The sequence below is a fragment of the Gossypium arboreum genome, chromosome 5 (genome assembly GCF_025698485.1).
Source record: "Gossypium arboreum isolate Shixiya-1 chromosome 5, ASM2569848v2, whole genome shotgun sequence".
Lineage (NCBI taxonomy): Eukaryota > Viridiplantae > Streptophyta > Magnoliopsida > Malvales > Malvaceae > Gossypium > Gossypium arboreum.
Window position 1 is genome coordinate 18673167 of NC_069074.1, and position 72089 is coordinate 18745255.

At 32.9% G+C, this 72089-nt stretch overlaps 2 protein-coding genes, 1 long non-coding RNA gene and 3 pseudogenes across 3 annotated transcripts; 1 reads left to right on the forward strand and 5 right to left on the reverse strand.

Moving 5' to 3' along the window:
- Positions 1-5502: 5502 nt before the first annotated feature.
- Positions 5503-11082, reverse strand: LOC128293003 (uncharacterized). The gene is made up of 2 exons (XR_008283016.1): positions 10863-11082; positions 5503-5849 (listed from the first exon to the last, which is right to left on the reverse strand). It is a non-coding gene; the product is annotated as an uncharacterized LOC128293003 (long non-coding RNA).
- A 14027-nt stretch (positions 11083-25109) lies between these two features.
- LOC108449997 (transcription factor MYB44-like) lies at positions 25110-26582 on the forward strand. Its single transcript, XM_017747408.2, has one exon. The coding sequence runs from the start codon at positions 25320-25322 to the stop codon at positions 26214-26216; it is 897 nt and encodes a 298-aa protein (XP_017602897.1). The 5' UTR covers positions 25110-25319; the 3' UTR covers positions 26217-26582.
- On the reverse strand, positions 26335-30147 carry LOC108450958 (putative receptor protein kinase ZmPK1; annotated as a pseudogene).
- LOC108450959 (putative receptor protein kinase ZmPK1) lies at positions 29751-31766 on the reverse strand (annotated as a pseudogene).
- Positions 31767-34526: 2760 nt separating this feature from the next.
- On the reverse strand, positions 34527-36911 carry LOC108452535 (putative receptor protein kinase ZmPK1; annotated as a pseudogene).
- Positions 36912-68007: 31096 nt separating this feature from the next.
- Positions 68008-69035, reverse strand: LOC108450428 (MFP1 attachment factor 1-like). The gene has a single exon (XM_017748049.2). The coding sequence runs from the start codon at positions 68792-68794 to the stop codon at positions 68303-68305; it is 492 nt and encodes a 163-aa protein (XP_017603538.1). The 5' UTR covers positions 68795-69035; the 3' UTR covers positions 68008-68302.
- Between the last annotated feature and the right edge of the window lie 3054 nt (positions 69036-72089).

Sequence of the window (72089 nt, forward strand, 5' to 3'; positions counted from 1 at the left end):
GTAAAGCAGAATGCTTTGGTATGACCACACGAGCAGAGACATGGGTGTGTGTGTCGGCCGTGTGAAGTGCACGGTTATAGCACACGGGTATGCGTTTGGCCGTGTGAAAACTGCACTAGGTTCGTATTGAAAATAATTCCACACAGGCTGAGCACACGGGCGTGTGACTTGGCTGTGTGAAACTAATTTGTTCATGAGAAATAAGTCAGAGAAGTACACGGCTAAAGGATAATGCGTGTCCAATCCGTGTGAGTCACACGGGGTGACAACACGGGCGTGTCCCTAATTCACACGGGCGTGTGGTACTGTTCCATAAGTGAAAATTTTTAGAATTTTACGAGAAATCATATGAGTGTTCGAATATGTTCCAAAGTGATTTTAATCTCTATTTTGAGCCACAATAACCCATATATGAGACAATATGTTATTTATAAATTGTTTAGAATTAATATTTCTATATTATTTGTATATTGAACTGATATGACTAGTAATACTCTGTAATCCTGTTCCGATGCAGGAAAAGGATTAAGGGGTGGTACACAACCCTAAACCTTAAACCTTATTTTCGAATATCCCTTATGTGATTCCCTTTGAAACTCGGGTTTAGTGCCTTTTAGCTCACATGCCTTCTCTGGAACAACCCGTACGATGAAGTCTCTGTATTTGGTTACTGTTTGACGTGTCAATGGTAAATTAAGGATAGATTTGAGTAAGTAAAGTATTTGTTCTAGCTAAGTATAAAATTTTGTGTAATACGCAATTTGGCAAAATCCTAGTTTGGTAAGCTCTAAGGTTTGACGGACTCTTTAGTTAAGTACTTGCCCAACCTAGATGCTTTGGGTGAACTCGTTAAGTTCGCAGTTGTTTAGATTTGTTTATTATTTTTTTATAGTGATTTAGTTAGTCAAGTTGAGGTCTAATTAGGACAGAACTAGACTACTTTAGATTAACACCCCAAACTCATATTTGTTGCCGGAATAGGATACGAGGCATTACCGGAGTTTACGAATTATTTTTTATAATTTTTTTTAAAACTCAATATAACCCTTTTATAGATATTTAACCTTCCTTGCAATTTTAAACCGAGACCAATCCACATCAACCAATCCAATTCAACATATTTTCAAGATAAATTCACGCATATTTATAAGATAACCTCATCATATACCAAAATCAAGATTTGTTAGTCATACCAATGACTGACCTTGCAATCATTTCACATTAATATTTACTTTATTAGTTTATACATGCCATTGATTTCCAAAATAAAGTTTCTTTATATACCGAAATCTTGAGGTTGATAGTGTGATGTGTCTCTGACCGAATCCGACCTTTGAGCTCTTAACATTATAAAACAGGGGAAAAGGAAACAGGGTAAGCACTTTGTGCTTAGTAAGCTCATGTAATAAGAATTATACTTACTTAATATTTTAAATACAATTCAATAACTTTCATATATCCATTCAATGCATTATTACCCTAACATGCATAAACTCAACATTCAAGTTAGTCCAATAATTTCCATGTATCAATAATATATACCATGATTGATGAGCTCATCAATACCATGATTTCCATTCCCTTATTATTTTTCCTTATTTATCTCGTTGAATTTCTCATAATTTCGATGAATTTTCAGGGGTACACTTTAGAGTACAAATCCGGGTCCATCAATTTATATTCATGTGCGTACATTTCCATTTCAAAGAGTACATTCTCGCGAACTTCACCCTTACAGCGGGATTACCAGTCCAGGTTAAATCCCATGTAATATAAACTCATAGAGTATTGTCGGGATTACCAGTCCAGGCTAAATCCCCTGCAATGACAATTACTCTAATGAGCTTGGATCTGAATTACCAGTCCAGGCTAAATTCAGACCCTGGTTCAGATTACCCGTCTGGGCTAAATCCATTTTACACATATTCTTCGGGAGGGCTATATCAGGATAGGATCACTCATCCGGGCTAGATCCTTTTTATTGTCAATTCCTTTTTCAGAGATCCATCGAATTTTCCTTTCATTCAACCAGGATTTCTTCCTTTTTTTATCAAATATATCAATGTTTCATTAATTTTCATACAATTCACATTCAAATCATATTCACATCAATAACATACATTTCAAGCATTTAAGAATATAATTCAAATTACACGAACTTACCTCGATACTTGTTCGTATACAAAAATCTACTAATCCTGAACTTTTTCTTTTCCTCGATCTAGCTTCGTATTTGAATTTTCTATATCTAAATAAATAAATTTAATCATAAATTTAATACATTTCATCTTCATATGTAACATTCTCTACAATTCCACTATTATTTATAGTTCATTCAAAGTTGTCTACTTGAGTCGTAGTCACTAAATTGTTTATATTTTAAGCTACAGAACTCCAAATTAAGATCTGCTAATTTTTCCTTAAACTAGACTCACATATCTTCTTATCATAAAATTTTCAGAATTTTTGGTTTAACCAATAAGTACAGTTTATTCTTTAAAGTCACCCCTATTCTGCTGTCTGACAGTTTCGACCATTCTTCACTAAAAATTAATTATCTCCACATACAAGATTCGAATGATGTTCCTGTTTGTTTCTATTGAAAATAGACTCATTCATGATTCTAAAAATATAAATTTAAGCCCCTAATTATTTTTCTTATATTTTTGATGATTTTTTAAAGTCAGAATAGGGGAACCCGAATTCATTCTGATCTTGTCTCACAAAATTTATTATATCTCATGATTTACAATTAGTTTCTTCTATAAAAAACTAGACTCAATAAGATTTAATTCATATTTTGTTCATCTTCTAATTTGATGTCCACAATTTATGGTGATTTTTCAAAGTTAGTCTGCTGCTACTGTCTAAAACTGTTTTATGCAAGATGTTTATTACCATTTTTCCCCTAAGCTTTTAATAAATAATAATTTCGTCCCTACTCAATTAGCCTCTCAATTGAGCTGATTTTTCTCAATTAACACATTATTCGATCACTTTAAACTACTTTATAACCTTTGGGAATCAAAATTTCAGCACTAGACTTTAATTCCAAACATTTTCACAATTAGGTCCTAAAAATAAATTTCTATTAAAATTACCTAATAAAATCATCTAATAAACAAATTAAAGCTTCAATTTCATGCTATTTCATCATGAACTTACAGCACTCAACCATGGTGACTTTCAATTTCATCTATGAAATCAAAAACTAATGAATTTAATAGTAGGACCTAGTTGTAAAAGTCTTAAAATAGAAAAATTATAAGAAAAAGGCAAGGATTAACTCACTTGGTGAAAAAATTATGAAATACCAGATTAAATAACCCCTCCTATGGCATTTTGGCTGATGGGAATGAAGAGAAATCACAAGAAATCTAAATATATCCATACTAGTCCTAATTTTATTTAGTTAATTATGCAATATTTCAATTTTGCCCTTAAATAATTCATTTTCTTACTGATTTCATGCCCTTTCCATCCAGCCCAAATAAATTTTGGGTCTAATTGCCTTTTAAATCCTTTCTCATTAGACACTTAAGCTATTTAATCATCCCAATCACTTTTACACCTTTTCCAATTTGGTCTTTTTCATTTAATTGACTACCTAAACATTAAAATTTCCTAACAAAATTTTAATACCACATTACTGAAATTTCTTAAATATTTATAAAAATATTTCCAACTGGATTTTACGAGATTGAGGTCTCGATACCTTATTTTTACCCAATTTCTTCAATAATTTTTTTCTAACTAACTACTAAATCGGTAAAATTTTTCTATCGATATTTTCATACGATTTTTCTATCATATCAATATTCATGCAAAAATATTAAAATAAAATTCTCTTTAAATTGAATATGTGATTACGAAACCACTGTTCCGATAACCTTGAATTTAAGCCATTACATTAGATGATAAGATCCAAAATTTTGTTAAGTGCACTTAATCACATGAATCAAAAGAGTTAGTGGAATTATCTGATTTTTCCACTAATCCTTGTCTCCATGCTTAAGCATATAAAGATAGTAGCAATGTAACGACCCCTAACCCCATACCGTCGCTGGAACAAGGTTATGAGACATTACCAATCAATACAGTACAATACAAACATTAATTAAATATAAACGTTCAGACTCATCATAATTTTAAGATGACGTCCCTTTAAAGGGCCCTCGCGTCCAATATGAACAGTAAAATCAATTCGGGACTAAATGAGAATTATACGAATTTTTCTTTCAAATTTCAAATTCATACTATATACCATTGCCAATAATAATTTACTTATTTTATCAATACTTTCACAACCTAAATGACTCTCATAAGACATCCTAGGTACATGCCATTACCAATACTCAACATGCTTCACTTCATCGAATTCGGGATCGGCCTGGGATGCTGATTCAATGGTCTAGCCTTAACCTGCGCACGGAAACAAACCGTACACTGAGTATACACTCAGTGGTATTTCTATAATTTGAACACTTAAACAATTATAAAACATATTAATTTATATATGAACTATTCAAACCCAATGAGTATTCAAACATTCATTTTTCAACCAATGTTTTGGTCTACTTTAAATTCAAAATCATTTATTATTTTTCAATAGCAATTAATCAATCAGTAATATTCATTAACGATCTGTCAATCAGAACAATTATTTATTTAGTAATAGTCAGTTATTCAGTATCAATCAATTATTCAATAACAATCAGTTATTCAGTATCAATCAATTGATCGATTATCCAGTAACAGTCAATTATTCAGTAAAAATCAAATATACAATAACAATTAAATTATTCAGTAACAGTCAATATTTCCAGTTCCTTTATTTACCCCTATTAACATGACTCGAACCTAGACGGATACACGGATCCAACCAACACACCAGTACGGCACATAGTGCCTCATAGGCCGAAGCCAGAACTGTAACGCCCCCATGCCCGAGACCGTCGCCGGAGTCGAGCACGAGGCATTACTAAACTTATTTGAGCACTTAAACAAATTCGGACAAGCTGTCCAACTGCGTCACAGTTACTTAAAAATTCATATCTCGAGTTCCAAAACTCGAAATTCAATTCCGTAAATTTTTCCTTAAACTAGACTCATATATCTATCTACTAATTTTTTTTCTATAACTTTTGGTAGGGTCAATTAGTACAGTTTATTAGTTAAAGTCTCCCCTGTTTCAGGGTTCGACTGCTCTGACCTCTGTGTATTACAAATCATATATCTCCCAATACAGAGTTTCAATAACTATGCTGTTTGTTTCTTCTGAAACTAGACTCAATAAGGATTCTAAGAATATAAAATACACCACTTAATTATTTTGGTACAATATATGGTGAATTTCCAAAGTCAAAACAGGGGATCCAGAAATCACTCTGGCCCTGTTTCACAAAAATTCAAATATCTCATAAAATATAATTCATATATTTGTTTTGTTCAATCCATATGAAAATAGACTCATTAAGATTAAATTTCATAACTTACTCATCATTTAATTCCATTTCTACCATTTTTAGTGATTTTTCAAATTTACATCACTGCTGCTGTCAGATTCTGTTTTATGGCAGATTTCACTTTACTAAGGATTTTCATGGACTAAATAGCATTTTAAACATACATAACATCAAATATGACTTAGATTGGCCATTCCAATGGCTAATCATTTACAAACCCTTTTCTTTCCAAACCATAGCCATATCATAAGATCATATACACAAAGTGAGTATTTTGCCATACATGCCACATTCAAAACACACAAGCCATTTTACCAATTTAGGCCTTCGGATAGTGTGAACGAGTCTTCGACCTATCCCAATTCTCAAGCCGGCTTGTTAAAACTACAATGAACGAAAAGGAGGGAGTAAGCATAAATGCTTAGTAAGTTCATATGCAAATAACAAGTAACATAACCAAACAATTATACCAAACAACCTTAGCATGGTATCACCAAGACATATATCACATTTTTAAACATCATTCATCATCTTACCACCTTATCGTTGTTGTATCTATTTTCAACTAGAGGGGTAAGTACATACCTGTCCAAAGTGTCCATTTCACAACACTTACCAAAACGTCACTTGCATCTTAAGTATTCTTCCATTTCACTAGAAATTTTACCCGTTGAACACATCGGAATATAATTCGGATACATGGATAATTTGCACATAAGTGCCACATTTGTAGCCAAGCTACCCTGTAACCCGCCCATAAGTGAACTCGGACTCAACTCAACGAGTTCAAATGCCTAGTTACATCTCACGAACTCGGACTCAACTCAACGAGTTCAGACATTCCACATCCATAAGTGAACTCGGACTCAACTCAACGAGTTCGGATGCTCAACCATCCTAGTGACATGTCACTTGTATCCTAATCTATTCCTAAGGTTCAAACGGGATTTTCCTCGGTAGCACTTTATATTTAACAAATAATACACTTAATTATGCTACATTATTTACACATGAACTTACCTCGGTAAAAAATTTTTAACAATCGAGCCTATTCCTCGTAAACTTTGTTTTTCCCCCGATCATGACTTGAATCTCGTTTCTCTTGATCTATAATACCAAATTAATCTTATTTAATACATACATTCATTAAAACAGTCCTTAATACGAACTTTGGAAAAATTACCATTTTACCCCTAAACTTTTGCATAATTACACTTTTTCCCCTAGGCTTGGGAATTAAACTTCATCCCTTATTATTATGTTTTATGACATGCTGATCATTTTTCCCTTCTATGGCAACATCAAATTCTCACTCTAACATGTATTTATGACTACTAAATAATTTTTTTACCGATTAAGCCTTTTTTCTCGTTTTCACTCAAAACCGAGTAGCACAAGTTGTCTAACAAAATTTAAAACCTCATATTCTATCATAAAACACCAAAATACACAAATTTCACCTATGGGTATTTTTCCAAATATGAACCATAGGTTGAATTATTGTTAACATAAGCTAAATCGAGCTACCGGGATTTCAAAAACATAAAAATCATTAAAAACGGGGCTTGAAATCACTTACTATGAAGTTTGAAAGTTGAAGAAACCCCAGCTATGGAGGAGAGAAAAAATCGGCAGAACAATATGGAGAAGATGATCATTTTGGGTTATTTTTCCTATTTTTATTTCATTTAATATCCAAATAACCAAAATGCCCTTACTACTAAACTTTCCAAAAATTCCTTCCATGTCCTAATTTTGTCCATGAACTTAAAATTAGTCAAATTACCATTTAAGACCTCCTAATTAATATTTCAAAGCAATTTCATACTAAAAACTTCTAGAATGCAAGTTTTGCAACTTATTCGATTTAGTCCCTAATCTCAACTTAAGCACTTTATGCATAGAATTTCATCATGAAATTTTCACACAATCATGCAATCATATCATAAACCTCAAAATAATTTTAAAATAATTATTTTTATCTTGGATTTGTGGTCACAAAACCACTATTCCGATTAGGCCTTAATTCGGGATATTACAACTTTTCCCCCTTTAAGGATTTTCGTCCTCGAAAATCTTACTAGTAAACAGGTATGGGTATTGGTTTCTCATAGTTTCCTCAGGTTCCCATGTAGTCTCTTCTACCCCGTGCTTTTGCACAATACTTTTACGAGAGCGATACTTTTATTTCTTAGTTGCTTAACCTCTCGAGCTAAAATCTTAATCGGTTCTTCTTCGTAAGTCATATCCGGTTGTAGCTCAATTTCTGTCGGTGAAATTATATGTGAAGGATCTGAACGATACCGACGTAACATAGATACGTGGAACACATCATGCGTCTTTTGCAATTCAGGTGGTAATGCTAACCGATAAGCTACTGGTCCAACTTTTTCAATTATTTCATATGGTCCAATAAAACGCGGACTTAACTTGCCCTTCCGTCCAAATCTAATAACTTTCTTCCATGGAGACACTTTCAAAAATACCTTATCACCAACTTGAAACTCGACTTCCCTTCGTTTCAAATCCGCATAAGATTTCTGTCTATCTGAAGCAGCTTTCAAACAATCTCGAATCACTTTCACCTTTTCTTGATTTCTTTTATTAGATCAACTCCATAAATCGATTTTCCACGAGTTCAGTCCAATACAATGGCGTCCGACATTTACGACCATACAATGCTTCATAAGGTGCCATCTTCAAACTCGTCGATAACTATTATTAGAAGCAAATTCTACCAACGGTAAGTACCTTTCCCAACTACCTTGAAATTCCAATGCGCAACATCGAGCATGTCTTCAAGAATCAATTACTCTCTCGATTGTCCATCGGTTTGTGGATGAAAGCGGTCTTGAAATTTAACTTTGTACTTAATGCCTCTTGCAACCTTTGCCAAAACCGTGAAGTAAATCTCAGATCTCTATCCGAAATGATTGACAAAGGTATTCCATGAAGTCTAACAATCTCACTGATATACAATTCAGCCAACTTATTAAGAGAATAATTTTTACGTACCGGAATAAAATGAGCCGATTTAGTCAATCTGTCAACTATTACCCAGATGGCATTTTTCTTCCCCGGAGTTAACAGCAACCCTGATAGAAAATCCATAGTAATCCGATCCCATTTCCATTCAGGAACCATGATAGGCTGGAGTAATCCCGAAGGTACTTGGTGTTCAGCTTTCACTTGTTGACAAATTAAGCACTTTGATACAAACTCGGAAATATCTCTTTTCATCCCACTCCACCAGTACATTTTCTTCAAGTCATTATATATTTTCGTACTACCCGGGTGAACTACCAAACAACCATTATGTGCTTCATGCAAAATCTTTTGAATCAACTCATCATTTTTCGATACACAAATCCGATTTTTAAACATCAAACAACCATTAGAACCGATTCTGAAATCTGATCCCGTATCAGCTTCACACTGTTTTCTCTTGGCTAGCAAATCTTTATCATTTTTCTGAGCTTCAGAAATCTCTTGTAAAAACATCGGTCTTGATCTTATCTCTGCTAGAATCGAACCATCACCTGATATCTTTAACTGAGTATTCATAGCTCTCAAAACAAATAACAACTTTCTGCTTAAAGCATCGGCAACCACATTCGCTTTTCCCGGATGGTAGTCAATAACAAGCTCGTAATCTTTCAACAACTCCAACCATCTTCGTTGTCTCAAATTCAAGTCTTTTTGTGACATCAAGTACTTAAGACTTTTGTGGTCGGTATATACCCGGCACTTTTCACCATACAAATAATGTCGCCAAATCTTCAAAGCAAACACCACCGTAGCCAATTCCAAATCGTGAGTAGGATAATTCCTCTCATGAGGTTTTAACTACCTCGAAGCATAAGCCACCACTTTTCCTTCTTGCATGAGTACACACCCCAAACCATTTAGAGAAGCATCACTATACACTACAAATTCTTTACCTGATTCGGGTTGTACTAACACTGGTGCCTCTGTTAATAACTTTTTCAATTCTTCAAAACTTTGTTGACATTCTTTCGTCCATTCAAATTTAACATTCTTTCAGAGTAGTCTAGTCATAGGAGCAGCAATTATAGAAAATCCATTTACAAACCGCCGATAATACCCAGCTAACCCCAAGAAACTTCTAACTTCGGTTACATTTTTCGGTGCTTTCCAATCAACAATGGCTGAAATTTTACTAGGATCAACCCGTATACCATCACCTGAAACAATGTAACCCAAAAATCCAACTTCTCGAAGCCAAAATTCACTTTTACTGAACTTAGCATACAACTGCTTATCTCTCAAAGTTTGCAAAACTATCTTCAAGTGCTCGGCATGCTCTGTCTCATCTTTTGAATAAATTAAAATATCATCAATAAACACCACAACAAATTTGTCCAAGTATGGCCGAAATATGCGATTCATCAAATCCATAAACACAGCAGGAGCATTTGTCAACCCGAATGGCATAACTAAAAATTTATAATGATCGTACCTTGTTCTAAAAGTAGTTTTAGGCACATCCGGCTCTTTTACTCGCAGCTGATAGTATCCAGATCTCAAGTCAACCTTTGAAAACCATGTTGCTCCTTTCAGCTGATCAAACAAATCATCAATTCTCGACAACGGATACTTGTTCTTGATTGTCACCTTGTTTAATTTCTGATAGTCAACACACAATCTCATAGAACCATCTTTCTTTTTCACAAATAACACGGGAGCACCCCAAGGTGAAAAACTCGGTCTCACAAAGCCTTTATCAGTCAACTCTTGCAACTGTGACTTTAATTCTTTCAACTCTGCTGGTGCCATTCTATATGGAGCAATAGAGATCGGAGCTGTTCCCGGTATCAAATCAATACCAAATTCTACTTCCCTAACTGGAGGCAAACCCGACAATGCTTCTGGAAATACATCCGCAAATTCACACTGATTCAACTTTCTTTTCAACTTCTTTTGTATTAATTACATACGCCAAATAAGCTTCATAACTCTTCCTCAAATATCTCTGAGCCGACATCGAAGAAATTACACTAGATAATGCCTCTGACTTTTCTGATTCAACCCGCAGAATTTTACCACTTTCACACTTTAATTCTATAACCTTTTCTTTGAAATTTACTATAGCATCATGCAATGTCAACCAATCCATACCCAAAATAATATCAAATTCATCAAACGGCAACAACATCAAATCAGCCAGAAAGTAATGACCCCGAATCATTAAAGGGCATTTCTTGCATACTTTATCAACTATCACACATTTGCCTAGTGGATTCGACACTCTAATCATAAATTCTGTGTTTTCAACATGTATATTCATACTAGACACCAGCTTCATGTATACATATGAATGAGTAGAACCGGGATCAATCAAAGCATTAACATTAACATCATAAAGAGAAAATATACCAGTAATCACATCGGGTGATGAAGCATCTTCACGTGCCTTTATGGCATAAGTTCTAGCTGGAGCCCTTACTTCAGATTTAGCTGCTGAATCTCTGGCTACATTCTTGCTGCTTGCTTCATTTCTAGCTTTTCTCGAATATCTTCCTCTCGAGTCTGCACCACTAGCTTTTACACTCAGAAATTTTTCTTTCTCAACTCTCTCTGGGCAGTCTCTAATAAAATGATCCGGAGAACCACACTGAAAACATTCATTTGCTCTACATGGGCCAAAATGATTTCTACCACACCGCTGGCACTCGGGCTTAAAAAATCTTGAATTCCCTACACTAGCTGCAGAAGTAGTCTGAGATTTAAGACCCACATTTTGCTTCTTAAAATTTTCATATGATTGTCCGGCCGAAATCTGAGGACGAGAATACATATTTCTAGATTTCCTAGATTGTTGTGAGAATGAACTACTTGTCGGTCTTTTCTTCCAATTTCTAGTCTCAGCCTCTACTTTTTTCTTCTCTTTAATTAGTTCTTTAGCCTTGCAAGCTCGATCAACAAGTACTACCATTTCTTTTAATTCAAGAATCGCAACAAATACTTTGATGTCTTCATTGAGTCCGTCTTCAAATCGCCTACACATTTTAGCCTCTGTAGGAATGTATTCTCTAGCATACTTACTCAACCTGACGAACTCCTTTTCGTATTCAGTAACTGTCATGTTCCCCTGCTTCAATTCAAGAAACTCTTTACGCTTCTGATCAACAAATCTTTCACTGATGTATTTCTTCTGAAATTCTTCTTGAAAGAACTCCCAAGTTACTTTCTCTTTCGGTACTATTGAAGTCAATGTCTTCCACCAATGATAAGCTGAATTCCTCAACAATGATATAGCACATTTCAAGCATTCCTCAGGTGTACAAGACAATTCATCAAATACTCGAATAGAATTCTCGAGCCAAAACTCTGCTTTCTCGGCATCATCATCAATATTTGCCCCAATTCTTGACCCCTTGTTTACGGATTCATCAACTGGAGTTCTATGAAATTTCATCGATCTACACCACGAGGCATCGGGTGCAGTTGAGAATCGGGAGGTGAGGAGGTTGTGCATTCGGGTTCGTCTTTAACGAACTTCGATATACCAAGCATTCATCATTTGGAGAAAGGCTTCCCGAGCCCCTTCTCCTCCTCCTTGACCAACAGTAGGAGGTAGATTTTTAGTTGGCACCGCCCTTCAGTCGGAGCTGGTGCATTACTCTCTACATCATCAGCCGCAGTTGGATCGGGATCCATTTACTATAAAAAAAATCATTTAAAAGGTCAGAAGTCGTCACACTATCACAATATATATATGGCATGTATAGCAAAACCCGTACATGCAACACATTAGTCCGAGAACTGACTAAACCTACTCTGATACCACAAAATGTAACGCCCCCACGCCCGAGACCATCGCCGGAGTCGAGCACGAGGCATTACTAAACTTATTTGAGCACTTAAACAAATTCGGACAAGTTGTCCAACTGCGTCCTGATTACTTAAAATTCATATCTCGAGTTCAAACTCAAATCCAATTCGTAAATTTTCCTTAAACTAGACTCATATATCTATCTAATAATTTTTTTTATAGAATTTTTGGTTGGGCCAATTAGTACAGTTTATTAGTTAATTCTCCCCTGTTTCAGGGTTCTACTGCTCTAACCTCTGTGTATTACAAATCATATATCTCCCTGTACAGAGTTTCAATAACTATGCCGTTTGTTTCTCCTGAAACTAGACTCAATAAAGATTCTAAGAATATAAAATAAACCACCTAATTATTTTGGTACAATTTATGATGAATTTCTAAAATCAGAACAGGGGATCCAAAAATCACTCTGGCCCTGTTTCACAAAAATTCAAATATCTCATAAAATATAATTCATATACCTGTTTTGTTCAATCCATATGAAAATAGACTCATTAAGATTAAATTTCATAACTTACTCATCATTTAATTCCATTTCTACCATTTTTAGTGATTTTCAAATTTACATCATCTTCTTTGTCGATTCTGTTTTATGATGATTTCACTTTACTAAGGATTTTCATGGACTAAATAGCATTTTAAACATACATAACATCAAATATGGACTTAATGGCCATTCCAATGGCTAATCATTTACAAACCCTTTTCTTTCCAAACCATAGCCATATCATAAGATCATTTACACAAAGTGAGTATTTTGCCATACATGCTACATTCAAAACACACAAGCCATTTTACCAATTTAGGCCTTGGATAGTGTGAGCAGTCTTGACCTATCCCAATTCTCAAGCCGGCTTGTTAAAACTACAATGAACGAAAAGGAGGAGTAAGCATAAATGCTTAGTAAGTTCATATGCAAATAACAAGTAACATAACCATACAATTATACCAAACAACCTTAGCATGGTATCACCAAAACATATATCACATTTTTAAACATCATTCATCATCTTACCACCTTATCGTTGTTGTATCTATTTTCAACCCGAGGGTTAAGTACATACCTGTCCAAAGTGTCCATTTCACAACACTTACCAAAACGTCACTTGCATCTTAAGTATTCTTCCATTTCACTAGAAATTTTACCCGTTGAACACATCGGAATATAATTCGGATACATGGATAATTTGCACATAAGTGCCACATTTATAGCCAAGCTACCCTGTAACCCGCCCATAAGTGAACTCGGACTCAACTCAACGAGCTCAGGCGTTCGCATCCATAAGTGAACGCGGACTCAACTCAACGAGTTCGGATGCCTAGTTACATCTCATGAACTCGGACTCAACTCAACGAGTTCGGACATTCCACATCCATAAGTGAACTCGGACTCAACTCAACGAGTTCGGATGCTCAACCATCCTAGTGACATGTCACTTGTATCCTAATCTATTCCTAAGGTTCAAACGGGATTTTCCTCGAACACTTCTCCTTGCCATCTTCCGTAAAATACCGAAACCAATACTCGGTAGCACTTTATATTTAACAAATAATACACTTAATTTGTATTTTATTCGAAAATAACCACAAAGCATATATTTCATAATAAGAATCAGCATATCCTATATTTAACATTAATAACTTAAAATTATGCTACATTATTTACACATGAACTTACCTCGGTACAAAATTTTTAACAATCGAGCCTATTCCTCGTAAACTTTGTTTTTCCCCCGATCACGACTTGAATCTTGTTTCTCTTGATCTATAATACCAAATTAATCTTATTTAATACATACATTCATTAAAACAGTCCTTAATACGAACTTTGGAAAAATTACCATTTTACCCCTAAACTTTTGCATAATTACACTTTTGCCCCTAGGCTCGGGAATTAAACTTCATCCCTTATTATTATGTTTTATGACATGCTGATCATTTTTCCCTACTAAATATTTTTTTTACCGATTAAGCCTTTTTACTCGTTTTCACTCAAAACCGAGTAGCACAAGTTGTCTAACAAAATTTAAAACCTCATATTCTGTCATAAAACACCAAAATACACAAATTTTACCTATGGGTATTTTTCCAAATATGAACCATAGGTTGAATTATTGTTAACATAAGCTAAATCGAGCTACTGAGATTTCAAAAACATAAAATCATTAAAAGCGGGCTTGAAATCACTTACTATGAAGTTTGAAAGTTGAAGAAACCCCACTATGGAGGAGAGCAAAATCGGCAGAACAATATGGAGAAGATGATCATTTTGGGTTATTTTTCCTATTTTTATTTCATTTAATATCCAAATGACCAAAATGCCCTTACTACTAAACTTTCCAAAATTCCTTCCATGTCCTAATTTTGTCCATGAACTTAAAATTGGTCAAATTACCATTTAAGACCTCCTAATTAATATTTCAAAGCAATTTCATACTAAAAACTTCTAGAATGCAAGTTTTGCAACTTATTCGATTTAGTCCCTAATCTCAACTTAAGCACCTTATGCATAGAATTTCATCACGAAATTTTCACACAATCATGCAATCATATCATAAACCTCAAAATAATTTTAAAATAATTATTTTTATCTTGGATTTGTGGTCACGAAACCACTATTCCGATTAGGCCTTAATTCGGGATATTACAAGAACGATAATAAGATAAAGATAAAGATAAAGATGCGGTACACAGAGTACCTCATCGGAACAAATCTAGAACAGTAACAGTACGGTACACGGAGTACCTCATTGGAACAAATCCGAACGATAGAATGATAGAAGTGGCGATAACAACATCCTACACACAAAGTGCGAATCAATAATGATAATGGTAACAAGATATGATGAGTCGACACACAAGTGCTTGATTAGTAAGCCGGCAAAACTCGTACTATTCCATATCCTACGGCATGTCAACTATATCCGACTAGCCTGACTAGTTAATAGGGTATTTAATTTACTTTCTAGTTTTCAATTAATTCATATTTTAATTAATTAACTATATAATTTCAATTCAATATAATTCCATTCACTTGTCACTAATAAATATTCAATTTCACAATAATCACAATTTTCTATCAATTTCATCACACTTCCAACTACATATATTTTCCAATATAACAAATATTTATTATTCAATTTCCACATCAATATTCATTTCAATTCAAACATTCACATATATTCATAAATTAATTCAATATAATCAATATTCAATCCAATTCAAATAATCATCTCAAAACACCTACTACATATATATATATATATATATATATATATATTAAATAATAAATCCAACAATTTAAGTATGAAGTTCGATTATAGAAATACAAACCGTATTTTCTCGAGCTAACTCCGTTGTCTTTGCCATTTTTCCTTACTTAGCGAGATTTCCGAGACAACGTTAGCTATGAGAATTAAAACAATTTATATTCGTTAATTCACTACTAATTTACATCTAATTAATACAATTTCTATTAAATTTCTACTTTAATTTCAATTTAATCTTAACTAAATTCACTTACTTTTCTATCTTAATTCATACTTCATTTCTATTCAAATTTTGTTCAAACTCATACTTAACTATTAATTTTCCAGCATATTTTCTTAATTTCAAAATTTCATCAATTTGGTCCCTACAACATAAAATTTATGAATTACTTTACAATTCAATCCTTATTTCATTTCTAACTTGAATTTCTATCAATTTAACCCTTATTTCATCATTTTACTCAACATGAACATTATCTAGAAATCTAATAACTTTCAAAATGTCAACTTAATTTCATCAAAGCTTTGTTTTAAAGCTTCTAAAACATCAAAATTAAGTAAAAAGGGCTAAATTGACATACCTATTTAAACCTCAAGCTTTAAACCTTGAATTTTTCCTTTCTTCTTTCTTTTCTCCTTTCTTTCTTTTTTTCCCTGCTTTTCGTTTTGCCTATTCTGTTTCTATTTCTATTCTTTTCTTTCTTTATTTCATTAAACCATTATATATATATATATATATATATATATATATATAATAACTTAATAATTATCCATTATAAAAATCTATTTAATAACAAATATTCTTTTAACATTTGTATCCATTATAATATCACACTTGTCTTTCATTAATCTTTTTATTATATCATATATTATTTAATAATATACTTATATAATAAGTAAATATACATGTATTTTACAAGCGTATGTATATTAGTATCACACATGTCACTATACATATCATACATTTGTCAACTTTTTATTTATTTATCATATAATATTAATTTAATAAAAATAAATACATTAATATTTACTTAAATAATAAGCAAATAGACATATGTATTACAAATGTGTGTATTATATTTATTATACTTGTATTTTATTTTGCCATACACTTGGCACTCTTTGGTTTTTACTTATTTAGTCCTTTTAATTTTCTTTATTCTATAATTAAACTTTCACACTTCATTCAATTTAATCCTTTTATCCAATTATTTTAATTAAATTAAATTCACTTAATTAAACTCTAATTAACCACTCATTTTACTTAGTAAATATTTTTAAATAAATATTTATGAATCCACTTTTCGAAATAAAGACCCGAAAATACACTTTTTCGATATCGGTAAAATTTAGGTCATTACAAGCAATCTTTTTGAACACCTTTTATGTCTTCTTCTTTTTTAATTTCCTATGAAAGTCTCTGAAAAACTTAAATTCAGAGAACTTCTTCAAAGTGAAGGTTCGCAGTATCTAGGTAACTTATACGTTAGTACCAGCTCACTGGTAATTACTGATGAAACCCTTAAGTTATCATTAAGGTTATTTACATGTTTTTCGTATTGCATACATAGATGTTAGAATGGTATGTGAGAAAGGAAACTTCTTGATTCTGGATTAAATATTGTTGATTCTTGCATGTTCAAATTTGATAGATTAATGATTTGATATGTATAAACATCTTTGTTTTAGCTCAAAAAGCTAATGAGGGTCCAAGTGATAAAGGCAAGTGACCTGCTTTGTAAATTGTGCTAGAATTTCTGGTGAGTTCCTTCTTACTTCCATGTGTTGTAAATTTCTTGTTTATGTAATCCGTATAAGGTAAGTAATTATCCTCTATAATGGATGAAAGGTGTATATATGGATAATGATTATCCAAAGTCGTCAGTCTGTGTTTAGTCTGTCTGTGATATGAAGTGTCATTCTTCATGCTTAAACCACTACCATCTGCTTCTGATATGTATGATATGATCTGATATGTGGTGATAGAGATGAGAGATATGTTTGTGTAGCCTCTCATAGGGCAACTATATTACAAAAAGGATTGGCAGATTTGTAATACCTCTACCCGTATTCATTGTCGAAATAGGGTACGAGGCATTACCGGAGTTTACGAATTAAATTTTTTTTTTTATATTCAATATAGCCCTTTTATAAATATCTAACCTTCCCTGTAATATTAAATCGAGACCAATCCACATCAACCAAATCAATTCAACATATTTTCATGATAGATTCATGCATTTATATAAGATAACGTCATCACATATCTATAACCAGGTTTGTTAACCATACTAATGGCTAACTTTACATTCATTTCACGTTAACATTTACTTTGTTAGCTTATACATGCCATTGATTTCCAAAATAAAGTTTCTTTTTATACCGAAATCCACGAGGTTGATAAAGGTGATGTGTCTCCCACCAAATCCGACCTCAGAGCTCTTAACATTATAAAAGCAGGGAAAAAGGAAACGGGGTAAGCACTTTGTGCTTAGTAAGCTCATGTAACAAGAATTATACTTACCTAATATTTTCAATACAATACAATAAACATCCATATATCCATTCAATGCATTATTACCCTAATATGCACAAACTCAACCTTCAAGTTAGTACAATAATTTCCATGTACCAATAATATATACTATGATTGATGAGCTCGTCAATACCATGATTTCCATTTCCTTGTTATTTTTCCATATTTATCCCGTTGAATTTATCGGAATTTCGATGGATTTTCAGAGGTACACATTTATTGTACAATTCCGGGTCCGTCAATTCATATTCATGTGCGCACATATCCATTTCGAGAGCACACTCATGAACCTCAACCTTGCGGCGGGATTACCGGTCGAGCTAAATCCCCTGCAATATAAACTCATAGAGTATTGTCGGGATTACCAGTCCAGGCTAAATCCCCTGCAACGACAATTACTCTAATGAGTTTGGATCTGAATTACCAATCCAAAGCTAAATTCAGACCTAATTCGGATTACCCGTCCGGCTAAATCCATTTTACACATATTCTTCGGAGGGCTATATCAGGATAGGATCACCCGTCCGGGCTAGATCCTTTTTACCGTCAATTTCTTTTCAGAGATCCATTGAATTTTCCTTTCATTCAAACGGGATTTCTTCCCATTTTATCAAATATATCAATGTTTCATAAATTTCCATATAATTAACATTCAAATCATATTCATATCAAAAACATGCATTTCAAGCATTTAAGAATATAATTCAAGTTACGAAACTTACCTTGATACTTGTTTGTAAACAGAAAAATCTACTAATCCCAAACTTTTTCCTTTCCTCGATCTAGCTTCAGATTTGAATCTTCGGATCTAAATAAATAATTTTAATTATCAATTTAATACATTTCATGTTCATATGCAACATTCTCTATAATTCAACTATTATTTATAGTTCATTTAAAGCTGTCTACTTGAGTCATAGTCACTAAATTATTTATAATTTGAGCTACGGAACTCAAAATTATGATCTGTTAATTTTCCCTGAAACTAGACTCATATATATTTTTACCATAAAATTTTCATAATTTTTGGTTTATCCAATCAGTACAGTTTATCTTCAAAGTCACCCCTGTTCTGTTGTCTAACAGTTCTGACCCTTCTTCACTAAAAATAAATTATCTCTTTATACAGAATTCAAATGATGTTCTCGTTTGTTTCTATTAAAAATAGACTCATTCAAAATTCTAGACATATAAATTTAAGTCCCTAATTATTTTTATTCAATTTTTTATAATTTTTCAAAGTCAAAACAGGGGAACCTAAATTCATTCTGACCTTGTCTCACAAAATTCATTATATCTCAAAATTTACAAATCCATTGCTTACAATATTTCTTCTATGAGAACCTAGACTCAATAAGTTTTAATTCCATATTTTTTTCATCTTCTAATTCGATTCCTACAAGTTTTGGTGATTTTTCAAAGTTAGTCTACCAAACTGTTTTAGTGCAAGCTGTTTATTACCATTTTTCCCCTAAACTTTTAATAAATGATAATTTCGTCCCTACTCAATTAGCCTCTCAATTGAGCTGATTTTTCTCAATTAACATTTTATTCTATCACCTTAAACTAGTTTACAACCTTTAGGAATCATAATTTCAGCAATAGACTTTAATTCCAAACATTTTTACAATTAGGTCCTAAAAATCAATTTCCATTGAAATTGCCTAATAAAATCATCTCATAAACAAATTAAAGCTTTAATTTCATTCTATTTCATCATAAACTTACAGCACTCAACCATGGTGACTTTCAATTTCATCCATGAAATCAAAAACTAATGAATTTAATAGTAGGACCTAGTTGTAAAAGTATTAGAAACACAAAAATTACAAGAAAAAGGAAAGGATTAACTCACTTGGTGCAAAAATTATGAAATACCAGCTTAGAGAACCCTCCTATGGCATTTTTAGCAGCTGGAATTGAAGAGAAATGAAGAGAAATCTAGATATTTCCTATTTAGTCCTAGTTTTATTTAGTTAATTTTGCAATATTCCAATTTTACCCTTAATTTATCAAATTTTCTGCTGATTTCATACCCTTGCCGTCCAGCCCAAATAAATTTTGGGTCTAATTGCCTTTTAAATCCTTTCTCATTAGACTCTTAAGCTATTTAATCACTCTAGCAACTTTTACACCTATTACAATTTAGTCTTTTTCATTTAATTGACTACCCAAACATTAAAATTTCCTAACGAAATTTTAATACCACATTAATAACATTTCATAAATATTTATAAAATTATTTTCGACTCGGTTTTACGAGATAGAGGTCCTGATACCTTATTTTACCCAATTTCTTCAATAATTTCTTTTTCTAACTAATCACTAAATCGATAAAATTTTCCTATCAATATTTTCATACGATTTTCCTATCATATAAATTTTCAAGCAGAAATATTGAAATAAATTTCTCTTTAAATCAGATCTATGATTACGAAACCATTGTTCCGATAACCTTGAATTTAGGCCATTACAAGATTACAATAAAACATGTTATTCTAAATGAAAATGATATGATGAGTTAATGGGGAGAATGTATGTGAATGATACTATATTATGTGCTTCTCATTCTGAATTCTAGGTATGTGGCTAGCATGAAGATGAGTTGTCTAAGTTATGTTAAGTTGGCATACAATATAAGCTCATGTGAAAAGTAAGTTGGCGTACTTAGTCTGTTTGTATTTTGTATATGCCAATTGGCGTACTATGTTCATCGTGAGTAAGTGTCCCTCAAAGGTTCGATTGTGTTGTAGGTAATGTTATGTATGATTTATTCTTGGAAATTAATAAGTTGTTCATATGAAATTCCTTCGTTACCTTTTCCTTCTTTGGCTTGCTGATTGAAGGAAACCTTTATTAGAAGGACTAGAGTGCTGTTGTTATTGTGAGTTGATTGTTTTGTTCTGTATCATGCATGACTTTTAGGGTGACGTATAAATGTATTTTGAAAATGATCTGAATAAAAAACTACTATTTTGATAATACTATGTTTTTACAAGATTTCTATTAAGTTTCAATGTCTGGATTTGAATTATTGCAATATTTTTAATGAAGTTATTATAATTGAACTTATACGCCAAATGGCTTGAACGTTATTTCAAATTGTTAATGATTTCATTCAAACTTTAGTAAAACCACAACTATCATATGTTTATATGTACAAATTTTGTTGAAATTTTATAAAGCTTATGCCAAATTGTTTTGCTATAAACTAGTCTAATTTTGAGTAATGACACATCAAACTCGGATCCTATCATAGGGTCGGATTTGGTGTGTTACATTCTCATTCCCCTGCATATGAAGTTAGGTCTGTTTATTGCCCACTCAAAACCATGCTCGACACGTCACCTCAAATCCTAACAAATACACCATCAGTTCGACATACGTGTCTCAGTATGCTCCTAACATTTCAAGATTAATTTTTAGACTACAATTAGCTAATTGTTATGAATGCTATTAAATGGATGTTCATTATAATCAACCTTTTTTGCTTTTCATTTTCCTTAACTCTTCACATTTTATCTTCTTGTAACTCTTTTCTATTTATGTATTAGAAAATAAGAAGTCCAATTTCCTTGTATATATATAGGAGTATACTACTTGTAATAAGAACGAAAAAGAATAGAAAGGCAATAGAAATTCTCTTTATTCTTATATATTATTCTTGTGTTATTTGCATTTTTATTATTTTATAATACTAATGATAATTTTAACCTTTGTAAATAAAATCAATACTTGTTTTAGCTGGAGGCGAAACGACCTAGCTTGGCTAGATGTGAACTCATCCAAAGGAATGCTCGATTTTCATCAAGACTCGTCCACATTTGCCACACCAATAATTTAAGGAAGAGAGACTTCAACAACAGCAAATATCAATCATTTTGGTTAAAAAAGCCATGTTTTTGTTGGTGAGTGGGGATAAAAATAAACTTATGGAAAATTAACAAAGGCTTTGATGTGTGTATCAATGGCACTTTGTTTAAGGTTCTATTTGCCCTCACCTATATTATAGTGTGCAAAAAAGTTACTCGCAAATAAATCTCGAGTATACAAATGAAGCCCAATGACTGCTGACGTTTTGCATTGACGGAAGCAATCAATTAAGCATTGAGCAGAGCATAACAAGAATTTCTGTAATAATTCTTTATAGAATAATCTAGGAATATAAATTATGGTGGAAGAATAGAAAAAAAAAACTTTTGATGTGTTTCATGGTGTATCATGCAAATGAAATTTCACTCCTATTTATAGGAGGTTTCATGTCTTTTTATAAGAATATAACTACTCAAATGGATAGTCACATCTTTAACAATAAAGATAATTATTTAATAAATATCTACTTGAATAATTATGACTATTTGTTAATAACCAAGTAATATAACTTTTAATTATTTATAAATTTTCATTTACAACTATATATATTTCAAAAATATTTGAATAGATTTTAATAACCAGAAAAATATTTGTTTTTACTCGCTTGATTCTTCTTCTCTTTAATGCATTTCAAAGTGATTGAGATCCTAATAATGGCTAGTGGAATGAATGATTGATAAAACGATATTTTTTGTCGCTGAAATTCAGAGGGAGCTAGCTTTGTTTTTATCATACTTTTAGGTGATTGGTGGCCTAACTTTTTCATAGCCTAAACTTTCTAGCCTATAATCTCTCTTTTAAATGCGTACTTGTCTACAGGATTATGATACTGCTTTCATCATATCGACCACGAAATAGGAACAAAAATTTTGCTTTTTTGCTTTTTCTTATATGAAAAAGTAGTCAACAGAAATGCTAATTTATCATATTTATGAATGATTATTGCCTTTTGAAATTCAAGATCTAAAATCAATCCCAGTTTCTCCATTTCACAAATCTGCCTTTAATTAGCAATTCCTTTATTTCACTAGATTTCCATATTTAACATGATAGGCTGACCTGCAAATCCCATGCAACATGTTCCTCCATTAATTCAGGTGTCAGCTTCATAAAATATAGATAGTACTCGAACAAGGCTATGGTGAGATTATGATGGGCTGCACATTCTGTTCTGTTGAATAATCAAAGTACATTCATTGATTCAAAGCAGGGCAGAGCACTATCATTTTATCAGACAATTATATTCTTGGGTCTGCAAGAAAGGGGCATTGCAATTGAGTGCTTGAGAATCAATGCAGTCTTAAGATTTGAAGCACTTAGTCTATAATTTATTTTCTCTCTGACGCATGTACTCTTTCGGCAACTAATCTTTTATTTTTAATGCAGCTGCAAATTAAAATAATGGCAGACTGATCCCAACTTGCAGTTTATTGGAACTGAAAAATGGGAACTTTGTGTTTTTAATTTGTGAAGTAGGAGATAGGGGAAGGCTAAATTCTAATACAGGGCTCTGTTTCCAGGAAACATCCTCCTCCTCTGTGTACCCATGTGATGTTGCCCTTCTTTTTGCACAAATAAAATCCCTAATTATATTTTTAAATCCCAGGATTTGATCCGTATTTTGATGTACTTAAAAGGCGTCCCACACCGTCCATTTTGGTCCTATAAATATATTAAAAATAACTCATCCGCATATACTTGCAACATAGGCCATGCTTTGACACAATCCATAACTTAATTTTGTTATTTTTCTTTATCCGTTTTATTCTCTACAATATAATTTTATTCTTTTATTTTCAATGTAACATAAATTTATTGTTTAAAAATAAAACCCAAACCCAAAACCTTTTACTTTATTTCTTACATTTGAATTGTTAATTAAAATATCAATTTATCCTATACAACTCTACTAATAATGTATTAAATATACTTGCATAAACAAATTTACTTAATAATTGTGAAAATAAATGTGATTAATAGTTGATTCGGTATGAATTTTTAGGTAAACTAAACCATCTAACTATAAATTTTCTAAATTTACTTGAATTTTTAAATTAATCACTCAATTATAAATATATTTTTGTTACCCAATTATAATTTTTTTTAAAATTTATCACTTAACTAATAAAAAGGAGGAGTGATATAACAGATGAAAATTTGGTATAATATTAAGCCTAACCTTAATTTTTATACTTTATATCAGTTTAGTTGTAAATTTTAAAAATAACCTCTAAATTTACAAATGATATTAATTTAATCTTAATTTTAAAAATTCAAATAAATTTATAAAAATACATAGATATTTTTAAAATATATAAAATAAATTTTATAATAATATTAAATTCCAAGAAAATTTGTCTTAAAATGATAAAAAAAATAACTTTATGCATCTTGAGACTTGTAAGATTCTTACATCAACTTAACTTGTTCCATTACCATTTCATTCCTCCCCAAAAATAGCTCCAATTCAGCAACCTGCAATTTTCTCCATTCTCCTCTAAAGCAGCTGTCTTTTCTCCCCCAATCATGTGTTCTAAGTTACCCACACCACATCTCTCATCAGACAAGCTATCCAATCTTATATTAGAAAACTGTAGCAGCAACAACAACAGAGAGAGAGAAGGAGAGGGAAGGTGGGAGAGGGTTTTTTATTTATTTAAAATAATTTAATATTAATAGTAATAGTAATATAAAATTTATTTTTTATATTTTTTAAAATATTTATGTATTTTTATATTTTTATTTGAATTTTTAAAATTAAGATTAATTATAGATTTTGAAGGTTAATTTTTAAAATTATGACTATATAGATATAATATATAAAAGTTAAAGGTAAAATTTATTATTATACTAATTTTTAAATTGTTACATTATTCTCCTGTCAATGCAATTAACAAAAATGAATCAAAATAGATAATTTTAATTAATTGAGTGAGAAATTAAAAAATCATAATTAAGTGAGAAAAGCAAATTTATATATTGAGTAACTAGAATTCATAGCTTGTTGACAAAAGAAATGACCCATAATTAACAAAAAAAAATTAAAAATTAGAGTGTGACATTGACAGTTGTATACTAATAACTACCTTGCCTGGAAGGATCCTGAATTCTCAACGGCTATGCCCGGTCACAAGTCACAACTACCACTTCAACAAGTCATACTTCTCCCCTCCCCATATATGTGTATATCCTCCTCCTTCCCTTCCCTTATTCTCCGCTCTTTTATCAGCCCTCTCATCACTTCAAAAATAAAGATTGCTATTGCTATTGTTTTTCCTTTTTGGTAATAAGCTTTTTTATTTTTATTTTTATATATTTCGATGCCATCTACTAGGAAAGACTTGGATCGGATCAAAGGTCCATGGAGTCCGGAAGAAGACGAGGCTTTGCAGCGGCTGGTTCATACGTACGGACCCAAGAACTGGTCTTTAATAAGCAAATCAATACCTGGTCGATCAGGAAAGTCTTGTAGGCTCCGATGGTGCAACCAGCTTTCCCCCGAGGTTCAGCACCGACCCTTCACTCCCGAAGAAGATGATACCATAATCCAAGCTCATGCCCAATTCGGTAACAAATGGGCTATCATCGCTCGACTCCTCAATGGTCGTACGGATAACGCGATTAAGAACCACTGGAACTCCACCCTAAAGAGAAAATGTTCTTCCATGACTCAAGATTTGAACAATGACTCGCCACAACCAATTAAAAGATCAGCCAGTCTTGGTGCTGCTAATAATGCCTCGGGTCCTTGCTTGAACCTCGGTACCCCTTCAGGATCCGATTTGAGCGACTCGAGTTTACCCGCTGCCTCACCGTTTTATAAGCTGTTGGCAAGAACCGGTTCCAGTAAGCATGTTGAAACGGCATCATCCACTACCAATCCACCTATTATACTCAGCCTCTCGCTGCCCGGATTCGATCCTTGCGAAAACTCGGATTCGGGACCTAGATCCGACCCTATTCCTAGCCCCACCCAGGCGCCAGTAACAACAGTAACGGCTCACCCAACTGCCGGTCTCGTAGTGGGGATGCAAAACGGGGAATTGGGGATGGAGAAGCAATTTTTTAGCAATGAATTTTTGACAGTTATACAAGAGATGATTAGAACAGAAGTGAGGAACTACATGTTTGGGATTGAACAAAATGGTCTTTGTTTGCAAACTGAAGCTATCAGAAATGCTGTTGTTAAACGTATTGGTATTAGCAAGATCGAGTAGACAACAAGAAGAATCCGCAGAAGAGCAAAAAATAAAGTCTTTCTGTCACTTGTTTAATCTCTTTCTTTGTTGGTTTAGTTATTTTTATCGTCGATTAAAGAAATAATATTTGTGGTGGTGTGCATAGGGATGCAGTCAACGAGGGGATATTTTTGGTTAGGGGGCCGGACGGAGATTAAAGAAACTCTGATATTGAAAAAGAACATAAAGTAGGCTCTTTGAAAGTTTAAGGAAAGCTGACTCTCATACTATAATCTTTTAGGTATACATTATTGCACTGTCTGCCACAGACGCTGTGACATTTGTAAGTGTTCATTTTCATTCTGCTGTAGTGGACTAAAATAATGTCTTACGTGACTTTCTGAAGTTTCATTGACTATGTTATATTTGTATGACCCAATGTTTTATAATCATAAGCGAAAGCCTTAGCAAGGGCATAATTATTCTATGAAATATTACAGCACAACTGAATAATTGATAGATACTAAGGGTGTAATGCAGTCTTATTATTGGGTTGCTTGCTGAAGCAATTGAACGATTTTGCTCATGGAAGGTCTTGCATGTCTCTCCGCTTCTGTACACTTGATAGCCACCTCCAGCAGATTTTCCATTTTATTTCGGTCATAATCGTATCCCATCGCAGGGTCTATTAGCTCTTCTACCCAAGACGTTGCAGCAGCTCCATTTTTCTTCCCTTTGACCCATGCTTCTAACTTCTGGTGCCATATTTCTCCACTTGTTTCAACTGCAGGGATACCATTGGTTGGATTCCTTCCTGTTACCATTTCCAAGATGACAATTCCATAGCTATAAATATCCACTTTGGATGTGATGGGCAGATTGTAAACCCATTCAGGCGCCATGTAACCTCTTGTTCCTCTTATCTTGGAAAAGCTTGGCCCTTTTAGATTGTCCCTGTTCAGCAGTTTGGATAGACCAAAATCTGCTACTTTAGGCTGGTAGTTGGAATCCAACAGTATGTTTTGAGGCTTGACATCACAGTGCAGAACCCACTCTAAGCACTCTTCATGCAAATAAGCCAGACCTTTGGCTGTGCCAACCGCAATATCGAACCTCTTCTTCCAATCAAGTGAGTTAGACATGAGGTTCCTTGCTAATGATCCATTCTCCATGTACTCATACACCAGAAGCCTATGCTTCCCCTCCGCGCAGTATCCCCACATCTCAATCAAGTTCATATGGTTAACCCTCCCTATGGTGCTTGCTTCTGCAAGAAATTCCTCTTCTGCTTGATTAACTTCAAGGTTGAGAACCTTTATTGCTGCAATCCTTTGATTAGACAACACTCCCTTGTAAACCACGCCACATCCCCCTTGTCCGATCTCCTCACTGAAACCACGCGTTGCCGTTTTCAACTCAGCATAGGTGAATTGTTTGAATCCTGTTGCAGCAGCATGGTAGCCTCGTGTGGATGCATCAGAACTTATCCCAGTTTTGTACAAGAAACTGAACACCAGAATGACGCATATCAACTCGAGCAATCCAATTACAGAAGCACACCAAATCAGAATCTCTAGTGACCCATATCCAGTTCTTTTATGATAAGCTCTTTCTAGCTGTTTTGTCTGATTGATCGAACAATTCAGTTTCAATCCTTCAACAGGTTTGTTGTATTGAAATGATTTTGGGAGTTTCAAGTACAGGGTTCCATTGTAACGGGGGTAATGATAACCATTACGCAACTCCCATTTTGGATAACAGCGATAAGCACCATCCTTTGGGAAATATCTGTATTGAAAGGCTATGCAGCACAATTTCAAGCAAGCTTTGGCACACTCCTCTAAGGTGTGATTACGAGGGATATCGTAATGATAGCCAAAAAAGTTAGCATGACGAAATTGAACAAACTTAAAATCATGATTGTCACATGAAATGTTAAATTCTGGTTCACATCCATCCTTCCAGTCTGCTTGATTTTTCATCTTGAACCCTGCAAGGCAAGATCACTTTGGGCCTGAACTTGGATCATAGCTGCATATACTTTTTGGTCCACAGATTCCATGAATTCTACAGGAGTTAGACATAGCTTGCCATGTGACTGACCAAATTCCCTTTTGCTCTTCGAGACTGTATAACCTAAGGTTACCATCAAAATCAAGTGTTAATCTCCTCCAAGGTCCCCTACCAAAATCAGCAGATTGAAACTCCACTTTATCCGAGGAAGTAAAATAGCCAGAAGAGTCAAACACTGCAATTCTACTGTCATTGAATCTTGTTCTTCCTTGTAGGTAGTCCAAAACCGTAGAATCCGGCCAGTAGATGCTGGATGTCTCAGGACTATCCAAGACAAGACGAAGAACGTTATCATAGTCATACATCAGCTTATAGTTACCCGAGGAGTAGTCACTTTGGCTTCGAGCTGATACAAGTCTATTATGTTGAGTGAGCGGTTGTTCATGGAGAAGCGTATCAGTTGGCGAATCAAAGCTTTGCCTAAGCGTATCACTTTGGGCCTGAACTTGGATCATAGCTGCATATACTTTTTGGTCCACAGATTCCATGAATTCTACAGGAGTTAGACATAGCTTGCCATGTGACTGACCAAATTCCCTTTTGCTCTTCGAGACTGTATAACCTAAGGTTACCATCAAAATCAAGTGTTAATCTCCTCCAAGGTCCCCTACCAAAATCAGCAGATTGAAACTCCACTTTATCCGAGGAAGTAAAATAGCCAGAAGAGTCAAACACTGCAATTCTACTGTCATTGAATCTTGTTCTTCCTTGTAGGTAGTCCAAAACCGTAGAATCCGGCCAGTAGATGCTGGATGTCTCAGGACTATCCAAGACAAGACGAAGAACGTTATCATAGTCATACATCAGCTTATAGTTACCCGAGGAGTAGTCACTTTGGCTTCGAGCTGATACAAGTCTATTATGTTGAGTGAGCGGTTGTTCATGGAGAAGCGTATCAGTTGGCGAATCAAAGCTTTGCCTAAGCGTATCACTTTGGGCCTGAACTTGGATCATAGCTGCATATACTTTTTGGTCCACAGATTCCATGAATTCTACAGGAGTTAGACATAGCTTGCCATGTGACTGACCAAATTCCCTTTTGCTCTTCGAGACTGTATAACCTAAGGTTACCATCAAAATCAAGTGTTAATCTCCTCCAAGGTCCCCTACCAAAATCAGCAGATTGAAACTCCACTTTAACTGAGGAAGTAAAATAGCCAGAAGAGTCGAACACTGCAATTCTGCTGTCATTGAATCTTGTTCTTCCTTGTAGGTAGTCCAAAACCGTAGAATCCGGCCAGTAGATGCTGGATGTCTCAGGACTATCCAAGACAAGACGAAGAACGTTATCATAGTCATACATCAGCTTATAGTTACCTGAGGAGTAGTCACTTTGGCTTCGAGCTGATACAAGTCTATTATGTTGAGTGAGCGGTTGTTCATGGAGAAGCGTATCAGTTGGCGAATCAAAGCTTTGCCTAAGCGTACCATTGACCAAAGATTGGAGGACCAGATTACCTGAATCCAAGAGATTTAACTGTGACCAGGAGTGATCTCTAACAGTGTTATTGCTCGTCCAGATTATGAACTGACCTGCATCAGTTATTATAATATTACCAGTTTAGAGTACAGAGAGCTTTGATCTCCTTCCATTAACTGGTGTGTCCCTGTTTGCCATCCAAACTATTGTGTGGCTACCGTCATGATAGGGCTTGCTGAACCAGATGGCGAAGCAGTAGGCGTTTTGGCCAATGCGGTAAAAACCAGCAGAGAACATGCCACTTGGGGAATTCAAAACGTCATCTGGATTCTCCACGGACATAGACGAGCCTTGCCTTAGAATTGGCAGAGCTGATGATGTTAACAGAAGGAAATGGAACAAAATGAGGACCACTTGAAAACTGTTGACCACGAATATTTTCTTGGCAAAAAGCTGCAAAAATCTTGCGGCCAACATTATGTTTATCCACTTCAGTAATCTGCACTAATTTATGCGTACATTCTCAGCTTTAAATCGGGAACTTAATCAGGATTCTACGACTCGTATAGTTTCTAACTTTCTAGTCTTACTTGTCAATTGAAAACCGTGTGGGGGCTTTATCCATAGTTTGATTTTAACTTGTTTTGAGTGTGAAGTGTGAATTCATGAATTCTGAAATCTAGTAATGGGAATATGGGGCCGACTGCTGACTTTAATTTTTTGCTTTTTTCTTCTCTTTTGATTATGAACATGATAATGTTTTTACAAGCCTTGTCAGTTCAGAATTGTGAAGTAAGAATAGTAAACTATGGAACAAGTGCGTTTACTTATGTTAGTAAAGCTTGTATAATTGACCAACCAAAAGAGACAAAACACATGACAATGATTCGTTGCTTACTCTTTTTCTACAAGGCGAAGCAGCATCTGAACTACCTCTCCCATCGTCGGTCTTGCATCTTTGTCTTCCTGCACACATTGCAGAGCTACTTTAACCATGATCGACATCTCAGCCTCATCGTATTTCCCGTCCAATGTTGGGTCCACTATCATTCCAATCCATGTTTCCGTTACATCTCTCTGCTGTTTCACCCATTTACTTAACGTTCCTTGCATTAGCTGCTTACCATCTATGCCATGGACTCCTATTGAAGGGCTCCTTCCGGTTACCAACTCCAATAGAACGATTCCATAGCTATGAACATCCACCTTGGAGGTGATGGGCATATTCAACACCCACTCAGGCGCCATGTAACCTCGAGTTCCTCGCAATCTGGAGATTTCTAAGTACTTAACATCACCTCTGTTAGCAACCAAGACAGGCCAAAGTCTGACACATTAGGCTAATAATTAGAGTCTATGACAATGTTTTGAGGCTTTATATCACAGTGGAGAATCCACTCTAAACATTCTTCATGTGTATAAACCAGGCCTTTCGCTGTTCCCACTGCAATTTGAAATCTTTTTTTCCAATCTAGTGTTTTAGAAGACAGGTTTTCCGCCAAGGATCCATGTTCCATGTATTCATAAACCAAAATCTTGTGCTTTCCCTCCGCACAATATCCCCACAAATCTATCAAATTCATGTGATTAAGCTTCCCAATGGTGTTAAATTCTGCTAGGAATTCAGCTTCCCCATGATTAGCATCAACGAGTCGCTTGACAGCCGCAATTCGATCATCTGACAGTTTGCCTTTGTACACAATTCCTCCGGCCCCTCGTCCGATTTCTTTCTTGAAGCCATTGGTTGCCTTATCAAGTTCAGCATAGGAAAAACCTTCTGAAGCTTGTGCAGAATGCAGCGAGATGGTAGCCTCCTGTCCCTCATGAATCTTGATGAGTTGTTGTCAAGAAATACCAGACTATGAAGATGATGAAAAACTTGATTCCTCCTATGACACCGGCAGACCGAACGACAAATTTCAATGATGAATTTCAGGTCTTTTCGGATACATTCGATTCAGTTGCTCAACTCGCGCAGAGCATTCAAGTTGGTAATTTTTAAGGGCCTGTTTGTAGGAGGAAACATGTGCATATGGTTCAACAAACCAGCCTGCAATAATTACTGCACCCTGGTGTGGATGGAAAATCGAGACCATCCCGTCGATGGCAGGCAATCGCGGCTCTCCCTTGACAAAACCGGTAAACTTGTCTTGACTATAGTTGAAATATTCAAGATGGTATTTTTACAATTTTTTTAACAACAATTCTAGAAAAATATATATATAAATGATCTTTAAAAGTCTTAAAAATCCCTTAGTTATTTTGGAATTATAAATTTTTTTAAATATAGTTATGTAAGAGATAAAAAAATATATAAAATCTAAAAAAATATATTTATAAAAAAAAAGGTTAGATAGAGCCTTCAAATCTAAAATTCAAAATCAAGCGGCTTTTCAAATATAGCAACACACATCAAATACTCATTAGTGATGTTCCAAGAAAAAACACAAAAATTTCATCTAGAACTTGATTCGTCGATAGAGCCTACATCGAGCATTATTGTCGATGACACAAGCTTTGAAGAATTCTCATTGTGTATAATATTTTTTATCACATGATAACCCAAGGAATTATAATATCCAATTTGTAGACCTTAATAAAACTAAAAAAAGTTGAAAAAATTTGCAAGCAAAGTCATAGACACATGATAAGATGGTCCTAACTTTCTCATTTTCAAAGGAAACTCAATATAGCAAATAACAATTATGCAGTAAACTTTCCAATGTATGTTGATGATGATAGAATTATATTTTTGTAATTTCATCTCTTATTGGAAGAACTCATTTTTAGCTCTTAGAAAAATAGATATGAAAACTTTAATTTTCCATTAGAGATGATGATTGATAAGAAATTTTTTATTCCTCCTCCAATTTATTAGCAATTACAATAATTTCCTAAAACAATCAATTTTTTATGATTCACAAAATCAGCTCCTTTTTTTTTTTTTGTTTTCATTTTCGTTTTCTACCTAACACTAAATTTTCTCAGCAACCAAATAAACAAGTTGCAACTTTATTTTTTATTTTTTTACCTTCATTCAATATCACTTCCATCTCTTCAACTTTTACCATCAACTCCTCATTTTCGTCTCTCGGTTCTTCAAAGAAAGGGCTCAACAACTTGATTCTACAAACCAAATATCTCTTTCACTAACTCAGCTAGTTCGACTCAGCAGCAATTGACCTTTGAATCACCTGTAAGTCTCATGATCCTTCAAACACAACATTTCTTATTTCAAAGAATTCCGAAATTGAAGGGAAATTGTGAAAGTTTTGGCCTTTTTATACGAATAGAAACGGAAAAGGGAAGAGAGGAGAGAAATCAAAAAAAGGAAGAAGAAGGTAGAAATTGAGAGAAAGAAGCAAACAAACACATTCATTCAATAACCTCCTCTCCGCTATAGACTTAGCTAAAAAGAGAAAAGTGACGTTGCACAGGATTCAGTTAGTAATTGTTATTACAGCTGTAAACAAAAGGGCATTCCGGGCCACTAAAATCTAATATATAAAATGTTGTGTTTTCTTAATTTTAATTTTATCTCATAACATCTTTTTTATCTGTTGAGAATTTTTTTTATATATGTTTTTCAGAAAGTATCAAATTGGATATTTCAACTTTTAATCAGGAGTTAAATTAGGTATTAACTTTTGATTTAATACGATTAACAATTATCAATGAACAAGTGATCAAAATATATTTTTTATTATCATCAAAATTTCAAATAAATAACTTTTCTTTTGATTGAAATAAATAATAATAATAATAATAAAAAGTCCAGGCCATAATTATGAAGGGCGTATTTATAACAAGAGATTTCAAAATAAATTCTTACATCATTGTTAAAGAATGGTGTAGTCTAAAATCGATGGTAGAATATATATTAAATAATCCAAAAGTTATTGAAGTAATCAAAAGTAAATTAAGAATGAAAAACTTTGTTAGCCGTTATGATGAGCTACAACAAAGTTACTATTTGATTAACATGATATTATCTTAATTTTATTAAATATTAAAAATGTAAAATTCAAAATATGTTATTAAGTCACTTAATTCTGATTGAATTAAGAGTATTTATTTGAATTTATAAAACAATATCATAATGACTGAATGTTGTAATTTTGAGTCACCTCAATTAATGCTACTTATGAGCCTGAACCACACTTTCGCCGCGCTAATCCATTTATCAACACAATAGATGATGAGGTTGGACCCACAGCCACAGGCCCAATACGCCACCATTAAACAGATTCATTTTAATAATTAAGTGGTAAGATATTGAAATCTCATGATAGAATATAAATATAAAAATTAAAATGAAATTAATTATCAAATTTTGACCCCGAATAATAAAGAAAAAAACAGTTTTCAAGAATGGCAACTCTGCATGTGACCTTTGAAAATTGCATAATTCTTTAAACAAAGAAAATATGTTGAGCTAATGACTTACCTAAATAGATAAATATTGAGGAGAAGAAAAAAGTGGGCAACTTCTTGGTTGTTTATTCAGTTCTTAAATATAATATAGATTTTGGTTTTCCAAATTACTAAAACGGAATGGATAAGAAAACCTTTGATATTGTTAAACAATGTGTAGTGGGCGAAATGGTGTGGCTGTCTGTCACCTCCATCCTCTGCAAAGACAATGTTCCACTAACGATAATGTTCTATCCAAGAAGGTTTAAGTAACAGTACAAGTTCTTTCCTTCTGTTTCTTTCTTTTTCTTTTCAAGGAAAAAAAATATTGTAAAGCATTACTGATTAGTTCGTAGGAGTTAAAAGAATTTGACTGTCTGCAGATAAATCGAGCCCATAAAAAGAAAGCTGCTAATGGTGGAGGGATATAAAAAGTATATCAGTTAGTGAGTGGGACGAAGAAGCCTCTCAACAACTTGAGTCATGGTGGGCCTTGCATCTCTGTCTTCCTGGACGCAATCAAGAGCTACTGCAACCAGTATCTTCATCTTCTTTTTGTCATAATTGCCTTCTAATGTGCGGTCTATTATTTCTTCCACGCAGGTTTCTTTCGAATCCGCTCCTTTCTTCTTTTCCTTCACCCACGTTACCAAATCCATCTCCCCTTCGCCACTCTTCAATAACTCTATCCCTTTCCTGGGGTTCTTTCCGCTCACCATTTCCAGCATAACAATGCCGTAGCTGTAAACATCGACTTTAGATGTAATGGGCCGATTGAAAAGCCACTCAGGAGCCATGTAACCCCTGGTTCCCCGTATCTTTGAGAAGCTATGGTTGGAAAGCTTACTTCTATCTAGTAGCTCCGAAACGCCAAAATCCGACACCTTTGGTCGGTACCCAGAGTCGAGCAGTATATTTTGGGGCTTCACATCACAATGCAATATCCATTCCAAGCATTCTTCGTGTAGGTAGGCTAGGCCTTTTGCAGAGCCCAAAGCGATGTCATACCTCTTTTCCCAGTCAAGTTGATGGGAATCGAGTTTTTCTGCTAAGGATCCATGCTCCATATACTCGTAAACTAAGACCCTGTGCTTTTTCTCTGCGCAAAATCCCCACATTTCGATCAAGTTCATGTGGTTAAGCTTCCCGATGGTGTTCACTTCTGCTAGGAACTCAGCTTCTCCTTGATTTGCTTCATTCAATCGCTTCACTGCCACAACTCTACCATCACTTAGCACTCCTTTGTACACAATACCTGACCCCTCCTCTTCCTATTTCTTGACTGAAGTTTTTCGTTGCCTTTTTCAGCTCATCAAATGTCATTCTCTTGAATCCAGTTGCCGCCAGAAGGTATCCTTCTTTAGCTACATTCTCCTCTTGCTTAGCTTTACTTAACAGCAGCCAAACCAAAAAAATGGAAACAATCTCGATTCCTCCCAATGCACAAGCAAACCACAGCATGAACTTCACTACCCCATTTTCTTGGCCTTCAACGTAGCTTCTTTCTAGATTAATAGTATAATTTTGCCGACACCCTAAACTGATGGTTTCCTTGGAAAGCTCTTCCTTCTTGAGGGAGACATATGATTTGGGCAGTTTTATATAAACGTCTCCATCGAAGTTAGGTGGTTGGTGCCCATTCCGCAATAGCGCCTTCGGGAAACATTCATAGACGCCATTCCCGTTGAATTTATATTGAAACCCTTTACAACCGACCCTTTGCAGGCATTCAGTTTCACACTACTTTAAGGTTTTATTGTAGAAAACCCCATAATCATATCCGTAGAATTCAGCATTACGAAGATGAATAAATATATATTCATGTCTGGCATTGAGGGAAACGTCGAATTCTGGTTCACAACCATACGACCAATCAGTTTGATTCTTCGTCTTGTATCCTTGAACGCACGAGCATTTCCTCCCAGTACTGGGACCATATCTACAAAGACTATTTTCCCCACAAAGGCCATGAGCCCTGCATGGCTGGCTGATAGCTTGCCATGAAACAACCCACGTTTGTTTCCCTTCTTCTCCGGTCAACCTTCTCTGGATCCAATTTGCACCGTAATCAGCAGACAAAAAACTTAAATCATCGCTCGAACTAAAATTGCCAAAGGAATCGATCATCGCATTCCTCCTACTGTTGTATGCTGACCGCCCAGCTTGCGAGCTTAAAAGCCACACATCAGGCCAATAAACGCTTGAAATTCCGGGACCATCAAAAAGGAGACGAAGAACATTATTATCGTCAAAAAAGAACTTATAGAAACCAGTGGAATAGTTGCCATTTCTTCTAGCAGATACAAGGGTCGTATGTCTGGTGAGTGGTTGTAGAGGAAGAAGGGTATCTGTAGGAGAATCAAAGCTCTGCCATAAAGTGGTACCTTCGGAATTGCTCAAGACAAGATTACCATATTCATTGAGCTGCAACTGCACCGAAGGCAACGAAGAAGTGTCCGTTGCCCAAACGTTGAACTGACCCGCATCGGTGAGGATAAGATTTCCGGTTCGCAAGAGCAAGAGCTTCGAACGCTGGCCATTGACTGGGTGGTCACGGTTTGCCATCCAAACAACAGTGCAATGTTGAAGTACAAGGCAAGAGGGTTTACTGAACCATATAGCAAAAGCATAAGCGTTGTTGCCAACGGGATAAAAGCCAGCAGAGAAAGTGCTATTTGGTGATATTAAAACATCACCGGGATTCTCCACGGAAAGAGATGATCCTTCACTCAGTTTTTGATATGTTGAAGATGAGAACCGGAGGAACACTATCAAAGATAAAACAAGTAATGAAAAATACAGGAAATCCATGTGGAGCTTCTAAAGGTAAAGGTAGCGAGAGCAGGAGATAGTATAATATATATAGGTTTTGAAGGGGAAGGCTGCATAAAAGCTTCAGTCAAAGTTTAGAGATGACATTGAAAATGGAGAAACAATCAAAGTCTGTTATCCTATTCAGCCATTCTTGGTCATTCAGAGTTTAGAGATGACATTGAAAATGGAGAAACAATCAAAGTCTGTTATCCTATTCAGCCATTCTTGGTCATTATAAGGGTACTGAGGAAATGTTCTTAAATATCCTTTTACGCGTGCTGTTTTTTTTTTGCAATCATTTACCGATAAAGAAACCAAATCAAATGCAGAAATTTAAACACAAACTCAAACATTGGCTTAAATTTAGCAAAGTTAAATATATTGAGGGCGGAGGACCAAAATTATATAAAATCAATAATAAAATTTAAACCACGCCCAAAGTCTTCATTTTAATATTTTTTTAAAGTTGTAATTTAAATTATTATTTAATCATAAAATTATTGCAATATTTTTATTTTATATATTTTCTTAATTGAATCACACTAATTCCAGCCATTTGTATGTAAATTGATAAATAAACAAGGAGCACATTGAAAAACCTTTCAGTCATAAGTTACCTACTAAAAGGGGAATAGAATCACATATGTTTATTTGTATGGTATTTTTGTTGTTTATATTTATTGATGGGTTTGGAGATATCTTTCAAAGAATAGCGAAATAAGTTTACAAGTACTTGGATTTTTTTTAGATGTGGAGAAAATGAGAAAAGAAACTATCCCAAATATTTTTGGTCACAAATTACTATGGGTTGCCTTTCTTCATATTATGCTACAACATGATAATCAAGAATGTTTTATAATTAATGTAATTTTTTTAGGGATTTAAATATTTTTACCCAATATTTATATATGTTTATGTTATTAAATTAGGCCCACTTTGATATTTGTATTTTTTCACTTTAATACTTAAATTTGATAATTTTTTATTTCAATTTTTAAACTTAAATTTTATAAAAATACGATGATGTCACACTCTCAAATCATGTCATTTTACCATTTGATACATAAAATAAAAGCACATGTGAGTTTTTATAATATATTTAGATTTTATGTTTTTTTTAAGGTTTTAGTGATGATATGACACAATCTTGGAATATCACGTTACATTGTTTTTATGAAATTCAATTCAAGTATCGAGATGAACTTAACACAAAATTTAAATATTAAAATATACTTAATTATTAAATTAAAATACAAAAGTGAACAAAAATATATAAATACCAAATGTAACCTAATTACTAAATTCAAAGACTAAATATTTATCAGCCTAGCCTAATCTCAACTATTGTTTATCTAAAATAAAGTACGTTTATATAAATATAAAACATTAATAAATATATATTAATATTTTAATAATTAATATAATTAAAGTGAGGTAAACTAGAAATTCCATTGCGTGCGCATATATATATATATATATATATATATATATATATATATATATATATATATCTATATGAAATTCATAAATTTAGAACACAAATGTGTTTAAAAAATTAAAATTAAAATTGTTTATCATAATGTTGTTATCAATCTTGTAACACTAACTCAATCAAATACATTAACATAGATATAATTGATGGAAGTAATAAAGTGTGCATAATAAAATTGAAATGTATAGAGAAATATTAAAATAAATATTTAATTGAGTGGTAAATTAAAAGCTTAGATAACATAAATTTTTGAGTTCAAATTCCATTATATATGTGTTTTTTTTTTTTAAATAGAAAGACTAAATTCCCTCGAATAATTTAACTTATTTTAATTACGAAAAAAGGAAGGACATTTTTAGAATTCCCTTAACTAGTTGGTGCGAACTAGAAGTGCTCGTGGGTTGGAATGGGTCAAACCCATTCAAAGTATCTAGAGCAATTTTCCAAGCTTGGGTCCGACCCAATTTGAAAAATGGGCTTACTTTTTTGCTCAAGGCTGAGCTAATTTAAGAAAGGTAAACTCAAGTCCGGCCAACTTGACCCGCCTGTATTTAATTTTTTAAAAATAAAATGCACTAAAAGAATTAAAATAAAAGTTCTCTAACACATTAAAAAATAAAAAATATTCATATTAAAAACGCTACCATAAATATAATAAATATTTTATTGTATTAAATATAATTTTAAAATTTTATACATTGGGTTGGGTTATTTAGGTTGGTATTTTTATTTTCATGTTTTGGATAGTAGATTTAATTGTTATTGGGTTAATGGCTTAATGTAAATATATAATTATTATTTAACATATTTAATTAATATAATATTTTTTATAACATAATATATTCGGACGGGGTTTGATATTGCCCAAGGCATGACTCATTTAAGAAACAAGTATTAAATTTTACCCAAGCTCATTTTTTGGATATTGTATTTTGTCCAAACACTTCCATTATGAATTTTTGGGCTTGGGCTTGGGCTTGGGCAAGTGACTTGACTCATGAGCAAGTTAAATCAATATCAATTCAAGAAAGACTTAATATAATATAGTATATATAATTAATAGAAATAATAAAATGTGCATAATGTCTAAAAATATTAAAATAAAATGAATATAATTCTAACTAAAGCAATTGGTTGGGATTAAAGAGATATTAAAGTTAAATAATAGTATAGAAGTTAGATGTGCAGGTTGTATGGATATTGATGATTGGATGATTAAAGTGGAGAGACGAAGGTTAGAATGGCAAGACATAGGACTTGGTTGACCAATTTGACTTATCTTTTGTAATGAATATTTTGAACTTTTTGTCAATAGTTACGTGGATTTCATATTTTATAATGTAAGCAGTAAAACGGTTGTTAATGGTGTTTCAAAGTAGGTTCTCCTCATATCGAAATGTCCAGATTTTATAAATCATGGAAATTTAGATTTTAGTTTGCCCAACAGTCGCCCAATTGCTGGAACTATCTCCTTCTTAAATTTCTCATTTCCTTTATTTCTCGTTAGCTAAACCACAAAATGGGTTTACTTTTTGGGGTTTTGGGGTAATAAAATGAATGTCTCGTCAATAAAGAAGGCTTTCTCTCACTTCAACACCTTTAGGACCGTAATGATTTGTGGAAAAAAAATTTAATAGAAAATTTTGAAACTGAAACCATTGCCTATAGATTTCAACTTTGTGAGAACACCAATGACTGCTTTAGTGCTTATCTTGGAATTATTTGTTAAAACAATTTCTTGGGTAGTATCATTTTCATTTTCACAATTGTTGCATGACATTAAATATTACTTATTACTTTAATGATATTTTATTTATTAATTTTTTAAATGGTTGTAATATCAATTAATTTTTTATTTTTATTAATTATTATATTTTAATTCCATATGATATTATTTTTGAAATTTAAAAAAAATTAAAAACAATATATAAACTAATTTAATAAAAATGTAATTATTTACTATTTTAATATATTTTACTTAATACATATAATCAATCTTTTTGCACAAATTTTATATCAAAATTTTAACAATAGAATAGAATATATTTTAATTAGCACATGAGCAAAAAATTAATTTATATTTATTCACTTATTAAATAATTGGTGAAACTTCTTCCCCCTCCCCCATATGAAGAAGCAATCCGACCATATATTGGTGAACAATTCCTGCAGTTGAGTTCCCGTATGAAAAATTCCACTGGAAGATATCATGCACTGCAAAAATCTCTCTCAAACACACAGTAGGCACATTGTAAAATAAAAACAAAGTTTTATATCATGAATAAAATGAATACTTGAATTTCTTATAATTATCATATCAAAACACTCAAAATGACTCGGAATCATCCAAGTTATAAATGGCAGACTTGCTTGCCATCGACTACTAATTGCCAGCAACCAGGTCTTTACTTATTGGAAAACATTACAGAAAGAATTACCACAACAGCAATACTAATAGTTAATAAAATTGAACACAATAAAGTAAATAATAATAATAATAATAATAATAATAATAATAATAATAGAATTAATGAAGAGATCAAGCTTAATGTCCACCCCCACCGGAACTTGGACCTGAGTTGATGACAACATCAGTGACTGCATGACCATCTCCTCCAGAACTTGGACCCCCGGTCTTTATTCCTTCAATGGCAAGGCTCAAATCATCCAACAAAACCTCCATCCTTTTGGTCATAGAGATGCCTGAGCTAGCCTCTGCATCGTTGAGAGGACGAGCCCCAGAAGTAAAAAGAAATGTAGCTAGAAGAAGAGCAAGGCAGAAGAAAGACTTGGCGTTGCCAGCCATCAAGATTTGAGGATGAATCTTAGCTAGGTTGGGAAGGCTTGGTTTGTTTAAGTAGCTAATTGGGGAGCTGATAACTTGTTTGTTGATTGACAAATTTTGTGAAATCTGCTGGATGAAAAAAAGCTGCCATGCAGATATGCCTATATATACTAATCCATCCCATGCAAACAGTGACTTGGAAGCTGATATCAGGTGTTCGTCAGCTGAGACCTTAATTGACCCAACCCAAAAAGGGTGATTGGTCCATTCAAACTAGAGAGCTTTTCACGGGGTTAACTTGCACCCAACCTTCCTTTAATTGTGCAAGGAATGTGGTCATAAGTTAATCAGAATTAAAAAAGTTTATGAATAGGAACATTGATCAGACTTGCCTGGAAACAATCAAAACGGTAGTAAAACAAAATTTGTTACTTCGCTTCATTTTCTAACAAAAAGCATTTCAGTAAATTACCGTCCGCCCATTGATCAAAAAGAACGTGCCGGCCATACTCCAGAAGCAGAAAATGAGCTATAGGTTAGCATCACAACGCAGATGTGACAGGCCGCCGTGTCAAATGAAATATTAAAATCTATACAATGGAATCCATGTCATAATCCATGACTAGGAATTTCGCAATTTCACTTCCCCCCCTTTTTTTATTTTTCATTATTATAAAGTTATTAGGTGTTACTAATAAATAATTATAGTTATTTAATTAGATATATATTAAATAATAACGTTTATTGTTAAAAATATAATTATCTATTTTGGTAGTTATATTCCTATAAAATGATATGAGATTTCCAATAAATATAGGTGAATTTTCATTTACATAAAACCCAAAACCATACTAAAAAAAGTTTGTTTATGATCTCCTAATGTATTTTATATTCCTAAATTGTTTTATAAAGATTTATTATAGAAATTAATATCTTTGTTATGTTCTACTCAATGCTCAGTAGATTGTTTATGTCAATACAAAAAGTAGACAATCATTGAGTTTTATTGTATTTTCGAAGTTTATTTATCAATAATTCTTTTGCACACCATAATATAGATGGAGACAAATAGAACCTTAAATAAAAAAGACATTGATACACACCTTAAACTTTGTTAATTTCTTGTAAATTTATTTTTATCTCACGCACCTGCACCAAAAAGTAAATTATATATATTATACAGATGAAAAAAATAAAAGGGTGAAATGACAAAACGAGAGTGTGAGATTCAAGCGCAAAAATATGAATATCCTCCGCAGTCACATGAAGATGCTGCTGCTGACATATTACCAAGTTTTTTTTGTTTTTGCACGTTGACAGGGCCGTTCTCGTCTTTGCTCTTTCGTTGCTAAATTTTAAAAATAACAGTCAATAAGGACGGGCACACTCCCAGCCAAAAACAATGCCACTGACCAATTGGTTGCTTTCACAAATTTACTATCAATTGACACTTGGAAGACGAAAATTGAACTCTCTCTATCACAGTGAAGAAAGGCATGAGGGCAGGCAACAAGTAAAAGCAGTAAGCAGATAGGTAGCAACAAGTAAAACTATATTGTTTATTAGGCAACCAAATTCCATGTTTGGAGCCGTCGAAAGCATAAGAGACTAGTCAATTTTATTGAATCAACAGTAAGAATATCCAACTTGCAATTGTTGGTTCTTCAAATATACTATTGTCAAGACAATTACATATATTTGCATTTATCATGAATCTAGATAACATAAGATGTTATTAACACATATATAAATTAAAACGTATTTGATTCTTCTAATTATCAAAATCCTTGTTTTTTTCTATTATTAAATGTAACGAGGTAGCACTAAATAAGGTGAACTGAAATTGATAAAAAAAAACTGAGGCAAGTCAAATGGTCTTAGGTTAAAACTTCAAAGTTAGGTCATCTATCACTGCATAATTTCGTAGAAAGCACCAAAAGAAAAAGAAAGGGCTTCCATGCGCAGTATCTTTGCAGGACTTGATATTATGTATATGTAATCATCACAAATGTTAATGTTAAAATGATAGCGTATTAGTCCTTGAAATGTTGATGTGGTCAATCATCCCGTCATTTGTTCAAACAATATACCAGTGCTGATAATTAAGCACGTTTTTTTTTATCCTGTGATTCCCACAGAGAAAATTCACTACAATGGTTGGAAATAATAGCCAAAATGAAATCGAATTGCGGCTGAGTGACATAAGATTTTACCAAATGCTTCCTTTGCTTGCAGCCTCCACTAATCCCCCCCATTGGCCACTGGAATAAATATTAACACTAAAATGATGGTTTTAGGCTTTACCACGCAATGCAAAGAATGTTAATTAGTCAATTTACAACAGTTGATTGAATAATGGAATATGCATTAATCCTTTAATGGCTTATACAAAACATTTTTATACTTTCATGTGTTGCTTTCATATAAAATTTGTTGGTCATTTAAAAAAAAGAAATTCATGAACTTAGAGAATTTTGAAACCCAAGTCGAAATTGTAAGCCTCGAACAATTAGGTGTCTGCGTCGGAGGTTCACTTAGTGTAAGGTTCACCCAGAGGTGACCTCGTGTTAGGAATTTACTTAGGGTGAAGTTCACTTAGGGTGACATGTATAACTATCTACAAAGGTGATGATGTGTCATGAAACTAATTAAAAATTTGAGTAAGATAAATGCATCTACTAGTTAATAGTATAGCTATACGTGAGTATAGATATCGTTCCCATAAGACTAAAAGTACTAATAATTACCATCTTTCTATTATTTAATTGATAAATTCGAGTGATTGATTAAAAACTAAAATTAACTAAATAAATTAACTAACAAAAATGACAAAGAATAAAACATGAAAATAATTGATTAACAGCTAAGAAGCAAATCAATACTCAGGAAAGAATTCACCTAGACTTCCTCTGTCACAATCAATCTAAATTACACAATTTATTTACTTAGTATTTTGATCCGTAGAAATCCCTAAATTATGTTAATATCTCTTCTGAGAGTAAGAGCAACAAATTCTAGGTTGATTCCCCCTATTAGATTTGACTATTTCTAGGATTACATGCAACTCCACTCAATTAAGAAAGATCTACTCTTAAACAGGGTTTATTCCTCCTCTAATTTAAGTACAGCAAATATGGATCAATAATCTAGAAATATCTAACCAAGAATTAAACACACATAAATGATAACAATATCTAAGTATTCATTGCATAAAATAAAAATCAAAAGACAAAATTCATCATAGGATTCATCTCCCCTAGGTATTTAGAAAATTGATTAATACTTGAAAATAAAAACATCTAACATACAGTATAACCATAAGAAAGAAAGAAACTCATGATGGTTTCCTAAGAAATCAACTGGGAGTCTTCAATTTTGACGGAAAGTTGCTTCATAATCGACTTCAATGGTGTTTTTCGAGTTGTTTTCTTAAGTATTCTATGACGGCTCTCTCTTATATTCTTATTTTTATCATATATGCGTTTTAGAATACCCGAAAAATCTAAAAATAGCATTTTCCCGCAGTTCAAAGTGCCAATTCGCGAAATTGACATGGCTTTCTACATGGCTGTGTGGCAACCTATGTGGCTTATATAGTCGTATGGAAGGGTTAACCCGTGTGGCTCTTGTACCTTACTCCGATTTTTCAGTTTTCGCTCGTTTTGCTTTAAATTGCTTTTTAAGTATAAAAACATGAATTTAAGGGATTAGGAGCATAAAATTCATCATTAACATCGAATAATCATCTAAAATCGTATTAAAAATGAGATTAAAACATATTACTTTTAGCAGTTATTAGATGATATATATAACAAAATTATTGATATTTTATCGACGACCATGTATTTTTTTTTTAACTCACCTTATAGGTAACTTTTTCTCTGAAACTTTCTACTCCATTGAATTTGCTATGCCAATATAATACAAATATCATATTATATAAATAACAAATTTAACATGATAGAGAACAAGATGCATACACACCTCTCCAGATGCGGGTGTAACGATGGTATAAGAAATAATCCACAACCTCGAAATATTTGAAACTAAGAAATTTGTGATAACCCCATGTTTATTTCCATCATCTTTCCGACCAAAATTTGCATGAGTAATAGTAATATAAGTGTATGTTAAGGTATTTTTTGAACATTGCACACTGGTGTCTCGTGTTATTTAGGTCAGAAATTTGTTATGTTTAAATTGATAAATTTTGGTAACTATAATTTTTATACTTTGATTCTAGTTAATACTTTGGGCAATTGCAAATTCATCCTTAGTATTCAATTGAATCAAGCCTTATCTGGGCTCATTAAAAATATTCTCTATGTTTACTATTGGTTGTAATTGATATAATATGTTAAGCAAGTTTCAATTTCTTATAAGTTGAGGAGTGTAACGGCCTAATTTTCGGTGGTGTTAGAAATGGTGATTTGAGATCACTAAATCTGAAAAATAAGATTGAACAAGATAGTAATTTAATATTTATGAGTCAAGTAAGAATTTAGAAGAATTTGTGAAATGGTGAAATTAGTGAATTAAAAGAATTTATTAGGTCAAACGGGTCAAAAACGAGGTATCAAGACCTCGAATTTGAAAATCAAGCTATAAATATTTTTATAAATATTTATGAAGTTTCATTTAGCTAGTATTAAAGTTTGGTTGAGAAATTTTAACGATTAGGTAGTCAATTAAATAAAAAGGACTAAATTGTAATAAAAATAAATTTTGCTAAAAGGATTAAATAGCTCAAGTGTTAAAAGAAGGAAGATTTAAAGGGAAATTAAGCCTAAAAGTGAATAGGCTGGATGGCAAAGGCAAGAAAATCAGCAGAAAAATAAGGGAAATAAGGGCAAAATTGGAAATTTTACAACTTTAACATATAAAATAAGAATAAAATTGAAGAATCTAGAGATCTCTTCATATTTTATCAGCCAAAACGCCATAGAAGGTCTGGAGAAAGCTGGTTTTTCATATTTTACATCATGTAAGTTTAATTCTTGCTTTTTCTTGATAATTTTTATGTTTTTATTACTTTTACAATTAGGTCCACTTGTAGAATTCATTAGTTTTTGATTTTATGGGTGAAATTGGAAGTTACCCTGGATGGATAAGGGAATTTTATGATGAATTATTATGAAATTTAAGTTCTAATTTCATATTAAGGTGGTTTTATTAAGTGATTTTGATAGGAAATGATATTTAGGACCTAATTGTGAAAAAGTTGTGAATTGAAGGTTTCTGTTGAAATTCAGAATATAAAAGGTTTTGAAATAGTTTATAATGACAAAATAAAGTGTTAATTGAGAAAAATTAGCTCAATTGATGGGTGAATTGAGCAGGGACTAAATTGTGAAAACTGTAAATTTTGGGGTAAAAGTGAAATTTTGAAATTTGAACAGCATAAATTGTGAAGTGAAATAGAATTGAAATGGATGCTAATGAAGGAATGATTTTATAATTATAGATCAAGAAAACGAACTAAATCGTGCAAAAGAGACAATTCAAGAATAGTCCCTGAATTTCTACGACTTTTGCAAATTAGTCCAGGTAAGTTCATATGGCAAAGTTCAATGTTTTGATATGAAAATCTTATGATTGTTAAAGTATTTCATTGTTGATGAATACTATCAATTTGCATTAATTAATAAATAATGTGTAACTAAAAGTACAAATTAGTAGGAACAATGGATTTGAGTGCTTCTATTCATGACCACGATGAATTGACGAAAAATATGTGATAAGTGCACCCGTTTAAGACCATAGCTGGGCTATGGCATCGGTGCAATGTGATAATGTAACTCCGTATAAGACCATAGCTGGGCTATGGCATCGGTATAATGTGATAATGTGATTCCGTATAAGACCATGTCAGGATATGGCTTCGTATGATATGTGAACCGTGTAAGACCATGGCAAGGCTATGGCTTCGGTGTGTGATGCGTAACAATGTGAAAGTCCATAGTTTACTATGGCAATGTGATAATGAAGCACTCAATTCCCTTATTGTTCCCTAATTTGACAATGAAGTAAATGAGAAATAGGCCTAAGGGAGTTAAATTGTGAGTAGCCATATGGAAATTATTCCAATGAGTTATTAATGAAATTGTGATTTGGAGGATGAAATAGTTAAACTAATAGATATATGATTGTGTACGATATTTGATATGATTTGTGTTTTATGCCTATGAGCTTACTAAGCTTCAATAAGCTTACTTGTGTGTGTTTAATATTTTTATGTAGATTGACTTGAAGTGAAGTGGGTAGATCAGATCAACACAACAGGCACACTATTCAGATCAATTCTGGTAGTTTTGTTTTATGTTTAAAGATTTATATGGCATGTATAGAGTTTGAATGAATTGAAGTAAAGATGTTATGAACTAGTTAACAATATTTGTACTAAAACAGTTTTTGGTAAGTAGCAGTAGTTTGACTTTGAAAATTCACCATAAATTGTGGAAATTGAGTTAAGGGCTGGAAAAAAAATGAGATTAAAGCCTAATGAGTCTAGTTTCATATAGAGGAAACGGTGCATGCAATTGGATTTTATGTTATGAGATATTTAAATTGTGGTGAGACAGAGTCTGAATGACTTCGAGTTCCCCTGTTCTGATTTTAGAAAATCATTAAAAATTTCACAAAAATAATTATAAGTCATACTGTATATGTATGGATTCCTCATTGGGTCTATTTTTAAGAGAAACAAACGGCATGATTATTTGAATTTTTTATAGAGAGAAATTTGGTTCGTAGTGAACAGGGGTCAAAGTAGCCAAACCCTGAAATAGGGGAGGATTTAACTAATAAACTGTACTAATTGGACCAACCAAAAATTATATAAAAAAAACTAGTAACTAGATATATGAGTATAAATTCGGGGAAAATTTACGGATTTGGATTTCGAGTTTTATAACTCGAGATATGAATTATTTAGCAACTATGACGCAGTTGGACAGCTTGTCTGAAAAGTATGATATAAATTATCTGAATTTGGTTAAGTGCTCAAATAAGTTTAGTAGTGCCTTGCGCTCGACTCCGGAAACGGTCTCGGGTAAGGGGCGTTACATTTATTGGTATCAGAGCTTCGGTTTAGCCAATTCTCGAAATATGTATGATGTGAAAAGTGTCTAGAATTACATGCCATATAAATATGTGATAGTGTGCTGTGTATGATCCGATCTAATCCTTGTTTTTATTATAGATTATCTTCGATTTGAAAAGATGTAAGATAGACCAGAACAAACTGAGCAAGAAGAAGTTAATAGCAGAGTACAAACCTCTGAACAAGGAACAAGTAGTGAAGCTCCGATTTCATTGATACGAGAACAAGAACTTAAAAATATGATTTATGGATTCATGAATCAGTGGTATAATGAGAATGTGCGAGAAAGAAATCAGACTCCGCAACCTCCTCCCCCTATCTCAACATCTGTCGTACCCCCGGTTGCTCCTCCACCTCCTCTGACAACTGAATCTGGCAAACGTTCTCCATTTGAAAAGCTCAGAAAACATGGGGCTGAAGAATTTTAGGGAAGAACAGATGATAACTCCGTTAAAGCTGAATATTGGTTACAAAGTATAATGAGGGTTTTTAAGCAAATGGCGTGCTCACCAGATGATTACTTAATATGTACCGGCTGAGAAGATCACTTGGGAATTTTTTTCAAAATGAATTTAAGAAGAAATATGTCGGTAGAAGATATCTGGATAAGAAGAAAAGAGAATTTCTCGACTTGTGACAAGGAAACAAGTCAGTGGCTGAATATGAAAGAGAATTTGTTTATCTGAGTAAATATGCTCGAGATATAGTACCCACTGAAGAAGAAATGTGTATCAGATTTGAAGAAGGGCTTAATGATGAGATTAAAATGATGATAGGGGGCATTGAGATACGAGAATTTATTGTTCTATCAGATCGTGCTCAGAAGCTTGAAGAAGTAGATAATAAAAAGATGCAACGAGATAGAAGAAGTAAAGAATCTTTCAAAAGAAGTGCATCTAAGTCATTTTCGGCTTTACCAGTGAAGAAATCTAAAGAGGAATTCAGAAGAGCCACTTCAGTACCGGAAAGATCAAGAAAAAGTAGGCCAAGACAATCTGATTACAAAGTATCTGACAGACCTGCATTGTTAGTGTGGTAGTGTACAAAATACCCAAAGGCCTAAGTGTCAACATTGTGGAAGAAGTCACCCGGTGAATGTAGAAGTAAGTTAGGGCTTGTTATAAATGTGGGGCCACCGATCACTTTATTCGTGATTGTCCCCAATTACAAGTAGAAGAAGTGGAACAGAGGAGAAAGCAGAAAATTCTTCCTCAAAGGAAGACGCTCGTCGGAAAGCGATCTCTGAGGGCTATTCGTTTGGGTATGAAAGATACCGCTAGCCGATCGAAGTTAGGGCTCCTGCTCGTACTTATGCCATTCGAGCGAGAGAAGAAGCAACAACTCCAGATGTAATTGCTGGTACTTTCTATCTTTATGATGTTCCTGTGTATGCTTTAATAGACCCTGGGTCTACTCATTCATATATTTGCACTATGTTAACATCTGAAAAGAATGCCTACTGATTATGATGTACAAGTTACAAATCCGTTAGGTCAAAGTGTGGTAGTTAATTTAATATGTCATAACGTCCCACCGAAAGTTAAGGGTCGTGATTTCCCGATTTGATCTCGCTACCCTTTCGTGAATTTGATATTATCTTGGGCATGGGTAGTTAATGAAACATGACACGGTAGTGAATTGTCGAGAAAACGAATTAGCTTGAAATGTCAAACAGGAGATATTGTTTTGGTTGAGTCAGGAATTCGGATGACATGGTTAGAATGATTTCCTTTATGTCCGCTTTCGTAAATTGTTGCGTAAAGGAAATGAGGCTTATTTAGCCTATATTCTTGATACTCAAGTTCTAAATCAAAGTTAGAGCAACTATCTGTTGTAAATGAATTCATGGATGTATTTCTGAAGAATTACCGGGTTTACCACTCGATAGAAGTTGAGTTCGTGATAGATGTGCTTCCAAGAACGAGCCCATATCGATGACACCGTATAGAATGGCTCCAGCAGAATTAAGAGAGTTAAAAGCGCGCTTGCAAGAACTGTTAGACAAAGGGTTTATCGGACCGAGTATGTCACCATGGGGTGCACTGTCTTATTTGTGAAAAAGAAGGATGGTTCATTGAGGTCGTGCATAGATTACGAAGCAAATGAATAAGGTAACAATTAAAATAAATATCCTTTGCCTCGTATTGATGATTTATTCGATCACTTAAGGATGCTACAAGATGTTTTCAAAATAGATCTCGGATCCGGGTATTATCGATTAAAGGTGAAGGAATGTGATGTACCGAAAGCGCTTTTAGAACTCGGTATGGTCATTATGAGTTCTTAGTTATGCCATTCGGTTTGACAAATGCTCCTACCGCTTTTATGGATTTAATGAATCAAATTTTCCGTCTTACCGGATAGATTTGTGGTTGTGTTTATTGACGATATCTTGATCTATTCAAAGACGAATCCGAGCATGCTCAAGACTTGAGAATTGTACTACGATATTAAGGAAAAATAGTTATATGCAAAATTTAGTAAATGTGAATTTTGGCTTCATGAAGTGGGATTCTTGGGTCACATTGTGTCAGTTGATGGTATACGGTAGATCCGAGTAAGGTGTCGTGGTGATTAATTGGAAAACTCCAAAGAATGTTACGAAGTGCGAAGTTTCCTTGGATTAGTGGTTACTATCGTCGATTTGTGAAAGATTTTTCACCGATTGCTTCACCGATAACTAAATTATTACGAAGAATGTTGAGTTTGTATGGTCGATGAGTGCCAACGAAGTTTTGATCAATTAAAGAAAATGTTGACAGAGGCTCGGTGTTAACTCATTGAATCGTGTGCCATATGTAGTATATAGTGATGCGTCTCTGAATGGTTTAGGTTGTGTATTGATGCAATCAGAAAAGTTGTAGCATATGCTTCTCGACAGTTGAAACCACATGAGAGGAACTACCCTACACATGATCTTGAATTAGCGCCATAGTATTTGCTTTAAAATTTGGAGACACTACCTATATAGAGAGAAATGTTATGTGTATACGAGACCATAAAAGTTTGAAATATTTAATGTCGCAGAAGAGCTGAATTTGAGACAGAGGTGATGGTTAGAGCATTGAAAGATTACGATCTTATCATTGATTATCATCCGGTAAGGCAAATGTAGTGGCGAGATGCACTTAGTCGGAAATCATCATTATTTGCTCTTGAGCGTTAAATGCTCATTTGTCCATTAATGAAAATAGTTCTATATTAGCTGAATTAAAGACAAAACCAGTATTCTTTCAACGAATTCGGGAATTGCAAGATGAAGATCCGAAGTTGGTGTTGAAATGACAAATGGTTCGGGATAATTTGAACTTAAATTACTCTATTGATAATAGTGGTATGTTATACCATCGTAATAGAATTTGTGTCCCGAATAATCTAGAATTGAAGAAGGATATCTTATCAGAGGCTCATAGTAGTATGTACTCGATTCATCCGGATAGTACGAAGATGTATTGTGATTTGAAAAAAATGTATTGGTGGCCTGGTATGAAACGGGAAATTTGTGAATTTGTGGCAAAATGTTTAATCTGTCAACAGGTAAAAGCTGAACATCAAGTGCCTACAGGTTTGTTATAACCCGTAATGATTCCGAATGGAAGTGGGAACATGTGACGATGGATTTTGTATCTGGATTGCGGTGACTCAAGAAAAAGATTCGATTTGGGTGATAGTAGATGATTCACTAAATCGGTAGCATTTTATTCCGGTCGAATAGATTTTCACTTGATAAGTTAGCGGAATTATATGTGTCGAAATTGTGAGATTACATGGGGTGCCGACATCAATTATTTCTGATCGAGATCCGAGGTTTACTTAGAGATTTTGGAATAAACTACAGGAAGCTTTAGGTACTAAGTTAAAATTTAGTACAGCTTTTCACCCTCAGACAGATGGACAATCGAGCGAGTGATTGATTTTGGAAGATATGTTAAGGTCTTTGTATACTCGAGTTCGATGGCGGTGGGAAAGGTACTTACCTTTAAATGAATTTACTTATAATAACAGTTATCAAGCTAGTATCAAAATGGCACCGTTTGAAGCTCAGTATGGAAGGAAGTGCGAACCCGTTGTATTGGTCGAATTAAGTGAATCGAAATTAGTGAGTGGATTTAATTCGAAACCAAGAGAAAGTTCAGATTATTCGAGAAAGTTTGAAAGCTGCTTCCGATCGTCAAAAGTCGTATGCAGATTTGAAAAGAAGAGATATAGAGTTCAATGTGGGTGATCGTGTGTTCTTGAAAGTTTCTCTGTGGAAGAAAGTTTTACGGTTTGGTAGAAAAGGAAAGCTTAGTCCACGATTTATCGGACCATACAAAATCATTGAGAGGATCGGTCCGGTAGCTTATAGATTGACCTTGCCTCCAGAACTTGAGAAGATCCATAATGTATTTCATGTATCTATGTTGAGACGATATAGATTAGACCCTTCACATGTGATTCCTCATACTGAGATAGAGCTACAATCAGATATGACTTATTTGGAGGAACCAGTGAAAATATTAGCTCGGGAAGTTAAAGAACTACGGAATAAACGAGTACCATTAGTAAAAGTGTTATGGCATCGACATGGATTGGAGGAGGCAACTTGGGAAACGGAAGAATCTATGAGATCACAATATCCGCATTTATTTTCAGGTACGAAATTTCGAGGACGAAATTTCCTAAGGGGGGAGAGTTGTAACGACCTAATTTTCAGTGGTGTTGGAAATGGTGATTTGAGATCACTAAATCTGACAAATAAGATTGAACAAGATAGTAATTTAATATTTATGAGTCAAGTAAGAATTTAGAAGAATTTGTGAAATGGTGAAATTAGTGAATTAAAAGAATTTATTAGGTCAAACGGGTCAAAAACGAGGTATCGAGACCTCGAATTTGAAAATCAAGCTATAAATATTTTTATAAATATTTATGAAGTTTCATTTAGCTAGTATTAAAGTTTGGTTGAGAAATTTTAACGATTAGGTAGTCAATTAAATAAAAGGACTAAATTGTAATAAAAATAAATTTTGCTAAAAGGATTAAATAGCTCAAGTGTTAAAAGAAGGAAGATTTAAAGGAAATTAAGCCTAAAAGTGAATAGGCTGGACGGAAAAGGCAAGAAAATCAGCAGAAAAATAAGGAAATAAGGGCAAAATTGGAAATTTTACAACTTTAACATATAAAATAAGAATAAAATTGAAGAATCTAGAGATCTCTTCATATTTTATCAGCCAAAACGCCATAGAAGGTCTGGAGAAAGCTGGTTTTCATATTTTACATCATGTAAGTTTAATTCTTGCTTTTCTTGATAATTTTATGTTTTATGACTTTTACAATTAGGTCCACTTGTAGAATTCATTAGTTTTTGATTTTATGGGTGAAATTGGAAGTTACCCTGGATGGATAAGGGAATTTTATGATGAATTATTATGAAATTTAAGTTCTAATTTCATATTAAGGTGGTTTTATTAAGTGATTTTGATAGGAAATGATATTTAGGACCTAATTGTGAAAAAGTTGTGAATTGAAGGTTTCTGTTGAAATTCAGAATATAAAAGGTTTTGAAATAGTTTATAATGATAAAATAAAGTGTTAATTGAGAAAAATTAGTTCAATTGATGGGTGAATTGAGCAGGGACTAAATTGTGAAAACTGTAAATTTTGGGGTAAAAGTGAAATTTTGAAATTTGAACAGCATAAATTGTGAAGTGAAATAGAATTGAAATGGATGCTGATGAAGGAATGATTTTATAATTATAGATCAAGAAAACGAACTAAATCGTGGAAAGGAGAAAATTCAAGAATAGTCCCTGAATTTCTACAACTTTTGCAAATTAGTCCAGGTAAGTTCATATGGCAAAGTTCAATGTTTTGATATGAAAATCTTATGATTGTTAAAGTATTTCATTGTTGATGAATACTATCAATTTGCATTAATTAATAAATAATGTGTAACTAAAAGTACAAATTAGTAGGAACAATGGATTTGAGTGCTTCTATTCTGTGACCCTGATGAATTGACGAAAAATATGTGATAAGTGCGCCCGTTTAAGACCATAGCTGGGCTATGGCATCGGTGCAATGTGATAATGTAACTCCGTATAAGACCATAGCTGGGCTATGGCATCGGTATAATGTGATAATGTGATTCCGTATAAGACCATGTCTGGGATATGGCTTCGTATGATATGTGAACCGTGTAAGACCATGGCAAGGCTATGGCTTCGTGTGTGATGCGTAACAATGTGAAAGTCCATAGTTTACTATGGCAATGTGATAATGAAGCACTCAATTCCTTATTGTTCCCTAATTTGACAATGAAGTAAATGAGAAATGGGCCTAAGGGAGTTAAATTGTGAGTAGCCATATGGAAATTATTCCAATGAGTTATTAATGAAATTGTGATTTGGAGGATGAAATAGTTAAACTAATAGATATATGATTGTGTACGATATTTGATATGATTTGTGTTTTTATGCCTATGAGCTTACTAAGCTTCAATAAGCTTACTTGTGTGTGTTTAATATTTTTATGTAGATTGACTTGAAGTGAAGTGGGTAGATCAGATCAACACAACAGGGCACACTATTCAGATCAATTCTGGTAGTTTTTGTTTTATGTTTAAAGATTTATATGGCATGTATAGAGTTTGAATGAATTGAAGTAAAGATGTTATGAACTAGTTAACAATATTTGTACTAAAACAGTTTTTGGTAAGTAGCAGTAGTTTGACTTTGAAAATTCACCATAAATTGTGGAAATTGAGTTAAGGGCTGGAAAAAAATGAGATTAAAGCCTAATGAGTCTAGTTTCATATAGAGGAAACGGTGCATGCAATTGGATTTTATGTTTTGAGATATTTAAATTGTGGTGAGACAGAGTCTGAATGACTTCGAGTTCCCCTGTTCTGATTTTAAAAAATCATTAAAAATTTCACAAAAATAATTATGAGTCATACTGTATATTTATGGATTCCTCATTGGGTCTATTTTAAGAGAAACAAACGACATGATTATTTGAATTTTGTACAGAGAGAAATTTGGTTCGTAGTGAACAGGGGTCAAAGTAGCCAAACCCTGAAACAGGGGAGGATTTAACTAATAAACTGTACTAATTGGACCAACCAAAAATTATATAAAAAAAACTAGTAAGTAGATATATGAGTATAAATTCGGGGAAAATTTACGGATTTGGATTTCGAGTTTTATAACTCGAGATATGAATTATTTAGCAACTATGACGCAGTTGGACAGCTTGTCTGAAAAGTATGATATAAATTATCTGAATTTGGTTAAGTGCTCAAATAAGTTTAATAGTGCCTTGCGCTCGACTCCGGAAACGGTCTCGGGTAAGGGGCGTTACAAGGAGACTTGTATGGGTGATGTATTGACTTGTATAGGTTGTAATCAAGTGTGTTACTTGGTTTAAGTCCTAATTTTTCTAGGAAAGCTTAGAGAAGAGTTGTTTAGATCTTATATACAATAATGAGAGTCTAATCTATGAGTGTTAGAGGTTGTAATCATTTGTGGTATGTGTTGCTAAAATGTGTTAGAGTATGAGGAAGGCGTTCTATTAGTCTATTAGTTTGTTATAATCCAGCTGTTATGCAGTTGTAGTATGGTTAGCGTTGTTTGTTAGCATAGTAGGACAAATATCAATTCAATTTTCAAGATCATTTCATGATATAGATTATCTCTCTAGACAATTACCTACAGAATTAGAGAAATCAAACCACATAAACATATCAAGTATTTATTATCTTACAGCTTATGAATAGAACAGTGTTTTTGTTGCCAAGATGCCGAGAATGATTTTGTAGAAATCCGATATGAAAGGTAAATAAAGTTTCTGTCTGCATATTCCTCTCTGTTATATCCAACAGCATCTTCATTCGGGTCTCCAATAATTTTAGGCATCAACATTTATACATTATATAATTAATTCTTAATTTTTAAAAATTTAATCTTCAATATGTACACATTACCTAATTTTATCCCAATTTCATATGAAAATATAATTTAATACACATTTTTAAATTAGAAATAAAAGTATTTTATTTATTAAACTAGACATTCTTCAAATATATTGATTTCCTTAAATTTCAAATAACTAATAACTTATATCTCCTAAAGATATATATATATATATATATATATATAGGTTACCACCATTGATGAAACAAGTGAAAGCTCAAAACAAATTTTAAAATTTTTAAGCTATTATAATTACAATTAAATTGATTTAATGTAGCTGGTATTTTTATTTTCAAGCAATTTAATTGATTTTTTCAAATTTTGGTCCATTTTATTTCTTGTTGTTCACTTTTTCATAAATTAAATGCAAGAACAATATAAAAAGGGTCACAAAGAATGAAAGAAAAATACAAATGTAAAAGGATTAAATTACATAATGTGTAAACGTTGAGGGTTATGTTTTTAGAATCAAGCCTAAATTTGCATAATGTATAAATGTTAGAGGGCTAAAATTGTTATTATATCAATTTTAAAAGTTATCACGTTAACTTTCCATTAGTAATTTAATGACTGATGACCAAAAAGAAAAAAATTAAATACTTAAGGGACTATTTTATATTTTTCATAGTTAAACGATTAAAACAAAAATCTATTCATATATAGTTTACCCTTATTATTAAGGAACTCCCTACTATGCAAGCTTAGGCCTAGCCATTGAAAATCAAGTTTAAATTTTATGAGCCTTTTTCTTAGTTCAGTTACTGAGTAGTGGTTGGTGTTTGCGTTATGAGTAATAAAATTCATTTAATGATTTTGCAAAACTTATAAAATAAAATGTATATTGTTAAATTTAGCTTTTAATTTTTTTTGGTTAATTTTCCTCTCTTTTAGTTAAATTTAATTATTAAATTTTAAAAAGAATCAAATCAAACTTTTAATGGAAATATTTATTAAAATATTATTTTAAACAATATTGAATATTATTCTTTCATGTTCACATGATACTATTTGTTTTATATGAAAATTTAAAATTTATAAAATATTAAAAATTTAAAAATTAAAATTAAGTATACATAAATTATCACGAGAGTTGTCATATTTAAAATTTTAAAATTTTAATTAATATTTTTATTAAAAAATTGAAAGGTCAATGATTAAATTTACTTTTATTATAAGGTTAAGGGTTAAATTTGTAAATATATATAAATATAAATTAAGAGTAAATTTTCCATTATGAAAAGATGGAAGGTTCCTAATATTAATTCATTTAATGCACATGAAAAGACTTTTCGTGTTAGCTGCAGGGTAAAATAAAAAAATTTGTAAGGTTTAAAATTAATTTGTAATTTTACGGTAATAAAATATAATATTTAAAAATTAAATTTAAAATTTTATCATTTTTAAAAGGGTCAAAATATAATTTTACTTTTATTAATTTAAAATTTTAAAATTTTAAAAATTAAATTGAATCTTTTTTTATTTTAGGCGGACGAGCGCTGCCAGCCCTTAAATTCGGCCCTGGCGGTTGAGTTAATATTAATATAAATTGCCAAGAAAGTGAGATCCTCGTTTTCCCAGAATCAATGGTATGATAATGATAGCAGAAAGGAAATATAAATTGAATTAAAACAGCCACGAGTACGGACATTATTAGTCCCAAAAACACGAGGGCCAAGTTTAGAAACAGAACCAACCACCAGCAGATATACTCCAATAATCGACCAATGCCGGACTTTGCGAGACTGTTTGCCATGCCGTTGGCTTCTCTGCAGATCCTGGACCACTTTACATTAATAATGTTATTCCACCATTTCTCTCTCATTTCAGATTGGAACATTTTTTTCATTATGCTTGTGTTATTCCAACATGTTCTAGACAATATAGCAATAGTGTCGTAAATTAATGAAGCTGCTCCTTGAAGGAGATTACTACTCAGGTGAAGAGGAAATTTTGGGTGTACGGCTGCTGGTTAAAATCATTTTCAAAGATAATTACAAAAAAAAAAAATCATAAGCCATTAAGTCTGCAGTATCTGAAAGCTAGTAAATGGTCCTGTGACCAGCACCACCTCTACTGGGTCCAGAGTAAGCTTGAACTACCTTGAATGTCTTGATTGAAGTAGGAGAAATTGGATGCTTGAGTGGCCTAAAGGCCCCCACCTTTGTTACATGAAATAGGATGAAGACAATGGCGACAATGAAGATGGGATTCAAGGCAAAACAGAGTACACGTTGTGCATTCTTCATCGTGTCGTCGCTATTATATTACTACACTCTTGTGGTTGCTGCCTGCTAGAGTGCTGCGCTCCTTTAGAATTGGAAGACTCTTGATTTTTGTACGGTGGTCCGTCGATATGTATTGCGCTTTGGGGGTATAAATAAGGGTAGACCCAACCAAATGGGACTTGTCCTTTTCTGATTGGGCAATGGAGAATGTTTGAAAATTTTATCCTAGATATACGGCATAGCAATGCAAAGTTTAGCCGAAATCTCTTCTGGTTATTGTTAAACTATTTGTGAAGCAATATAAACAAAGATATTCATCAAAGAAACTTGCATTTTAATATACATGGTCAAGTTCAAATTAACGTAAAAATAGGTTGAAATTATTATTATTCCCTATCCACCAAGCACCAAGATTAGGTTAAACCTCATAGCTAGATTTTGTTTCTACTTTTTTATATTGCATGTTGTCTTCCCACCTTACACTTTCGGGTAAGACGAATCTACAATAAAGAATGAAATTTGAGGAAATCAAAAGATTTCATTTTTCAGTACTACTTGGAATTCACATAATATATAAAATTGAGAGCCCGTGACTGAAGCAAGATGTCAACAGCTAGCATGTGCTAGTCAGCTATGTTTGGTAATGCCATATAATGTGTGGAACTGCACAGCCATGCTTGTTAATCCCCCAAGTGCGGCATATGGTCGGCTCTGCTGCTCCAGGCTTCTAAATTGTCCTTGGAAGGAATTATTGATCCAGTGTTAGTTAGAGCTTAGAGAGGAAGAAAAAGAACAAATAAATAAATACAAGAAGCTTGGTTCACAAGCTATATGCCGAGAATGTTGGATCGCATTTGTTTATTGGCCGCATGATTCACAACCTATTGGTATAAGATTTAGCATCAAATTAAAATTAAATTGGTGGGTTTTATTTTATCAACCTCAAGGCTCACGAGGAGCACATAGCCGCAAACAACATGCAAAATTTTATGCTGAAAATAAGAGGAGGGTCTCACAAAAAGACAATCATTTGTGTATAGTACATATTAATTGACCACTAAGATCAAATATATGATAAAAAATAATTGAAGTAGCATTGTAATATGTATTTTTGTCGTATCTAGGTAGTTTGAAAAATTATTTGTATTTAATTAAGACACCTTGTTCCCAAGAATTAGTTAGGGTGGGTTTTGATTAGTTTTTCGGGTACCCTTTTTCTCTAGTTGTCTTCGGAGATTAGAATTAAACATGATTTCTCATGATATATATGGTTGATATATAAGATCATCTATCTATAACTACACGAGAGTAGGTAAACATCTATGTGATTTTGTGGCCTATATAGTTAGGATAATTTTATGTTTCCGTCAATGTGAATTGTCCACTTGGAGCCATGTTTCACAGCATAGCAAGAATTCTACTTGAAAAATCTAATAGAAAGTAAAAAATGCCGAAAGAACAACTACACTCTTCACTTTTGTTGTGCATTCAAAATGTAGAACATGATAGAATCACTTTTTTCGCTTTTGGAGTTCATGTTTACTCGTGTGTAAACAGGAAAAGTGAGCAAAGATGGAGCATATTCGAGGGAAAGGAATGTTGACACTTTCCAACAAAATCTCATGCTTTGTTTTAAAAAATGTCCGACCCATCTATGCCGCCAACTTGAGCTAAAGTATATAATGTAGACATAAGCAGCTAAGCGTAGCTAATATTTTCAAACTCTTTCGTACACATTACTGTATATTGTGCTACATATAAAATGAATTTTATAAAGCCCATTTGATTAATATTCTTTCATTAAAACCATAAACGGTTACCATGTTGATTCTCAATTTACTAAACAAATTCGGCTACTGTTTTTAATTTCGCAACCAAAATTAATAATTAAATATATGGGATATTCAACCGATATGTAAAATTAAAAACTTTATTATTTGGTAAAGGCGAATGGTTTGAGTCTTGAATAGCTAGATTCAAAATCTATCATGAGTAGGTATTTGAGTTGTGTGGGTAAATAATTTTAAAAATATTTAACAAAAATCATATAAAAATAAATTATTTACAAAATACATGACAGATAATAATCTCTTATTATTTGATGAAAAAAAGTAATATCTACTCATATTCATTAGTCGGAAAACTGAGATGCCCTGGCAATACTTGTTTAGTATGCACCGGCATGGTGCTTCAGAGATTGACAGTTCAACAATTCGACTTATTTTTCTTCAAAAAAGTAAGTAGGAGATATGCTTCAAAAACTCTTTTTCTGGGTTGTTGTAAAGGATGAGACACGTTAAACTTAAAGATATGGTATTAAATGCTTATATAATTATTTAATTTTCATGAAAAATATTTAATATACGTACTATATAAAAAGACCGCGTACCAGATGTAAACACGCGCGTCGGGTGTTCGGAAAAGCGTGTGAAACCAATCTGGGTCTAACATGATTATGCAATGAAAATTAAAGAAAAAGAGAAGACTCGGATAAATTCGTTTTTTCTTTTTTCTTTTTTTTTTTGCCAAAAACTAGGATAAATTTAGTTCATCTTTTGCTTGTTTATATCTTTTATTAATTTAGATTTTATATTTTTTAGCTTAATTTAACCATTGATCATTTTAAAAGAGGTTAATAGTTTTTTAATGAAAATACTAATTAAAACATTAATTTTAACAATGTTGGTATGACAACCCACATGATAATTTATGTAAACTTTATATTGACTTGATATTATTTGTCTTGACATTATTTGTCTTATATTCCACGTTAACAAATATTTTAAAAATTATAAAACTATTCAAAAAATTAACATGAATTATATATAAATTGTCATATAAGTTGAAATATTTAAAAATTAATATTTTAGTTAGTATTTTTTTGAATAAAAAATTCTTTTGAATGGTCGATAGTTAAATTTGATTATTATTATTTTTTAAGGTTGAAAATGAAATTTAACTTAAAAGAGAATAAAACAAAAATGATAAAAAGTTTAAATATTGCGGACTAAATTTGATATTATACCAAACTAACCTTTTAATATGGCTATTCCTTGCCCTGTGACATCATGCCGTATCTTTATAAATTTATAGAATTGGAATGTAAAGTCAAATTCGAACAACACGAGAGCAAATTTCAAAGTAAAAGCTTGCTCTGTTTCTTCCATCCGATTTTGCATTGGCCCCCCAAGAAAAAAGAATTACAAGTAAACCCCAAATTATCATAAAATATAGTATTCGTGGTAGTTTTAGAGGAGGGAAAGTGAGGCTAAGTCAAACAATCCTGTTAAAGGACCCACTTCTGCAAAGCCTTTCACCGTCCTGATAAAGCGAGATCCTTGTATATATAGACAGAGCGGTAGCTAGCAATTCCATACAGCATTTCAAAGATTACGGATTACCCAATTTGAAACCAATCGACAGGGCATTTTTCTTTTGTGTGTGTGAGAGACAAGAAGAAGAACAGCTATAGCTCAACATCTTTATTCAGCAATGAAGCGTATTCTGTGTGTGCTCGGTCTTTTGGCGTTGCTGGTTTCAGTACAGCTGGATGGTGTCCATGGGCGAGCCCTTCGATCAAAGACGACGGACGACAATGTGGTTGTTCCAAGTTTGGAAGGAGAAGCGGTGGGTGTTCCTTCATCGGCTGTTTCGACAAACGACTCCCGCAGCAGCCGTAAGTCGTTGAAGAGTATGGCTTTTACATTAGCCTCCGGACCAAGTAGAAAAGGTCCTGGGCATTAATCTTAAGCATATTGTTGGAGTCCTGGAGACTTTATTATTATTATTTTTTTTTTGCTATTTGGGTTTTTCAAATTGTACGAGGGACCCAGGCATTGTTGCACAGATTTGTAAGCTACAGGCTATATACAGCATTTGTTGTTCCTGTTTAATCTCCTTCCTGGACAACCGGAGATTTGTTTATTCATTCGTTTAAAATAGAAGCTTTTGATTATACTTGTAATATTTGACAGTTTAGGTTGAGAACTTTGAGGTAGTTACACACTTTTTTTTTTTCAGAATTAGGAAAATCTGTGTACTTTACTTGATAATGAAAAAGATAGAAATCATATACTTTTTTATGATGATGATGTCCTTTTAAGGTTTGTATGACTTTGTCTGCAAAATCACCTACCACTTACCAAGTCTCTCTCTCTCTCTCTTTCTCTTTCCCTCCAAGAAAGTAAGTCATCTGTCATGTGAGCTAAACCCATCTGAAAGCAAGCAATTTCGAAATCTAATAATGTAATCTAAACCAATGGCCAAACAAAAAGCAACGAAGATCGGCAGATCTTGCATTACCCGTTAGCTTTGACCGCTGCCTCCTTTGATACTTGTATGTCAGATTTAGCTCACATTTCATTTTCCTGTTGTGTTTCTATACAGGCTGGAAATGGATTTCAATTCCAAAATGTTGGTTTGTTTTAAGATTTATTATTGAAAAGCTTGCAAGTTTGGAAATAATGTTTTAACAACTCCATCTCTAGCTTAGCCAATAGCTTTCACGTCTCTCTCCACTGAGCTTAAGATGGATAATAAATTAAGAACAATGTTATAAAGGACTTTAGATTTCTAAGGTGATAGACCCCGTGAAAGGAACAACTAATCTTAATGTGTGTTTAAAACAACACTCAGGGTTTAGATGGAATATATTTATTTTGGTCAAAATAATATACTGTAACTTTAAGCTTTCGGCTTGCTATATGCTGAATATTGCATCTCCATTTCAATTTGTGTATATGATTGTCAAATACTGTCACCTAACACTGGCAAAAACCACCTTCTTCTGTCCTCTAGGGTGTTAAGTTGAGGATGTGCACCAATAATATAAGGAAATGGAGATTTGGTAGTCAAAATATTCGATACTAAAAGTCATCACATGGTTAGGAAAGCTGGTGCAAATTAAGTTTTCGAAGATTGAATTTCAAATGTTACCATGCAATCGGCCCAAAACTAAGCAATTCATGTCCCCAAGTTAGATGGATGTGGCCAATCCATGACTATTCAACCTACCAGATGACAACACGTGTAGGTTAAAATTTTGGCAGTAGTGAAAAGTAGCTATAAAATCCTCTTTTGACCTGATCATCCAGACATGACACATGCAAATTCCAGAACAAACTAAACAGGCTTCTTTAACAAAGCTACTACCAGGATGATTACTTAGATTAAGTACAGAGGAGGATCCTCACGGGGGATTAGACCCCAAAATTTTGGAAAATTTTAGATGTTTCAAATTTTAGAAAAATTTCATTATATCATGTAATTTATTTAAAATTTTTAATTAGACTTTTTTAAATTTTTTAAAAATTCTCATAAATATTTTAGTCAGAACCCCAAATTTTTTTTTAAAAAAAAAAAGGTTTTATTGAACTCCTAAAATTTAGTTTCAAAATCCACCTCATTATTTTGATTCAGTATGGCCCAGACTATCATAATTTTAAGTCGTTGGAAGGTTAAAAGCACATTCAATCGTTTGTTTCATATTGTGAGCTAAATTTTTGAGGAAACTTGGTCCCCTCAATGCTAATTGCTAACCTAAAACTGGGTTAAAAAGTAATGTTGTTAAACTAACATGAGTCTCCGTGCAGAAACATTCACAAAAAGAGCACAGCAAACAAACAAAAGAAGGGTCAATTATGGGAAAAATTCAAACAAAACTCTTTTACACTTAACACGTTTTTCCAAAAAGGATTCCTTGATTAATGAGAAAATGTTGGAAAGCGGCGGACAATTTCACTTGCATCGTGCCTCAGGTCCCCATAGGCCAATGTCCTATTGCAACACCCCCCCCCCCCGGGGGCAAAAAAAAAAAAGGCATAGTATTCAACTCAAAAACTAACGGCGGGAAGCGCGAGTAGGTGGACATGCGCAAGAGATGGAATTCAATCAATCAAAGTGGATAGAAGGCCAATAAGATTGGCTGTCTTATTTATTTTTTTTGATTTTAATATATATATTGTTGATATAATGATTCAACAAGATAAAAGTATAAAGAATAATATAGAGATTGTCATGGAGACTAATTCATCCAATCGAGTAGAGCTAAAAGTTATGAAAAATAATAGTGAAGAGAAATTCAAAGTTGAGAGTGTAGACTTAGTATCTTTTTTAAGTTTAATTTCTTTATCGTTTTTTGAGGTATTTATAGGTAAAAGTATCGTATAAAATAGTGCTAACGTATTAAACTTGCCATTTAGTCATCATTATAAAGCATGTGGGAGGGATATCTTCGATGAGACAATAATGTTTGTGATAGGATAAATCCCATCATTCATTTCGATTTTGTTGAGATAGAGCAATTAAACTCACATGATGTTTAGGATCAACAACTTCATATTCTCAATAAAGATTAGGTCATCCGTTGCACAAGTAGTCATCCTAGAAAGACGAGTTTACATGTGTGACCTTTCGACTAATTGCTGACAAGCTTACTCTTCAGGCATTTTCTTAACTTACCACATATCTTAACATGGATGGAGATTTATAAATATGAGTCCAAATTCTAATATCCACACTCCTTTTCATTTCCCCAATTCTAATATTCAAGCTCTATTTTAAATATTTAAAATATATTAAGCTTTTATTATTATATTTTCAACAGCATTTTAAAATTTAAAACAAAAAATTATTTAATTTTATAAGAGACAAACTAATTTACTCGTATAGTATAGAAATGTAATCTCCTATGAACTTTCACTTCCAAAACTCTTGTTCCCTTACCTCCGACAGTTGACGTGTTAACTCTTGTTCCAATTTCAAGTCACAAACAAGTACAGATGAGAAGGTACGAAACAAGAGTACTTTGGAGGTGAAAATATACCATTAGAGACTGGAGTTGACATGCTAACACTGTCAAATTTAAAAATTAATCTTATAGTCAAAATATGTGCTTCGCGATAGATTTGAATGTATGATAAACCAGATTTCATGCAGATTAAAGTACAATGCAGCTGCAAACGTTAAGCTATACAAATTCAAAAAGAATGATTCAATGGAAAGTATCCATATTTTATAGAGAAAAATGATCAAATATGAGAAGTAAAATAAGGAACCACCATACAAATCTATGCAAATGAAAATTACGTTTGTTCATGTGTTTATATATTATGGATCCACCTTTAGTCTTTAGGGGAACATTCAATCAAATCGAATTAAAAGAATTTGAGTTAATTGAATTGACAAATCTCATTTTATCATTCTTTAATTCAATTTGAATTTTTTCGAATTGAGTGAAATTGTTTAAGTTAAATTAAAAAATTTAAACATGTCAAATTAAAATTTTGTTATAATATGACTAATTTCATGTTGAAGCACGTAAATTTGAAACATTATATATTTAAAAACATTTTCAAAGCATGTAAACTTGAATGGTTAATTTACTTATTTAGATCCTAAAATTATTATTTTAGAAAAAATTAATTTTTTAACATTTTTATATATTCTTTATATATCTTTTAGAATTTTTAATTTTATATATTTGTTTAAAAATATAAATTTTGGATTTTTATAAATATTTTAAATTTTAAAAATTATTTTGAATTATTTTGTAATTTTGTTGAAAAAAACCAATTTGCTAATTTTCAAAAATAATAGAAACCAAAAAGATATTTACACCAATATGTCATTTGAGTTATTTAAATTGTAAAATTCAACAACTCAAACTCAAAACTCAAATTACTTATTCGAGTTGACTTGAGAAAACCAAATAATTCAATTCAGTTAACTTGAAATTCGAAAAATAAATCAACTTTTACGATTCAAATCAAATTGTGCTCGTCCCTATCCAATCTACAAAGGTAGGTTTGACTCTTTTAAGTTCATTCACGCTGGGCTTGAGTTTTGACTCTTACGGATTAAGGGTACTCAAATCATAGCTTAATATTAATAGCATTCCCCTATGCCTCAACCATAACAGGTTTTGAACGGATTTGCATGGTTGAATTTCCCACGGGCACTGCAGAGACCATGATCTCACGAATCCTATGGTACTCGACTCTTATGAAGTGTTCCACTAACTAGAAATTGTAGAGATTATGATCTCACTAGGGCGTAGACGGGCTGGTGAACATAAGTGGATACACATCAATAATGTGGATTGCTGGAAACAAGAAATAAGCATACCCTGATAAAGATTTAAAAGTATTTTCTCATTCTGTTTGGTAACAAATAGAAGGCCGTGCCATTTCGCAAGGATATTGCAGATTCATTACACTGATGAGCTGAGCTTGAAAAGAGACAAAATTCTCCTAGGTACTTATAGGGAATTCATGGAGAAACACAACATCAAGATGTATAGCCACACCAGCATTGACAACATGTGACAGACCTAAATATGAGCATTATATTTATGGTTGAAAGCCTAAGTTTAGATTATACATAATGATCTAGAAAGTTGCAACATGCCCAAAACAGACTTGGTTGAAAGGGATTACTATATTATACTCCGTTCTTTCTTACAGAACTTCTATATATGCAAGAAAAAACTCAAAGAATCGTATGCAACACAGCTTAATGAGAACGGAAGCAAACAAAGGTCAAGCAATCACCAGATGGGAGGGAAGTATGATAAAACCAAGATTTACAGATGGATTATTTCATTTACCTTGGAACATGAAGTTGGATGGCATCTACCTACAATAATCAAAAGAGAATATGGGGTCCTAGGTATTAACAACATAAGAATTATAATATTCCTTCAATCAAGATGCGAGCCGGAGGTACGAGATAAAGAATGGCAACAGAAAATTGACTCTATTGCAATGCAATGCTTAAGCTACAACTACAGCTGGGTGAGGAAGTTTAGGGCAACAATAGTTGAAGCTGTTAAAGGAAATCAAGTAACACAGTACCAGTAGAAAAGAATATGATGTAACTCGGCATTAGGGATATAGCAAACAACCAGATTCACCATTCAGAAAAAGAAAATGATGTTCAAACAAGTCGGAGAAACATACTGTACTATTACAGATTTATGGAACATTAACATAGCTTGAGAACTAAAAACACAAATAAATTGTTAAAGCATTATATACCTATTTTCTTAACTCAGGCACAAGAACAGGTCATACAAACATGTTGATATTACCAAGTGATAAGTTCATAACAAAGCATCTACTCTTTAGTTGTCCTATAGCACATAAACTATCCCTTCCATGCTAGATTCTAATTCACAGCAGAAATATCATAGAACTTTCACATCTTCGTGGCTCTAATCACCAAACCTTTCCAAACACAAATTAACCTTCCAAATAAACAATAATTTTTAAAAAGAGTTCCAATAAAAGCAGATTGACGAAATACTAAGACCATATATCAGATATATAATACAAAACTACTTAGAGCTCTTTCCGCACCCATTCGTGACTTTCATCTCGATTGCTCTTGATTCCATAATGCTTGGCCTTTAAGATATGCAACTTCAGAACAACATTGTCTAATTCCTATGAAACTAATGACTGAATTTGTTGAAACAGGAGATGAAACCCACACAGTAACAAAGGCACAAAATGCTGATGAGTTGCTGGCAAATAAATCATCAAGGAACAAAGTTTTTAGCACCCTCTATTTTGAATTTTGCACTGAATCAATTAAAAGAGTAATGAAAACCAATCAACTTACAAAATGAAGCATATTTTCCAGCAAGATAACATAAAAGCAACAAAAAAAAGGCCACAACGTATTGATAAATACCATTACAGATATTATTATCATGATATATAAGCAATTAAGCATCCCGCAATATTTATAGTCAGTAGAAACAGATCTACTAAAACCCTAGCAATACCAATTATCAAGCTAAACAAAAAAAGAACCCTAAAGAGACAATGTGAGAAACAAGAATACTCAAACACAATCCTCAGCCTTGACGGACGAGGACGAATCCTCCTCACTAACCGCAGTTCCCACGTTATTCGAGTCTACCTCCGCCGAACCTGAAGGAGTGGAGTCAGTGGCAGCAGCAGCTCGGGCTTTGACAGTGTCGAGCATACGCTTGCTGATTTCCTTGGAATACATCTGGAGGATCTCGATGCCGTCCTCGTCGGTGGAGAAGGATGCGCTGGCGACCGAGAAAGCCTCCTCCTCGATCAACTTGGCCGCGGCGGAAGCCTCCTCCTTCGGGATGGTTCCATAGCGTTTGGAAAGGACGGATTCGGAGGATAGCGTCTCGACGAGACGGTTGAGGACAGCGTCACGAGTTCGTTGGGTGGGGGGCCAAATTTTAAAGGTGAGGTTGCTGAGTTTGGCGGCAGTGTCGTCTACTTGGGTTTGGGCGTGGTGGGGCTCCGTGGTTGGTGCGGCAGAGTCCTTAGCAGTGGGGGATTCAGGATCAGCCATTTGTTTGGGGTGGAGAGTGAAGAATCGGATTTGTTTGGGAGGGAAAGAGCAGAGAAGTATTTGAGGAAGGGAAAAAGGAGGTGGGTGGGGTGCGTGTGGGTTGAAATGAAAAGGACTCACCAGCTTTACTGTACTTTTAAATCTGCATCTGCTCTAAATGCTATACATTGTATTCAAATTTTTAACTTAACATCCAAATTTCATGCTTGCCCTCCTCTTTGATTTTCGTTTAAGGCAGGCAATTAACCAAAGAAGCAACCTTATCTTACTCAAACCCATCTCACCCCTTTGTAACGTAAGATGGCAGATTTTTCACTACATTTACCCCGCCTTCTAATCAATTATTAGATTGTGTAATTATTTTGATAATAATAATAATTAAATTTTAAATTTTCTTATATTTTTATTTTTAAAATAAATGAATTTTACAATTAAATTACATCCAACTCAACTTTGTATATAGTTATTTTCTAAATTGTAAATAATATTAATTATAATTATATTTTATTGATTATAGAAGTTAAATGCAATCATTGTTTAACGTCTACCTTTCAACTTAAATCCGTTTTAAATGGGTAAATTGTATTGTTGGTCATCCAACTTTTATAATTTTTATTTTAATCACTCAGTTTTTAAGAAAAATAATTTTATATAGACAAGAGATTAAGTCATTTAGCTACGAAAATGAAATTCAATTTTTCCTTCTAATACAATTTCTTTAAAAACTCAAGTAATTCCGGGAACTTACTAGAAAACTCCAAATAATCCTTTTTTTATCAAAAAATTAAGATTAATTTAAAAGGAGAAAATTAAAAAATAAAATGCTTTTTTATGTAAAAACCTTGGTAGTTCCTCAAGTTTTTTTTTTATGAAAACTCAAATAATTTTGAATAAAACCCCAAATTATTTTCTTTTTACCAAAAAAAATCAAAATTAAAAAAAAATGGGAAAAACTCAATGAAAAAAAATGGGAAAAACAAAACTTCCACACCAAACCAAAAAGAGTTTTTATTTGGTTGTGGGCTTCGGCTTCGGTGCATTTGTTTGTGGGTTGACAACGTAGCAAAGGGTCTTTAGTGTCTAACAAGAATTGTAGCAAACGAAAGCAATTGCCAAATTATGTATAAAATGAAAAGGATTATGTCGCGATTTACCTTTCGATTTATACCAGCAATATCTACAATTTATTCATTAACATTCTTTTACGATCTCATCACAAAAACTAGATTTAAAAAAAAAAAAATTAAAACAAAGGAGAGAATCAATCTCACACTAACCTTTGTAATCAACACAATCAATCATCATTCACGATTTCATCAGGATCATCAAAGTTAGAATCCTTAACATCAAAAACGTGTTTCTCAACTCCGGCCCAAGTAAACTTTCCGCCATGACCACCTTTCTTTGACAATCTATTCATTCCAGTGCCACATCTCTTATTTTTCCTCACATCCGACGATTTCCTAGGATTTTTTATTTTAGTGTTTACTTTTTTTTTTATTTCATTTTCAGATTTAAATTATTTTTCATTATAGTTTTTGAACCCAAAAGCTAAAAATGTTAAAAAGAAGTGATGAACAATGAAAATGTACCAAGTGTGGAGTGTTTTTTCCATATCATTGATGATGTAGCTATTGACGAATGATGTGGCCATTGTTTGAATGTTGACTAGCATTGATAGCTAGAGTTGACCTACACAAATTTATATCCTTTTTTTTTTAATTCAAACAACCATTTATTAAAATTCACAACTTCTTGTGCCAAGACTCTGTTTTCTGTAGTTTTTTTGCTTGAGATAAAATTTACTTGGTTCTGAAAAATTAGTTTAACCATCAAAGGTTATAATCTATTAACAATGGTCTTAGTAATAATCTTAATAAAGAACTGTAGATAAACTTATTGATCTAAATTGATAAATTCTTTCCGGACTTTAGACCTTAAGCAGCAATACCAACAAAGTTTTGATCAGATTAGCATCTAACAATTGACCCTCCAACGTCTACCTGACTAGTGAACAGACCATAGGCTCAACAGTATCCCATTGACGTAACAGCTTAATTTTCAGTAGTGTCGGAACAGTGATTTGAGATCACTAAATCCGACAAATGAGTAGGAAATATTATTAATTTAGTGAGTATAAGTTAAACGTGAAGTTAGGAAAAAACTTTAAAATAGTAAATAGTGTACTAAATATATATATATAAATAATTAGAATCGAAAACGAGTTATCGAGACCTCGGGAATTTTAAATCAAGCCATAAATATTTTTATAAATATTTATGGAGTGTTAATAAGTTAGTATTAAAGTTTCGTCAAGAAATTTTAAAGTACTGATAACTAATTGAACAAAAAGGACTAAATTGTATCAAATGCAAAATTGTGAGAAATGATTAAATAGCTTAAATGATAAAAGAAAGAGGGTTTAAAGGAAAATAGACCCAAGGTCTATTTGGGCTGGACGGCAAGGGCATGAAATCAGCAAGAAAATAAGGAGAATTAAGGGCAAAATTGGAAAATTGCAAAATTTACTTAATAAAGCTAGGACTAAAGTGGAATTATTTAGATTTTTCTTTATTTTTCTGCATTCTCATTAGCAAAAACACCATGAAAGAGTTACCTTAAGCTGGTTTTTCATATTTTTACTTCAAGTAAGTTCAATTCTTGATTATTTCTTGAAATTTTTGTGTTTTTGTGACTTTTACACCTAGGTCCACTTGTTGAATTCATTAGTTTTTGATTCTATGAAAGAAATTGAAAGTTGCTATGAATATGTGTTGGAATTATATGATGATTTGGCATGGAATTAGAGCTTTAAATTGTTTATATACTAATTTTATTGAAAGAATTGAATAGAAAGTGAATGTTTGGGACCTAAATTGTAAAAGAGTTTGAAGTTAAAGTTTTATGTGGAAATTCTGAATTTTAATAGTTATGAAATAACTTATAATGTCTAGGAAAAGTATTAATTGAGAAAATTAGCTTAATTGAGGGGTTAATTGAGTAAGGACTGAATTGTATGAACTGTGAAATTTGGGGCAAAATAAAAATCAACATTTTGCACTAAAACAGTTTTGGACAGCAGCAATAGTCTAACTTTTAAAAATCACAAAAAATTGTAGAAATCTAATTATAGAATGAATAAAATATAAAATTAAAGCTTATTGAGTCTAGTTTCTTATAGAAGAAACGGTGTAAGCAATCGAATTGTAAATCATGAGATATAATAAGTTTTGTGAGACAATGTCAGAATGATTTTGGGTTCCCCTGTTTTGACTTTGGAAAATCATAAAAATTG

What these genes read in the sequence shown, in the direction of transcription:
- LOC108450428 (XM_017748049.2), bottom strand. Translation starts at nt 68,794, where the DNA reads ATGGCTGATCCTGAATCCCCCACTGCTAAGGACTCTGCCGCACCAACC.
- LOC108449997 (XM_017747408.2), top strand. Translation starts at nt 25,320, where the DNA reads ATGCCATCTACTAGGAAAGACTTGGATCGGATCAAAGGTCCATGGAGT.